The 72,089-nt window shown below is 38.5% G+C and overlaps 1 protein-coding gene across 2 annotated transcripts; it reads left to right on the forward strand.

Moving 5' to 3' along the window:
- The first annotated feature begins 10,032 nt into the window (after nt 1-10,032).
- On the forward strand, nt 10,033-51,320 carry RAB11FIP2 (RAB11 family interacting protein 2). Of its 2 annotated transcripts, none has more exons than XM_067709271.1 (5): nt 10,033-10,935; nt 16,353-16,795; nt 17,501-17,969; nt 41,171-41,216; nt 46,986-51,320. In XM_067709271.1, the coding sequence occupies exons 1-5, from the start codon at nt 10,583-10,585 to the stop codon at nt 47,214-47,216; spliced, it is 1,542 nt and encodes a 513-aa protein (XP_067565372.1). In that variant the 5' UTR covers nt 10,033-10,582; the 3' UTR covers nt 47,217-51,320. The 2 variants fall into 2 exon arrangements, with proteins under 2 accessions (XP_067565372.1, XP_067565373.1); XM_067709272.1 differs by lacking the exon at nt 46,986-51,320 and adding an exon at nt 43,063-46,975.
- Nucleotides 51,321-72,089: the final 20,769 nt, after the last annotated feature.

Raw genomic sequence — 72,089 nt, forward strand, 5'->3', positions numbered from 1 at the left:
TGCAAGAAGCCACACCATGATATCAATTTCAACTGCCTTTGGAATCAACCAAGGCTCTACATCTTTTCCCTGTTTGCTGTTGAGAGGTCAGGTGTCCAATCCACCTCAGGTGATTTTTAGGACCAAGTTCACTAGAGACATCACTTCAGGTTAATACATTTGTAGTGTTTGTTATATATGCTAATACATTTTAACATTTAGTCCTAATGTACCACCATAAGCTGATAGAAAAGGGGATCCAACACCATCTTATAACATCATGGAGGGACCCCTCAAATCCATGGGCTCTGGCAATCACTTCGCTTTGCTTATAATGTATTACCCCTTGTAGTGAGTATAGTATTTTAGGCCACAGCCTGGGGTGATATGTAAGAAATGTAACTATTTTCCCTATTATTCAACTTAATCTCTGTTTTGATTCTTCCATTTCTATCCCTGTCAAAATTCATCCAGAAAACATAACTGGATAAATTTAATAATTTCAGGTTTTAAACTCGGGTAATAATTTCTGCCTCCCTACCCTTCTCCCTGGGACAGAACTGAAGTTCTAAGGGCTGAACTGAATTTGAGGCCCAGGGGACCAGCCAGGGTGTGTCCATGGCTGTTGGAATCTGTTCCCAATAGCATCTCCTTATGTATAGCAATACGTGTGTGTGCCATCGTGGTCGGTTCCTGGTCTTGGATCCGTGTACTCCAATCCTTTCCAGTCCTGATTTGGATGATCATTTAAGTCTACCAGTGGTTTCTTAGTCATTTTCACACTTCTCTGGGGAAGATGAAATTCTCAGAAGTTTTCTGGTGCCTCTCTGATGACAGGAGGCTCAGGGGGTTACCTTGGATCTTCTCTACCTAGGGTTCCCCTGCCCTGATGTTCTACTGCTACAGTAGCTGCTCCAAGGCAGCGTGGTGCAAAGGAGTGGGGAGCTCTAGTACCTTGCACACCTTCAAGGACCCTCCCAGGAGACAAGATACAAGCGATAACCGCTTTTGGTCCGGAGGCTCTATCAACAATATGCCCAATTCTTATGCTCAACAAAAGCAGGAAGAGAAATGTCATGCACACGTTAAAAAACATCAAACAAGCTCGACCTTCTGTGCCAGTATCCTTATTTTTTCCCTTCTCCCTGACCGGTAAAATCTTTGTCCAGTGTAATTCTTCCATCAATTGCATTCTTCCAAAATTCTTTGTTTACTGCATAAACTTTGGCTTTTGTTATCTCTACCCTTACTGGTTACTTTGACATGGCAAAGCTGATACTGGACCCTGGTGCAGTAAGTCTGGTTTTCCTAGCTGCTGCCTGAAACTAGGAGGAAGGTCACAAGGAGACCAGGTATAACTAAGAATGAGAAGCACGTAAGGTGTTATCAACGTATTATCAACCTTAACAACCACATGAGCTTGCTAAGGTGTGTTTTTCCAAGAGGGTACTGGGATTCTCATTCCATAATAAATTTAAATTTAGTCTAAGTACAGTGTATTTGACCCATCACATATATTTATCTATGTAGCTTTCAAGTTATTATTTATTCATTACCCTATAAATTTGATTGAGTTGAACTTAGCTTGAATGATGGTAAACTAGAATTTTCTTTCTTTTAAATCTGTCCAACACTTATCATTCTAAGCAACTATTGATGCTAGAAGAAAAAGTGTGAATGCTAGTAGGTATGCATGTGAGAGATACAGGACTAAAACCTATGATAAAATTTCATATTTGAAATTATAAAATTTATAAATTATAAAAATTATAAAATTATAAAATTATAAAATTCTTTACAGTTTACAGCATGTTTTTCCATACATTATTGTGTTTTACTCTCCAGCAAATGTCTAATAAATATAATGAGTAGGCTGAGGTGCTATGTGAGCCTTGGTCTCCTGAATGAAAACCCAACAATTTCCCAACATTGAGCTATGAAAGCAGAAGAATGAAGTGATATCAAAAGTGACTTGTTTTTCAATGGATAGGGTTCACTAATACATTACAATCCCTCTCTAGTTTGTGGATGCCAAACACCACAGAACAGGCTGCTGCTCCAGGGAGTATGCCATGAGCTGCAAAATAGATCAATTGTCTTTTGTTTGTCTCTACGCTTTCACTAAAGCAGTGTTAGGCTCTGGGATTGTGTCAAGGATGCTACGATAATGCTTAAAGCCAATTGAGGTACAAGAGTTGTTCAAAGGATATGAAGGATTTGGTTTCCAAGTTTCCTGCCTCATCCTGGTGTGAGCAATGCCTAAGAGGACAGTCTACTGTACAACCTTCCTCCTTCTTTGTGATGTGATAGGAAAAGGCAATGGTGATGTTTGTGTTGGCTATAGCTTTATCTCTTTCAAATTAAATGAGAATGCAATGTTAAAGAATTTAGCGTAAGGTGAGCAATCAGCAAATATTAGCTATTATTATTAGTACAGAGATAACATGCTTAAAATTAGAGTGGTACACGGGAGTTTGAAAACACTGATTAGTCGCTGAATGTTTATATTACTAGGTGTACCAAAGGATGTCATACTTTTGTTTTTAAATTCGTCACAATTCTAAGTAGAAATCTAGTATATTAAAATATTATCTGGTATATGATCTATTACTTAAGTTTCTAATTCAGCTACTTGTAGAGATAGAAGGTACATAATTTAGGGAGTCTTCGTTATTTTTCTGCAACTCAAAATCTGTCTAATAAAGTTGTTAAAATGATACTTTAAAAAGTCAGTATTAAATATTAAGTGAAGGTCTGAAATATTAAGGAGTTATTTTATTTTTATTTGGAAAAAAGTGTCTAACAACATTGGGTTTGGCTTGAAACTAAAGTAACTCAGGGTCTCCACTGGCTGGCTCTCACCTGCTGAGCTAGAGAAGCACCTGCTGCAGCTCCAGACCCGTAACCCCTTGGTGAAGAATAGCCCAGAACAACCGTGCTGCTAGCCATTGCCTTCAGATATGAGGAAAGCCGTTGCAAAGAGAATTGGAATTGTACCACCAACCCAATAGCAATGAACATCTTTTGAGAACTTCCTATGTGCCAGGCCCTCTCTGAACTTTACATGACCCCTCAATTCATCCTCCCAACAACCCATTTGGCAGATGAGCAAACCTAAATTTAGAGAGTTTACATCATTTTCCAGAGGTCACACTGGTAGTTAGTGCCCCAGGGACAAAACCTTTCCTGGGATGGACACTCAATGAAAGTTGAGTGAATGTTTCTATCTGAGTGCGTGCCTGTATCCCAGGAGCTTTGGAGAAAGTCTTGTTTTAGAAAATGTTGCAAGCCCTTGATTCCTGAGGTGCCTAATGCACCGGACTTCATTTTTACAAAGCTAGTTTGCTCCATTCCTTTCCAATGTCCAAGTGTATGTAGAAAAGGCAAACAAAACCCCTTGAAATTACAAAGATGATTTAGTCAAAACTTGAGCTTAGAAATTCATACAATGCACTTTGTAGTTTGGACAGGAGTTTTTTTTTTAAAAAACTTCCTTAATTTTTCTTAAGACCTCAGGTTACAAGAGCACAGTTACAGGCACAAATTACACAATCTAAATACCTTATCCTCCTGGGTAAGCCTGATAAACAACCACGGTAAAACACAGCTGCTTGTTGATGTGAGTCCATTGGGAAGTAGTTCTGGATAACCTGAGACCCAAGTTTGGAAGTAGAAGAAATGTACAAGTTGCTATTTTACTAAAGAAGAATTTAAGTTGCTCAAGGTCATACATACTGTTGGTTGGTTGACCCAGATGGCCTCTCTCAGTCCAATGTTCCTTCCATTATTCCTTCACTTTTTGGAAGCAAGTATTGCTTTTAGGTCTACTTTGCCAAACTAAGTCCGATGCTTAATTCTGGCTATGTAGATCATCAACGATCATTTCAATAACTAGAAAATGATTATAATATGGTTTCGAAATCATCGTTCCCTATATCATAAGCTGTAAGTGCTCGGAAGGTGACCTAATCCAGACCATGTAAAAGATAAGCACCCGGTTCTAAGCCAAAACTATTTTTATTATCAGACATTCAGATGGACTAAAACATTGTTCAGGCTGATTGAAAACCGCTTAGCAGAAATCTGACCTTGGAGCAAGAAGAGTTGGGTCTAGCCCTCAAAATGAAATGCTTTTCCCCAGGCTTTATATCAAACACACAAAATATAACAAATACTTTTAAAGTCCTCTACTTTGTTTTGGATAGATTAAATAAGTAGAAAGGGAGAGAGAGCAGTAGATCTTATGTAGGGGGAGAAAAACATCCCATCAAATGGTTTTGCAAGCTGCTCACCAGTTTAATGCTCTCCCAAAGAACATATATATTAGTTCCAGAAGTATTGTAATTCTAATCCCTTATTATTTGTTTCTAAAAATCCTCCATCTTGGATTTTAACTGGTCATGAAAAACTATTAACAGATGTTTACAGAGTACAAGGATGATAAGTTTATGTAACTCTGATAAACATTTCTTTCAATAATAAAGTTATCCCGTCCTTGTTAACTTCCACATAAATCCATACAAGTAGCAATGTTCTGGAAGATTTCAGTAAGACTCATGATGGTGAGACAATCACAACTTGAAGACAGATACCTGTGTATTTGCAAAATCTTTTTCCAATAGCAATAATCTCTGCTTTTCAGTAATTGCATACATATATAAACTTAGTTTACTTTACCAATATATACAATATATGTATACATAGAAACAAATCATATATATTAACATATAACATTATTATACATTATAATTTATCTATTTATTAAATTATATTATAAATTATACATATTATATATGCATATATGATATGTTATTAGATATTATATACTATATACAACATGTAAAATTTATAATATATTATGTTGTATGTAATATATAATATATTATGTACAGTATTTTATCTATTTATTTTTATATATAACTTTGAGAATTCTGGAGGTGGAAGGGGCCTCAGAGGCACAGAAAGATTATGACTTGTCACGTCTACAACTCCTTAGTTGCAGAGCCAGAATTAGAACTCATGTCTTCTGATGCTCAGGCCCATGGGTTTCTCACACTATCATTCACAAACTCCTAATAATTTCATTGTCAGTTGTCAAAAAGAGGCACGATTACCAAAAAAAAAAAATTCCCTGCACATGTGCATAGGAGACATATATGGATATCTCTGCAGCATTGTCTATGATACTGAAAAATTAGAATCAATTTAAATATCCTTTGGAAGGAGAAAAGATCAAATTGGGCTTATTCATTTGACCCAATACTATAAAGTATTAAAGTAAATCAGTTCGTGTTCTGTGCGTTAACATGTATTGACTTTGTTGAGGAAACAAAAATTGCACAACATAATAGTAAGATACCATGAAGAGGAAATTAAAAAGCATACATACTAAACATTTTAATGTACAAATATGAATTCTGGTCCACAAATTCTTACCCTTCTCAGCATGTCTTCACAGATTGAAAAATCTACAAGTAGTATGAATAGAAGTTAGGTTTATTACTACTAATGAAAAGTTTAATACTTTTCAAAACCCCTTTATGTAATTTCTTCCAAATCTTGAGTTGTTCGAGTCAATTTCCTCATGCAGGGTCTATAAATAAAAGTTATATTTACTTCCTTTCTGTGATGGTCATTTTCATCTGGGAGAGAGAGCTCTCATTTTGAAGATCTTTTTCTCCTGAATTAGAAAATCCTTCATTAATAAATTACATAAAAAGGGATCTGCTTTAGTATATTGACCAAATTCAATTAGATAATGATAATGCGATTTGCTTCTTTGTGTTATGGACGTACTACTTCAAATTATTAAATGATAGAAAATGCTTTAAGTGGTTCCTATTATAGACTCTTACTTTACAAATGAATAAACAGAGGTCCAAAGAAGGAAAATTACTTCCCTAAAGATATGTACCTAGGAATCTGTAGCCCTGGGATTAAGATACAGGCTGTTGACTAGAGCACTTTAAACTACACACCACACTGCTTCTCCTGCATCACAAACTGTGTCCATACACTGCCCAATCCCAGAGACAAATTAATCAATGATAGAAACAAAACAATCACCAAAAACCCCAATACTAGTTAATAGCTATTATAATTTCTAATTGGCTTGCCAAGTTTACTTTTTTACTGATTATGTGGAGTTTATCTATGTATGTATCTCCAACATAACCCTGAGTTTTGCCATATTGTATATGTATATATATTTTATATACATTGAGTTGTATGTATATTTGCAGCATGTGTGTGTGTGTGTGTGTGTGTGTATCTGAAGTCTGAAGATTGTAATGGTACATTGGGAAAGCTTCTTGTTGCCCTATGTTTCTGAACCTTCATCTGGAAAACAATATCTGGTACATAATGTATATGTGGGCTATTTAAAAACTAAGAGCACTATAATTGTCCTACAATAGATTTGCAAGTCTTAATTTTGAAGATGCTGATGCCCAAAGGGGGAAAAAAATGGAAAGATTCATGATGATGCTTAGAATAAGTCTCCTTATGGGATTTTATTAAAGGTACAGCATTTAGTAAATATTTTCGTCTGTGGAATCCTCCACTATTGAAGAATAAATATGGATTAGTTTTACTTTCTGGCCAAATCATTTTTATTCATTGCAGCAGTATTGTTAGCAGTTAGAAATTTCAGCATTTTCCTCCTTTAAGATATGTTATTTTTCCAAGCCCTTGATTTTTGGAATTACACCAAACATTTCTGGACATATCATTAGTCATAGGGTAATTTTTAAAAAGTGACTCCTTTAATTCTGGTATGTTGTCCTTATGAATGCAATCCTTTTTCCCTGTTTAAATTATGGTCCTTGTATATTTTTAAATTAGTAAAAAGAATCTTTAGACTGTAAGACAATAAACATTTTTGTAGAACCACTTTGATCTCAGATCTTACATAATTACCATTATATTTCACAGTGAGCCAACCATATATTTGACTCGACTGACATGTTTTTACTCTTCATACAAATAATCAAAAAAGAAAAAAAACACTTTCTTATAGAAAAACACTTTTATAATGCAATTCAAGTTCTATTTAGTTCATTTTGATTTGTTTGTTTATTTGCTTTCTCCGGGGCAAAAATATACTATTTTTTTATTTTGGCTTAGAACATTAAGTCATGACTTCTGATCTTGCCAGATAGTAAAACTAAACAATTTTGGCTCTAGCCAAGTTTTGGGAAAACTCAAAAGAAATTTAGGTGCAACAGGGAGAGATGTTAGTAATTCCATTTGTTCAGCTCTTGCTTTTAGAGTATTCCCTGAATTTTGTTGAAGTCTGTTACTGCATTGCTGTGAATCATTGCTGCCAACTTCCACCCTAGAGATGGCTATATTTCAGATGGGTGAAATGATACTTGTAAACAAGTTTATAATCATTAATAAAGCTTATCAAACAATTTTAAGCTCTTTAGAAACACACATTCACTATTATAGTTGCCTATTTCTTATTTAATTACAACTTTTAATAGAGACATGACGACTTTTAAAATGCAATTTATAACAATTCTACACTTAAGTTTTTTTCATGATGTTTATCTTGTTTTTGTAAGTTTCAGGTGTCAATTTATTTCTCCCTGGACATACTGGTTGAAATTTCACTGTTGACTATTCCAATGCACCCTTTAAAAATCCCTGAGAATATTTTTCTTTCAGGTTGACAACAGCCCACTCTGGGATCCAGGTGCAATATTAACAGTATGATGATTTTGTTCTGTTTTCTACACATGGCTTTTTCATTCACTGTCTCTCAGAGATGGAAAATTCTGCCTCTTTTTTACATTTTATAGTAAACTTTCATCAGAATGACCTAAAACCAGGTCTTTTCATTCTAGATGGCTCAAGATTATTCAAGATTCATCTGTAGTTTGGTTCCCTGAATATCTTGGTGATAAATTAATCTAATGTCTCTTTTTAGAGTGCCTACTTCATGCAGAACATACACCAGCCACTGTGTGTAAGCAGCACTAAAAAACTGTGGTTTCCAATAAATGAAATCTATAGATGCGAGCAAGTGTCAGTGGGTCCCTGAAAGAATGTGCTAGAATTTGAGTAGTCTTGAGGTTTGTGGTGCTGTCCTTTAGAGTCAGGAGAGTATCTTCTTTCCATAAGATTAAAATAATATATAACGTTATCCCCTCTCCCCCTAAGGTTTTCCAACTGTATGGTTGCTCTTCTGACACAAATGCATTGGGCCCTCCCATACCTCCATTCAAAAAGTAATGAAAAGACCCTTGTTTCTTAAGAGTTTTAAGTGCTGCAGCTAGTATCCATGAGGATAGCGAGAAAACATGGAGAACACAATGTTCTCCCCAAACTGAAAAGTTTTAAACATTGCCTGAAAATAATAAACACAATACCTTACACTTTTATAGTCATTTTAAGTTGGAAAAGTGTATACACATCTATCATATTGTTTTATTCTCAAAATTAGTCTTGTAAAGGGAGAAGGGCATTCAATAATTGAGTGTCTACTGCCTGCTAAACACTGTGAAGTGATGATCCATGATACACAAGGCAATCCAAAGAGGTTAGACTTTCCTTGGGAAGATAAGACATGAACAGAAATAAATACAATAAAGATAGAATGTATCTTGTAATAAATAGAGGGAGGAAGGGAGACTTAGAATTATGTTCCATACTATGCCAGGAAATGAATATGTATAATCTCTTAATACCCCTCCCAACTCTATAGTAGCAATTTTATCAACAATTTATGGACTAGGAAATCCAGGCTCCCAGAATCTAACTTCCTTGTCTCAGGAAGCTAAGTGCCCATCACAAGCTTTGTACTGAATTTCTGGCAGTCAGGACATCAAGCAAGGCTCCTGACTCATCAGCCATTACCCAAACTTTTCCCATTAGATCAGGCTGATTTCAGAAAAAATGCAGTATTAACACATCCACATTTTCTTCTCTTAACACCGTCCCTTCCATTCCAACAGCGCTGGTGTCCCTCAGGACTTGCCCTCAGGGCAGGTAAGGAACTTGTCGGTTGCCCTTGGTGAGGGAGGCTGTTTGCTTTTCTTAGTTGACTTAGCCGAATACAACCAGAATCACCTCTGCGTTTGGCGTCTGACGTTAGATAGACTAACAGACTGTGAGTGCCCAAGGGGGTCCTTTGGACGCGTAAGCCCACAGAGTGGCGATGGCGTCTCAGACTTTACGGAGACCTGTTTTACCTGTGAAGAAAACGAGGCTCAGGGAGGGGAAATGACTTGACCAAGGTCATACATTCGACGGTGGCAGATGTGGGATCAGAACCAGGTCTTCTGACTCCAGCCCAGTGCCTCCCAGGATCTAATTTATTAACCCCTGTGTTAGCTTTGGAATCTTTTATCCGCTTCCCTTTTTCCTGTCGTCTGAGTGGGGGATGTCATTCCAGTCAATTAGCAGCCTTCTCTCCTTTCAAAAAGGGAAGAGTGGATAAGGGGTTGGGGAAAAGTATGTTTTCGGCCAGTTAAAGGGACTGATTTATTTCACCACCACTCATCCAACGCCCGCTCGGTGCCAGGCACTGGGCATCCACGGTACAGCAAAGACAGCTTCCAAAGATTGAAACTGGGTCTCTCCCAAGACCGGGCGTGCCCTGGGCCTTGACTGCCTCCTCTCGGAGCAGTCTCCCGCTGTCCCCAGAGCCCCCCTGCTCGAGGAACCTCCAGCACTGGGCGCCTAGCTCACGGCCTCAGCGCCCGCGCGACACGCCCCCGGTCACCACGGCAACCGGGGAGGTGCTGACCCTTGACCCCGGGCCCCGCCCGGCCCTGCCCCGCCCCGTCGCATTCCCGAGATCAAGATGGAGAAGGACAACCCGGAAGTGCCGCCGCCCGCCTGGTGCTAGGAGCCGCCGGCTCGGCTAGGCCGAGACCCGCGCCCGCCGTCCTTCCGCCAGCGGCCCACCCCGCGGTCCTTCCGCGCCGGAGCTGCAGCGTCCCCCGCCCCCGGTCCCACTCCACCCCACAGCGACCCGCCCCCGCCCCCAGGCCCGCCCGAGAGGAGGAGCCGAGGCGAGGGGGAGGAGGCGGGAGAGGTTTGCGAGAGGGAGCGAGGCCGCACGAGCCGCCGGCGGTTCGTATTACCGGGGTCGGGAGGAGGAGCCCAGCCGGGCCCGCGGACCAGCGCCGGGCGGGCGGGAGGCGCGGAGGAGGCGGGCGGAAAGCCCGGGGCTGCGAATTGGGGCGGGGGCGCCCTCCCACCTCTGCCGCCCTCCGTTCGGGCCTTGGCGGCCTGGCCTCACCTGCCCGGAGGCCTGGGAGCCACCAGTCGCCGCCGAGGGCCAGTCCCCGGGGCCGGCGGAGCGTGGAGGTGCGGACGCGAGGCGCGGGCGTCCGCGCGGAGGCCTGGACTGCGCGGCCAGGTGATGGTGGGCCCCTGTGCTTCTCCAGAGGAAAGGGGACCCCCAGAGCAGCTGTGCCCCCAGGCTGCCCCAGCAAGCCGTTTGGACGTCAGCCGTAGGGAAGTCGGGCAGCTGTGAGTTTGCCTGTCTCCGTTAAGTGTCCTTAAGATGCAGTGATTTAAGGAATCAGGCTCTCCCTGCGGGAGGGGCCCTGCCTGCGCTGGTGAACTCGGTGCAGAGAAAAAGGACAGAATGATGCTTTCCGAGCAAGCCCAAAAGTGGTTTCCGACCCACGTGCAGGTCACAGTGCTCCAAGCCAAAGATCTTAAGCCAAAAGGCAAAAGTGGCACCAATGACACATACACTATAATTCAGCTGGGCAAGGAAAAGTACTCCACGTCTGTAGCTGAGAAAACCCTTGAGCCAGTCTGGAAGGAAGAGGCCTCTTTTGAGCTGCCTGGTTTGCTAATGCAGGGGAATCCAGAGAAATACATCCTTTTCCTCATAGTTATGCACAGGTCCCTGGTGGGTCTGGATAAGTTTTTAGGGCAGGTGGCCATCAATCTCAATGACATCTTTGAGGACAAACAAAGAAGGAAAACAGAGTAAGTTATGTAATTTATTTTGAATTGGGGGGAGTTTAACTATTATCTCATTTATGGATTTCCTGTTCTTGGAAATTATTTGTCTATCTAGGGCATTGGTTTTTGGACTGAAATATGACCCAGTTTTAAACACCATATTTGCATGAATCTGAAGTAAAAATAGCCCTTGTGAAGAAACATTTTTTAAGTGGAGTCTTTAATGATCCATTACTCTCTCATTTGTTTGAGGTAAACATCTTCAATAGTTGAATATTTTGCGCAGGATTTTAAGTAAACATTGTTTCACTGCTTAATAAGAGGACTGGACCATAGTGTTGACCAATTAAAACAACATATATGTAAATTGTTACAATCTTTAAACATGAACAGTTTTTCAGAAAATGGAACATCAGAAAATTAAGTCTGCCAATATGACGTCTTATATATATATATATATATATATATATATATTTTAATTGAACTCTGAAGCTGTTAAGTGGTAAATTACCAAATTTAGAACTCAGTATTTTATTTCATCATTATAAACACAGTTGACTTTTATTTTAGCTCAGATTTAAGGGTCAGTACATCTTCATGGAGTCTAAAGCTATTAAAAGAAAAGTTTTAAAAGTATGTACAGATATCCTCAACCTTGAATGCAATTACTTCAAAGTTAGTTCTGTAAAGCCAGTGTGTTTAGACCATATTAAATGCTAGTCAGATTGGAGACAGTGATTAAATTCTTGTGATGAAATGATTTAATGACATCTTCAATAAAAACATGGGCTTTTTAATATGACTTACAAACTTAGGTTAGATGTATTCTAATTTAAAAAACCATAATATAAGTTAAAACTAGGATATATGTCTTAAATTGAAAATAGTATGTTTTCTGAGATAGAGATACTCACCCCTTGCTTAAACTTATAATTTCTCTAGTCTGAGAAAACATTAAAGTTGATGTAATTAGTGAGAGAAAAATATAGGTTGAATTTATGAGGACTTCAGATTTCAAAAATAGCTTTGCTGTTTCAGTTATAACTGAAATTTATTTATGCTTTTAAGAAGAACTTTTATAATAACTTTCTTGAAGTTCATGTTATTTTCTTATATTTTAAAACAGCCATCTCATGTTCTTTCTGTACATATCTTCCTGCAAGATTCTCTTGATTGGAGTTTTTATTGAAAAAAAATTTTTTAATCAGGTCTTTGGTTTAATATATGTGGGATAAAAGGGTAGAGAGATAAGTAATACTAGGAATGCTGGAGGAAAATGGTAAATATTTAACTGAAGAGATGAAAATATTTTAAAAGGAGAGAAAAGGGTTTAAAGAAAAGTGTAAAGTTGAATATATATCAATGATTTTAATAACACTGTTTGATACCTACAAAGTAGCATTCAGTTACTTCTGAGGAGTTCTTCATCAAATTTAAACTGAAAAATGGATAATCACCAAATAATTTATTTCAAATTGCCAATTTTAGATGACCTTACTAAATAATATTTAGAAGTGTTTTGAATGTAAACTTTTAAGTATATTGCATCTGCAAATTTCATACTGCATTTTCCGTACTTTTAGTGTTAATGGATGATATACTACAGGCCTTCTCTGAAATATAAGTTTTCCGAGTGAAAGTAGGCCCAACTGTGTGAACCCAGAGATTCTGAGGATGAAATAAGCTTTTAAAGTTTCTTCTTGTTTTACTCCTTATCTTTGGCAGCATCACAATTACAATAAAGTTGGCTGTAAGCGATACTCCAATATTGTAGTCTCCTTACAGAAATTCTCTATTGGCTACTATATGAAATGGATTAGAACTTTTGGGAAGGAAAATGCTTTTAAATGTTATCAAGAGCGCTTGTGATGTTATTGCATTCAAAGTGATTTTCATATGTTATTAAATCCCTAACATTTTCTTTCTTTGTGGGTAAATGGGGACCACGTATTTGATGAGATCTCTTTATTGGTAATATTTCTAGTTTTTTAATATAGTTAATAGCTTCCTTTTCCAGCACAGCTGTACATATGGCCCAGTAAGAGACAGACTTGAGTCACCGGTGTGTTGCAAGAAAGATATTTAATATTCTGCACATTGTTGAGCCTTGTCAGCATATTCCCAAGTGCTTTTTAGAAAACCGGTATGAGTGATGAAGGCTACCAGCTGATTTAGAAGTCCCATGGAACTGCTGGGTGTGACAGTTTCTACTCTTGACACTGAAGACAAGTATTTACAGCTTGTCTTCCAGTTGTGTTATGACAAGCCAAGAAGTGTGGTGGCTAAAACTATCATTTTACTTATTTTTATACCTTGAAATTAAAAGCCTTTTTTTTTCTTTCAAGGAGAGGGGAAGAGGGGCCTGAGCCAGAACACTTTGAGTGGGGCATGGAAAGAGAACTTCTGTATCTCCCACTTTAATGGGTGTCTGGGTCGGTTCTGGCACGAGATTTAAGGAAACAATACAGTATTTAATAATAGAATGGTAAAATAGTTCATGCTGTTATGTAATACCGATTGATTTTTTTTTTTTAACAGCAGAAGTGGGTGATGTTGATTTTTTTTTTTTTAAATGCTCATGAAAAGTAGTAACTATCAGAGTCCCCAGAGTTAGGTATGACTCAAGCACATGCAGATTTTAGGACTTTTAGCTCTGCAGTGCACCTGCGTCCTGGCCTCTGGCACCCTTACTGCCAATCTTGTCCCATTTCTGACCACACAGTACCAATTGCTTGGGAATAGTTCCCACATGTGTGGTGGTTTTTGAACATGGACTTGTGCCCACTAAAAATTGAACAGAGGCCATATACAGTTTAAATCCAGCACTCCAGAGGTGAAAAAAAAATCAGCATTAATCCACTAAGCCTCAAATGCTATGTCTTCATTTTATCTTTTTGAAGCCTGGGAAAACAAGTGCTATCTCTGGAATGATTCTTGAAGGTCTCATTAAGACTTCCCTATTATATCACTTTCAAAACAAAGCAGCTAGAGTTATTTGTCATGCCTGTATTTTCAGTTGGTATATTAAAGTTCTTCGCAGTTGGGTTTTTGGAGGGTTTTTTTTGACGAGGAGGAAGGAAAATACTGTTTTTACAGTTTATATTCAAACACTGACTTGCTTTATCCATTAAAGCTTACCTAAGTCTTTATCTTTCCTTACCAAAGAACAAAACAGTGCAACACATACACACATACACACACACACACACACACACACACACAGGGTTGTAGCATGGCTGTTTTAAGAATATAGTTCTAGAAATGAAAATTCAGTAAACATTTATTTAGTGCGAGGCACACTGCCTTCAAGGAGCTTACAGTCTCGCAGGACAAAACCTACATTGCCTTCTTTGTTGGCTCTCATGTCTCCTGATTAAATACAGTGTCCTGTAAGGTACAACCTGGTATGCGTTTAACCTTATTGACATATGTGATTCATTAGATACAAAACAACTACTATTTTCATGCAGCTGTTATTCATCAATTTTGGCTATTTTCCTTGTTGACTCCGATCTGACATTGAGAAGTTACTTATTCTCTGTGCCTCAGTTTCCTCATATGTGAAATAAGGATGTTAGACTAGATGATTTATTTGGTCTCATTTCTAAAATTTATGAATTTCGATTACCCTTACTCCCTTACATTTATTGGGTTATTGCTTCATTTTTTCCTCAGATTTGCTTTGATTTGTTATACACATGCAAACCCTGTATGCTTGGAGTTTTTGTTTGGTTCATTTTGTTTGGGGATTTGTGGGGTTGGGGGGTGCATTTCTTGCAAAGTGGATTCACCTATTTTCTATATAACCTGAGTTGTTAATAGAGCATTTCTCATGGGCCATCCATCGGAAGGATTTCTCCCCCATGGAAAATGCTCTGTTTCCCCAAACTGTGAGTTAATAATTGGATATATAACCTTGCTTCATTTCCAGGCTTTTCGAGTGCTCAACTTTGTTTTGTTGAAGGTTCTCTATTCCACAGAATTTATTGCTGTAATTTTTTATTTCTAGTCTCTGAGTTTTCAGATTTCACCATTTGCCTCAGATAAGGGATTTTCTCTATTTAGGGTCTCATGTTAATGCTTTCTATTATAAGATATTCTCTTTAAAAAGTTGCTTGTTTTGATGCAACTAGATCTTAATTGATTGAATTGCTTCAAATTAAATAGAAAATATTTCTCTTGCATGTTACTTGCTAAGATGTAGCTGGTATATGTATTATGTGCCAGTTTTCTTTTGCCTGGAAAGGCCTTTGAACCAGTCTTCCAATTGATAGTAAATGTAGCTTCTTCTGGTATATCCTGTAAAATTAGATCAGAGTTCCTTTTGTAGCTAAGAAAATTTAACACTTGCAGAGCTGTATTTAAATGATGACCTGTCTCCGATAATATACGGATATATACGGGATATATCAGATATATACAGGACGGATAATATACTTCATTGTTAAGTAATGTGAAAACATTGTGGAAACTCTCTTCTAGGCTGGCGTTTGTAGTTTTTTTGGCTGTTTGCCCTGTAGACTGACCATTTGTGACACCAACAGCTGGAGAGGTTCTCATGGATAAAAATACTGTAAACAAAACCAAAATAAACTTTGCTTCTTACACATCATTTAAAAATGGGCAGTGTAATTCACTGAAGTGACTAAAAGCATAGGATATGGCTCCAGTTAAAATAAGTTTTATTTGGTATTGTCACAGTACCAATAGTTAATGAAACAAATAGATTCTAAGAGGAAGCACGTAAGCTTTCTTTTTTCATCAAAAACGCTTTACAAGATTTATGACTATTTGTCACTTCTTGCATTTTATTAATTTGCATATTTTATTCAGGAAGAGGCTTTGACCCATTTTATATGAATGCAAATTATATCATATGCGATTTTCATGATTAGCAAACTATATGGAGTAGTCTCCCATATTAACAAAATTCTTTTAATAGCTTTTGCAGAGGAACTATTTTGAGATAGAGGCTAAATATTTATTATTTTATTAAAAAATTAGTCATTATCATTTTATGGTGCTCAAAAATAGTTTGTATTGATGAATTATTTCAGGGTCTCTATCTTAGTGTCTTTTAATGCTAAAAAATGTTCTTCAGCCATTAGCAACACTTACCCCAGATGGAAACATAATAGGCTATGTATGGTTGGTAAGAATTTTTGATGATGAGTGATTTTCAAATCATGAAAGAAAAAGTTGTCTAAATAGCTTTTCAAAAAAGACTGATTCCTTCTGTATATGCCACATGACAGAGACTTATCTGTTTTTTAAATGAAGCATTGAATAAAACCAGAAGCACTCTGGCTGACAGTTTCTCGTTTAGTGCTTAGATTGCCTTGATGTAGAGTAACTTTACCTAAAAAGCTGTTTGTATACAACAGAGCTCAATAATCCTCTCTTCATTACATGTTACAACCCAGTTTTTCCTTCTCTTTAAGGTGGTTTAGTTTAGAATCCAAACAAGGAAAAAGAGCCAAAAACAGGGGTGAGATAAAGGTCAATATTCAATTTATGAGGAACAATATGACAGCAAGTATGTTTGACTTATCAATGAAGGACAAAACAAGATCTCCTTTTGCAAAATTAAAAGATAAGATGAAAGGTAGAAAAAATGATGGGACATTTTCTGATACATCTTCTGCAATCATTCCAAGTTCTCACATGCCTGATGCCAATACTGAATTTTCAAGTAGTGAAATACAGATGAAATCTAAACCAAAAAAGCCTTTCCTTTTGGGTCCTCAGCGACTCTCTTCAGCGCATTCAATGTCTGATTTAACTGGGGCCCACGTATCCTCGGAGAAGCTGAAGGCTGGCACTGTTGCTCAAACGCATCTTCTCGGACACCAGATAGGTTCCTTTGGAGCAGTTCCGGAAAGTGGTAAGTGACTCATGCATTCTTTCTTGTTGATCCTCCGTGGTTTGAACTACCCTCTTAATTTTTAAAGTTTGACTTCAAAGTTAGAGAATAAGAATTGGAGTTTCTTGCTAGTATTTTCTAAATTTAGTCATCAAATATTTATTGAGTACCTACTGTACTCAAAATTGGTAAGTATATTAAAGGCAGAGCTTGTCTGCATTCAGTACTGTATTTATATTATTAGAGAATAAAAATGATTCTTGGTTTCTTTTCATGGCCTGGCTTCTTAACTGCCATTTCTCCTGTCTCAAAAGCCTGAAGCATAAATGAATATTCCGTTTCATCGGAAAGTTCCTAGAAAAGAAACCTTTAATGTTCAGAAGTAAGAAAGTAAATTTAATGCTAATGATGAAAAAAAGTCTGAGAATTTATAGCACTATGATGCCAAGCAGAACCTTTAGTTTTGACATTATAATTTGTTTATGTGATTGTTTCTTTCTGAGCTGAGTAAATTACTAATTGTCTAGCAAGATACTAATTGTTATTAGCCTACGTACCGCTGTACCTTAGCATTTTAAGGTTGTTTTCCTTGATTATTTTAAAAGGTTAATATCTTTAAATAGCTAATTGCTCTCATTCTAAAAACAGCAGTATGCACACAGAACATGTCAAATAGTGTGATGTAATGTGTCACTGATTATGTACTAACTACAAAATTGTTTGCAGGAAGTCTCAGATCTCCACACAGAAGAACATTAAGCTTTGATACTTCTAAAATGAACCAACCTGACAGCAGTGTGGGTGAAGGTGAATCGTCTTTCGGAAGACAAAATGACCCATTTACAAATGTGACTGCTTCATTACCCCAAAAATTTGCAACACTGCCAAGGAAGAAAAATCCATTTGAAGAAAGCAACGAATCGTGGGACAGCAGCATGAATTTATTTTCAAAATCAACTGAAGTAAGAAAAGAAAATAAAAGAGAAAAAAGGGAGAAAGTTAGCCTGTTTGAAAGAGTGACTGGAAAAAAAGACAGCAGAAGATCTGATAGACTTAACAATGGGGGATCTGATAGCCCTTGTGACTTGAAATCACCTAATGCATTTAGTGAAAATCGTCAGGACTATTTTGATTATGAGTCAACTAATCCGTTTACAACAAAATTCAGGGCTTCAAATATAATGCCATCTTCAAGGTAAGCTTAAACGGGGGGAAATTGTGCTATTTTGGAAAATATTGTACTTGAAAGTATCAAATATCCTTTTTAAATTCCTTTTATTTTACTTGAAAAATAATTCTTATCTTATTTTTATAATTAATTTTGGAGCCGGGCAGTGTTGCATACATCTTTGGAATTGAACTTTTTATCTTAGAAGGATAAAAGATTCTTAATCCCCACTGTAGTTTATTTCTACTTATGTTAGCCAGAAGCTCACCGAAACTTACAGAGAAAACAGCATAGCTTTTGATGAGACCTAGTGGGAGTGAATCACCAGTGGGAGTTAATTCAAGCCAGAAATTTAGGTGATAAGTTGTGTTTCTAGATGTTATTTTCCAGAGATTAGTTATGGACCAATAGCAGCCTATGGACTATTCTTTAAGAAATGCTGGCTTCAGTATTAATGGTTTTCATAATAGGTGTTAACTATCCTTATTAAATGGCTATTTAGAGTAGTTTTTATTTGTGAATGTTTATTGGAATTCAGTGAACCTTGTGGGTACTATAAATACATCAAAGAGTATCTGTAATGATGACTTATAGTTATAGAAATAATCTATCATGATAGGGTTTAGATTTTCAAAATCTGTTCTCAGTTATGTAATAGTACTTTTCTAATTCCTTAGTACAGGTTGGAACTGTATGGTTTAAATAAAATGATAGATTTTGCAGAAGTGAATGGTGGAATAGCTGATTAAGGAAACCTCAAGCAAAGAGTAAGATGAATTTATTGGAACCTTAAGCAGTCATCATGGAAGAGCATGGTAGACTGTTTGCCATGTAACATAGACGTTCTTTCCCAAGGCAAGGACGTATGGTGTTCAGACCCCAGTGGGAAACCTGGCTCAGTAGCTCTGTGACCTCTCTCAACCTCAGCATCTCCATCTTTGAAATAAGGAAAATGATATCTACTTGATAGGATTGGGAGACGATAAATGATAAAGTACATGGTACAAAGCCAGGCCCCAAATAGGGAACCCATAAACGGTGGTTGCTGTTTACATTGCCATGTCATACTTTGTTCAAGAACAGTGCTTTGTGTTGTCCTATAAACAGAAAATAGTACTAACAATTGCCCTTTTAGGCTTGTGATCTCCTGCCTGTCTTCTGATCTTCTAAAACATGCATTTAGAGTTTTCCAGGGAAAGTTTGTGTTTCTTTTATCAATAAATGGGTATTTGCTGTGGCTTTAGAAAGTATTGTTCAGTTTTCTTTATAGACTGTACTCCAAAGAAATACGTTTTTATCATATGGTATTAATATTTTATTGAAGAGTCCATGGTTTTTTCATGCTATTCTCAAGCATTTCATTTTGGTATTTTACATAGTGTACTTCACATATTGCGGTTAAGTCTTAAACTACAGAGGTAAATAGAAATGTATTTGCTTTTTTCCCCTCTTTAACTGAACTTTTTTTGAAGAGGATTACTGTAAAGAACTGAGATAACTTAGAGATTGGATAATTTACATAATGTTAGAGTCAAAGAAAAGCAAGAAAAATGGGAAACAATAGGAAAATAATTTTTAAATTATGCCAGCATATGGAAAAACAGGTATCCTCAAATTTTTAATTGCCTTATACTTGGGCTTATTTACGTGGACTTAAAAATTAATGTTTTAAAAGTGAGTGTGGCATTTTGTGAAATTCAGGCTTTGTTTTGGGTTACTTCGATATTAATACTGTATCAAAATTAGAGCTGTTTCGTGATATTTATATAAAATGATTGCAAATGTGTGAAAAACAATAGGTTTTTTAACTTTAAGAATTTCTCTTCTTCATATTCATGAGATGCCAGCTATAAGAACAGAAACATTTGTAGATTCCTGAGAAGTTACTCTTCCTTTTTGTGTCACAAACCATCTTTGTGATAAATGTGAAACATTTGCAATAAAGGGGTAGGTCTAATTAATAGTATAAAAAAAGAAGGATTGAATATAAATAGATCTAGGAAGAGAGTACAGTTCAAATTCTTGGAAAGCAACTTTGTCTCGAGTGGAATTAGGAAGGATATAGTCTGAGGTAGTTTGGTCTATTCATATTTATCCTCCCAGTATCATTCCTCAGTTATATGGGACATTTTAGATTTCTCACCTTAACATCTAAACCAAATGCACTTTGAAGCTATAGACTCACATCACTAGGACACATGCTGTGAATTATTTTTTTCTGTAGTGCTAAATAGATCCATTTACAGAGTCTCCTGGACTCTTTTTTTTAAAAATTTATTTTCATTAATTTATTTTTTTGGCTGTGTTGGGTCTTCGTTGCTGCACATGGGCTTTCTCTAGTTGCGGCGAGGGGGGCTATTCTTTGTTGTGGTGCGCGGGCTTCTCATTGCAGTAGCTTCTCTTGTCGTGGAGGCACGTGGGCTTCAGTAGTTGTGGCACGTGGGCTTAGTAGTTGTGGCTCACGGGCTCTAGAGTGCAGGCTCCGTAGTTGTGGTGCACGGGCTTAGTTGCTCCACAGAATGTGGGATCTTCCCAGACCAGGGCTTGAACTCGTGTCCCCTGCATTGGCAGGCGGATTCTTAACCACTTGCGCCACCAGGGAAGTCCTCTCTTGGACACTTGTGACTGATGTTTTCTTTTTTTTTCTTTTTCTTTTTTTTTTTTTTTGCGGTACGCGGGCCTCTCACTGATGTGTCCTCTCCCGTTGCGGAGCACAAGCTCCGGATGCACAGGCTCAGCACCATAGGCTCCATGGCATGTGGGATCTGCCTGGACCGGGGCACGAACCCATGTCTCCTGCATCGGCAGGTGGACTCTCAACCACTGTGCCACCAGGGAAGCCCGACTGATATATTTGAGAATGCTGAACAAAGTGAAGGGTAAAATATGTAGCTGTGGAACTGGATTTTGTTCTTTAGTGAGCTGTCTCCGCTATGATTGCAGGTACACAGGAACCATATTATTACCCTCTGGGTGAATAATGTGTATGATTACAACCGTAGAATTTTCTTTATGCCAAAAAAATTTTAAATACTAAGGAACGCTTTCTTGAAAGTTAGTTTTCATTTCTTTGTAAGTAAAGTCCACCTGAAGAAATCACCTCGTAATCACAAAAATTACTGCATTTTGGTTCTGTTCTTGGAATAGATCCCATAGTCTTACATAAAACTGAGAGAGGAAATGAGTTAGGCTTTTTGTTGGGTTACTTCTACAAAGAGCAGGGCTCTTTGAAACACCTTTCCCTGCAGTTACTAATTCTCAGTCTCTTTCCTCTTACCCACCCCCACTTCTTTGAAGCCTCTCTTACTCTTGTAGGAAGAGGTATCTGTTCCTTGTGCTGCAGCATGTTCTTACCTAATCTTCCTTTCTGTGGGCATCTCATTGTTCACTAATGTGACCAGCCACTTTTTTTCCCTCTCACCCCCATGAACAACATGAGGGCAGGGCCTGCATTTCATTCATCTTTCAACCCTTCATCTCCAGCATGATGGGAAGTAGCTGGTATTGGAAAGCATTTTTTGATTAAATGAACACGGTGTAGCAGATGGATTTCCTAAAATGCTACTTTCATTCTCTCATTCCCTTAGTCTCCTGCTTCCAGCTCAGTGTGGGCTAATAACACTGAGACACCTGCTAACACCAACAACAGATCCATAAAGGCAGGTGTGTGCATTTTTATATACAACTAAACATGATTAGAAATCTAAGTGAGTTTTAAGGCACTACCAAAATTTAATATTCATATCCTAATTAACATATTTCTGGAGTTTGTTAAGAACTCTGTATTAATTAGGTTAGGTTATCAGCTGCAATAAACAACCTCAGATCTCATTGGTTTGCTCCAGTAAAAGTTTATTTTTCCTTGTTGTCACAATTGAATTCTCTGAGGCGGGGCTGGAAGAAGTGGCTGCTTTGTTCCATGCTATTGCTCAGCTCAACACAGTTGCTCAGGAACCAGACTCCTTCCTTCTTGTGATGCCACCCTTTAACACCCATCCTCCAAGGCCGTGCAGCAGGGAGAGAGAGTGGAGGATCACATGTGGGACGTCTTTATATGCCAGGCCTGGCAGTGGTACCCATTACTTCCACGTGTGTCCCATTGGGCAGCGCTCAGTCATGTCCCAACCTGAGTGCAGCCAGTTAAGAAACATGGTTTAGCTGTGGACCCAGAGAACACTGAATTGGGTGTGGTGAGTGTACCGTATTGTGTGTGTCCTGGATGCCAATTCTAAGAAGTGTGGACACTGTCTAACACTTGGCATGCTGTAAAAGTCCAACTACACGTGTATGTGAAAGGGTAGCTGGGATTATAATTTTCAGGAAAATGTTTTCTTAATTTACTATTGGTATTGAGTTGTTTGTATTTTAAAATTGCTCTTGCTCTTGCTTTTTAATTACAAATCACAGGTAGTTTAGCAGAATCAGTATCAACTAATTTGTTATGTGGTTAACCCTACAATTTGTAAAATAATGATTTTTTGCATCAGCAGTAATTAACTTTCCAAAAACAAATATTCCTGAATGTTTGTTATACCATTTTCAATAATTTGTTCACAACCAGTTCTTCTTTAATACTGGGTTATTTTCCCTCTGGAAAGTGGAAATAGGTGGGTATGTTCACCAAACCAGATTTCCCTTTTTTTTACAGAGATGGAGCTAGACCGTTCACTTAGGTGGGGACATGTGACCAAGTTCTGGCTTATTGAAGACTTAGTGGAAGAGATGTACGGTGGGCCCTCCATATCCCCAGGTTCTACATTCGTGGAATCAATCTCGGGTTGAAAATATTTGGGGGAAAAAATTCTAGAAAGTTCCAAAAAGTAAAACTTGAATTTGCTGCATGCTGGCAGCTACTTACATAGCATTTACATTGTATTTACAGTATTCACATAGCACTTACATTGTATTGGGTGTTGTTAGTAATCTAGAGGTGACTTAAAGTATATGGGAAGGATGTGTGTAGGTTACATGCAAATACTATGGCATTTTCTATAAGAGACTTGAGCGTCCAGAGAGTTGAGTAATCTCCTGGGATCCTAGAACCAATACCCCACAGATACCAAGGGATGACTGTATACCAGTTTCAGGTCTAGTCCCATGAAAACCTCCTATACAGTCCCCCATATTGCCTGTCTTCCTCCATACCCTAGGCTGAAGGTTGCCAAATCTGGCTTGCTGCTTGTTTTCGCAAGTAAGGTTTTCTTGGAGTGCAGTTCGCCCATTTGTTTATGACTGCTTTTGTGCTATAATGGTAGAGTTGAGTAGTTATGACAGAGACTGTATGACCTACAAAGCCAAAAATATTTATTATTTGACCTTTTACAGAGATAGTTTGCTGAACCCTGTACTAGCTGGATGGGGGTCTTTAAGAAGGGCAGAGCCATAAGATAGGGACAACCTGGGTCCCTGAATGCATTTGGAAGGCCACCTGATAAACAAGAATAACTGTTGAACCTTGTCTTGAATGATAAATTTTCAGAATATTGTTACTGTGATTTTTGCATTTATTTATTATAGCACGTAGCATCATTATTATTTATCATTTACGGCACAGGGGCCATAGTGCCTCTTGTTCTTTTTAAGAAAGCCTAATTCAAAAACCTTTCAGAACCACTGGTGTGCGACACCAAATCCAAACTCTTGTTCCTAATTTTCAAGGATTATTGTATTTTAGGCTTTTCTTAACTACCCAACTTTTCTTTTACAATTCCTCACCTTTCTGTGCCAGGTGAGTTCATTTCCTTACTGCACCTCTCTACCCTGTGGTCCCTATAAGCCTGGCCAACTCTATTCCTTGGCTCAGCTGTGGAATGCACTCTTCACTCATCTCTGAGTGTCCTAAGCCTAGCTATCCTTGATGTTGAAAACTCTTTAATCCTATTTTGATTGATAACATAGTGTTCCCTTCTGTGGAATTCTGCTGATATAGAACATAATTGCTGTACGATGTTCATTGTGTCTCAGTTTTAGTTGTCCCCACTAACCTGTATCAACTGCTGAACAGTTGTGCTGAATCTTCTTTTGTGGGTGCCTGCAGCACCTAGATCACTGCATGTCATCAGTGCTAGAATCTTGAGTGAGTGGGCCCTGAAATAAAAGTCAGCATTTAAAGAAAAAAAACTTCCTGCTGATTCTCAGGCTTAAAAATTGTTGATCTAAATTATATCATCTATTTCATAAAAGTTCAGTAAGTACTTATTTATGAATAGGAATCAGGAGTCGTGCTGGTAAAGTCATAGTTGAATGGACAGTTTAGTCATATTAGCTTTGTCTACAGGGCCCTAACTAAGTAAAGGGATCAGTGAGGAGATCGGCTTGACTAAAACGGGGGTGTGGAGAAGAGTATGAATTTGGTTGAATGGCTAAGAAACATCTAAATTTACTTAGGCGTTGAAGACCAGGCAGAAATGTCTGACTGTTAAATATTTATGGCATCTGTGGATGGGTTGTTTTTCAGGATTCAGGTAACACCAAGGCATCAGTAGTGATGAACAACATTTAAAAAATATGCTTGTGTTTGTATGCTACCTATAATAAATTGAAGAGACTACATTTGTGAGGTATATTCTTCTGAGGTTCCAGTTTAGGACTGAAGATACCTCCTGGTTAATTAAGAGAGTTCATTAATATAAGGAGAAAATTTGTGGTGTATGTCTTATTCTGAAATTTAAAAAAATATAGTCAGTAATATAAGCATACTCTGTAGGATGAGCTAATGTTGTTTGATGTTAGAGGTAGCTCATCAGAGAGCAAGACCTTACGGGAGATATTTTTACCAGAGAATTTTGTTTTGGGAACATCCTTCTATTTATGACCTGCACAAAGAACACACTTTCCCTTCATTATTTTCTGCCTTGTTGTAGTTGTGAATATACCATGTAGCAAACTCTTAGTTGCGCTACAGAACTTAATGGTATGTTGTATAATAACATGCCTAGTATCATTGATTTTATTAGAGCATGTATGCATATATTTCCTTTTGCAGTATTTGCTGTGGAAGAACCTGTCTACTTCTTTGCTCTGAACTTAGGCCAAAGAGGTATTTTTTAGGGCAGTACATAAATAGTGTCTGAGATGGCGATCTCATATTTATCACTAATATTTTATAATTTTGCATGATAGTATGCCTTTTCCTTTCCGGATCAGGTTAACCTACTTCTCTTTTCCCTTCCTCCGTCCCTGCTTTCTTTAATCAATTCCGGTGATGATTGTACCATACCTTTCTTAAAAGCTGCAAAAACTTTAGTTATCTAGAATGTATATTTAAATGTGTCTCTAATTTTCTCAAATCAAAAATCACCATAGGCTTTTAAGCATGTAATCATTATTATGAAGTTGTATAATATGTCCATAAAAAAGACTTCACTGTAGACTTACATTTTTATTTTAAAAAGTTATAGTAAACAGATGATCCTAAAGAAAAGACCTATATTCATAGTTTTAAAACCTTCGTTTTTATAATGCTCCTTATGGACATTTTTTTTTTCCCTGTATAAGTTTAAAGCTCAGTCTTTGGCTTAGTAAACCTTATCCTGCATAAGGTTTACTTTAATAGCAATATTTATTTTTTATCCTTATTTGTCTAATATTAAAGATAATCTCCCTGTTATTCGTAGCAGCCTATAAATCTTTTACACTGCTGAAAATTTGTAGCTTCATTTATGAGACAGAAAATAAAAACTTGACATGAATTTTGGAGCCATTAATCCATTAGTGCCCAGGGATTTACAAAATGTGTCTAATGAAACAATGACTAGGAGCATGAAATATGCGATGTGATTAGTTCCCTTAACACTAACTAGAACTTTTATGCTTAACTCCCCAGGTACTACTTGAAACTTTTTTACCCTTTGTCATCCTAATACTCATTATAATAGCTTTCATTAATTGGTACATCTCCCCATGGGTTAATTTGCAGGCACCAACCATGCCATCCTTTTGCTAACTTGCTAATGCAAATTGATATTTATAGACTTCAAAATTGAAAACAATAAAAGCTCTAACAAAAAGACTTTGCTAAGTTATTATCATTATTATTATTTTGAGCTGAGAGATTGAGATACACAGAGAATCTGTGAGAGAAGAAAACAAGCCAAAAAAATCCACAAAAACTACTGTAGGCTAATAAACTGATGTGAAAATTTCTCAATTTACAGCACTTGACAGGTGCTAAAAGAAAAGCATCTTTAATTTTAATGTGTTGTTAGGACCTCTTTAGAGAGACTGTACAAGTTATTAACAAGGTCCTCTGAGACAGGAGACGGGTAATTAACAAGACCTATGGAGGTATAGTTTAGGTAATTAACGAGCTCTTAGGCACTGGACACAGGATAACACTTAGCGAGTCCAATAGTTAAAGAGAACAGGTTGTTATGATATGATCAAATACAAGATGTAGTATGTAAGTCTTCTTGAAGTTTCTGATAGGAGAGTATTAAGATTATATTCCAATGACCTTAGTGTACTAATTTTTGTAAATCATATATAAATATTTTGCTTTAAGATAGAATTTGAGAGGATTATTTGCAAAATCAACAAGCAGAGAAGCTTGTTACATGTAGATTAATAATCTTCGTTAATTGCCATTAATGAACATGTATATTTTAAGAGCAATACATTGGAGAGACATAAATTACGTGATTCTAAGTTTAGACTTTTATTCCGTTTACTTTTTACCTGTGGCCTCTTGGCTAAAATTGTCTATTCCAAATTGGCAGTCTACTTTCCTTGTCCAGTTTAAGACTGTCAGAATCTAGGGCAGAGAGAAGACTGTCCTTCCTCAGTTTGTTTTTTACATAATATGCAAAGGTCCCTCAAGTCATGATCTTATGGTACCTTTAAGTCTGAGACTCGAGAGTCCCAATTTCAGATACTTGGTCTAATCATTTCCAGTGTAAATTTGAAATTGTTGGAGTATGAATCGAGTTCTGGTTCAGAAAACTCCCAGTCAGCAAACCTTTATTATAAACATGTTATACTCTGAAGATTAAGAATATGAAGAAAGCAAGCCCTGCAGGTCTGATTCATTCCATTGCTTCCGACGTGTGGCTGCTCCAGGCCATCAGTATGACTTTTTCCGAATTTCAGATCTGATAATCAAATGATATTTTCATTTTTATTATTTTTGGATGAACAGCAGTACTTTAATAAGATAGAGCAATACTTGCTATAGACAAGGACAGCAGAGGTTATTAAGATATAAATCCTGCTCTTAGAGCTCATAAAAGCAGTCATGTAAATATTAGGTCTGAATTCCATGCTCAGGACTGGACATTGTATAGGCGTTGGGGTACTTTGAAAGACTTTTCAGTTGGGTTGTGATATGATCAGAGTAATATCTTAGATAACTCTGTAGCATGGTGGGGGGGTCTGCTGGGGCCAGGAGTGGGAACAGGGAGGAGGCTTTGGGGCAAGAGAACAAGTTGGGAAGTTACCGTGATTGTTGAGGTGAGAGTTGATGGAGGTCACTTGACAGTAAGGATGGAGAAGAAGGGAACCTCTCTGAGATACATTTCTGGGCTAATATAGATGGGATTTAACCATTCTGCTTGTGTGTGTGTGTGTGTGGAGGGGAGGGATGGTGGGGGACTAGTAAAGGAGAAAAAACAAGGAGGATTATTCCAATGATGTGTCTTCAATCGGTGTCTTCAATTTGATGAATCACAGTACTGTAAAAACTGTATTACAGCAATGTCAGGTCTGTAGTCTTGAATCAAACTTGGCATTTCAGTCTTGATGGAGAGGGCTACGGTTTTTTGTGTTTTTAATGAGGTGCTGTCTTGTTTATTTTAGAATTTTGTTTTTAGAGAATAGGAATTATGTGTTTTGAGTTATTCGAGACAAGCAAGTTAGTATCAACATAATAACAGTTCTTGAGAATTTGTTTTTGAAAGCTGGAAAATATTTTGGCTTCTTTGAACACAAGAATGTGTTCTGTAACTGCTTGTGGACTTAATGCATTTAAAATGTGTTCACCTTAACACTGTAATTACTCCATGTATTTCTCTCCAGTGGCTTTTGGTTTTACCAAACCTTGCCCCCTTTTGTTAGCTTCTCACTAAGAGAATAACTTCTTTCTTTTATACTTTTCCCTTACTTCTGTATACCACTTTTCCAGGCCTCCTGCTTCTATATTTAGAACATTTCCTTTTGGACTACTGTGACCATATCACCTGTGGTTACCTTTTTTCATAGCAGTAAAGCTTTAATTTTTAAAATACGGGTGCTGTTTCTATATATTTAATATATGGTGGTAGTGTTACCTGATTATTTGATGTGTTAAATATAATTCAGTATTATTATATGACAGATAATTATAATGTAAATGTGTAAGAATTAATATAAATATTAAACTACAGTATTATGTAACTATTTTGAATATATTATACATCAAGTAAAAATGTTTTATGTATTTTATATATTTATTTTAAGCTTACATATCTTTTTGACAAAAGTGCTAATACCACTTAAATAGCAATTACATGGATCACCTTGTCCAGGATAAAACTTAATTCAAATTGCCAATTTTTAAAATTATTTTCACAAACATGTCTGTAAAAGTCTACTAGGGCTAGGGGTTGGATGGGTTGAAGATAAGATTCATAGGTTACAAGTAGCCTCATAAACTAGGGAGAGGGATGTGTAAGCAGTGACCTGTAATCCAGGCAGAGTGAACTGTGTTGAACACAGCATTTGCTGTGGGAAGGGAGAGGAACAGCTTGCTAGAAATTAGGAAATGCTTCTTCAAGGAAGAGGCCTTTGAACTTTTGTTCCTGACCGTTGAACATGATTTTTTACGTTGGGGAATGAGTAGATAGACAATTGTTTTAGTAAATAGCAAGAAAGCTTATTTTAAAAATTATGAGATGTGTTTGGAAGGAATGTTTTATAAATTGTGACTGTGTACTATTATATCATTAGTTGTCTGCTAACTACTTAGTAATTTTACCATTGCTTTTCTAGTTGGAACTATAGTCTTTGTCTGTTGTTCCCTGCCTGGTAGGTTCCTGAGGAAGTATGTTTGTTACTTTAGGCTACCAGGAGCCAATTAGTGAGTGCCCTGCAGCAGCTCTGCATTAAGTATAACAACCTCTTTGTTATGGAGCCTGGTGTGGGAATGGGGGTATTCAGGTTAATCACATATTTTGTTTACTTGAGGTGTACAATATTGTTTCATGTAGATTTTTTCACTTTAAAAGAAATTAAATGCCCCAAATAAATTTAAAATGGAAATCATACCAAACATAATTTAATATTTGATTCAGAAGGTATATTTAACTACTTCTACCTGAGGATTTTTCAGTGTTACATGAAAGTATAAATATAGTAATAGAATATCTAAATACAGTACTAGTAGAATATCCTAAAGCGAGTATAGGATAGGTTTAAGAATTCAGGTTTAGGACTCAGGTCTGGATTTGAGTCTTTGGAATAGCTATATGACCTTATTTAGCCTTTCTAAGCCTAATTGTAAAATGGAATAACAACCTTGGTGTGTTGTGGAAGAGATTAAATGATGTAAGGCACATAAAGTGCTGAAGGTAGGTTTGCCACATGGTAAACCTGGAAATGGTAGCTCTTGCTATGATCTTATTACAAAGCATCTACAGAATCTGTAACAATTGGTTTAAATAAGTTAAATGAAATTATTTACAAGTAACAATAGATTCTCAACTTTAAAAACCGTAAATAAAAGAAGTTAGGAGCTCATGTTTTTCACTGACTGATAAAGGACATACATTTGGTAGAAAACAATAAACTGGATAAAAGTTTTTTTCAAGATGTATGTTCAGTAATAATCTTTGATGAAATAAACTAAACCACATTGAAATTAAGTAAAAGTATTCCCTGTATTTAGTAGAAAATTTATTTTATGACTTTCAAGGCAAAGGTATTCTAATCAGTATTGCTATAAAATCCTGTGTCCAGAAATTATCGCATAGCACTAATAAGGACAGTGCAGGGTAAATATCTAAGCTGTGGCTTTACCTTAAAGGATGATGAGGTTTTCATAAACTCACATGACTGAGTTCAAATTAAATTGTTCAAAACTATCATAGTAAGAAAGATAAATGCCGCTTACCAAAAACTCCTCAGAGACCCCTTTGGGAAGAGGGTCCCTGCCTTAGGAAATTCACACAGGTAGTAGTATATCCCTTCCAACCAAGGTTTAGAAGTTGGCTTTTTCATTTCTTTGTCAGTGAAAGTACACTCTTTTGTCTTTGTTTTTTTTTGTTTTTGTTTTTGTTTTTGCGGTATGCGGGCCTGTCACTGCTGTGGCCTCTCCCGTTGCGGAGCACAGGCTCCAGACGCGCAGGCTCAGCGGCCATGGCTCACGGGCCCGGCCATGGCTCACGGGCCCAGCCGCTCCGCGGCATGTGGGATCTTCCCGGACCGGGGCATGAACCCGTGTCCCCTGCATCGGCAGGCGGACTCTCAACCACTGCGCCACCAGGGAAGCCCGTCTTTGTTTTTTAAGCAAAAGTATAAGATTCTACTCGAGTAGTCTCCGAGCTCAGCGTTCTGAGAGATAGTATAATGTATAATTTCCAGTAAAATCATTATACTTATCTTTTTTGGGGAGGGGGCTGGAGAGTGTATCTTAACACAAAACAGTAAATTCTTTTCTAGCAAAATTTTATTAATTTCGTAGCACTGTGAAACCAGCTCTTACTTGCCAAGAATGTTTTAAGGCTGGGCTTTTCAGCCTAGGGTGTAGCATGGCCAGAAATCCCCCAGTCACCCCAGCAGCTCTGCTTCCAAGGAGGATACACAGGAGTTTGGGGTTTGTGTCACCAAATGGAGGGTCCCCAGGAAGTCTGGCTGCCTTGAGTGCCTCTCCTTGAAGGGTCTGCAGAGATGACAGGTTAAGGAAGCAGTTGCTTTCTGGCCAGGGGCCTCATTGCAGGGTGTTCTTGAACATTGGAGGCCTTCCTGGTGACCAGAGGGCACCAAGGCTTCTTTTCCAGAACTTGGCTTCGTCCTGGGTACAGAGCCAGCTTGTGGTACTTTTGGCCAAGGGTGTTGTGAGCCAACTTGCTTCGCTCTCCACCTTCCTGGAAGAGTTACCTCTGCCCAGGTTGTCCTCAACCTCTCCTCATAGGAAAAGGCTGATCAGGGATGCTGGGTTGGCCTTGATCGCAGACAGAACCTGTGCTCTGTCAGGCCCTGTCAAGGGCCCTCGTGCCTTGTTCTCATCGCTTCTGTCCAGTTTCACTGTTTGGCTTCCAAAGTAAACAGAACTTGCTTTCCACTCCCCTGTACCCTCAGGTAGACTCTAGTGGATATATGGCAGACAGTGGACCAGGATCTACTCAGAGCAACAGGATAATCACAACACAATTTCCCAGAGTGACAAGGTTCCTAAAGATTTAAGGAGAAAAGATTCTTTTTCTATTAAGAGAAGCACAATTATGATAGGGAGTAAAACTTAAAAATCTACCTGAATTTTTAAGTTAAATTTGAGATGTCGAGGCAATTTTATGCTTGTTGTCAGATTTATTCTCATGGATCAGGGGTACTAAAGAGAACAAAGTTTGAGAAGCTTAGTTGTAAAGAAATGGAGAATTTTTGGAATTCATACAGATTATGTTTGGAAATTTGTGAATTGTTTGATTGACTGTATTTTAAATAATCATTTCTTTTCTTCACCAGGAGAAAATAGTAAGTTAAACTTGATTGAACGTGATATTCTTGATGAAACATGCCTTAATTTCATGGGTATCTTTCAGCCTTCAAGTTTTAGGACTTCTTCAACAGTATCGTCATTACCATTTCATGATGGAAAACCAGTTAGGTCTGAATTTGCTGTCCATGATCTTTGGTATCACTGACCACAATTTCCTAATTGTCTTGCCTACGAGATCTCATAAAAGATATCCTGTGAGAATAATAATAAGTAAATTACTGTTAATCCCCATAGACGTTTATAAATTAGGTTCTGTTTTGCCATCGCGGTATTAGTGTGCATGCCCAGTCCCAAGAGAGATAATGGAGTATTTTAATCTCTAATAGCATTAATTTGATTTGGTACTCACTCCCCACCCCCCCCCACAAAAAAAAAACAGGAAAAAAGCAGTATTGAGTTGCACTGTGGCTCTTAAGCCCTATTTGCATGTGTAATAGACATAATTGAAATGTGCTAAAGGTTGAGTTTACTAGTGGAAAGTCTCTTTGGACACTTCATTTTTTAGGGCTTTTATAAAAGGAATCATTAAGAGCATTTCTTTAAACTCCTTTAACATTGAACCTCTATGGAATAAATGTTTTCAGGATTTACCAGAAAATTGTCAGTTGAATCTGTATTGTGGTCAAATACCTAAACTGGTAGACTTGGTTGGTAAACTGGATAAACTGGCTAGTTGAATGGATTATATTAGAAGTCACCAATTTGAAACTTATTTCAATTCATATTGGCAGTTTTAAGTATCAGAGTAATTCTTTCTGTCTTAAAAAGAATGGAAAACTATTCCATTCATATGCTGTCAGGTCTAGATAAAAGTGATCTTTGTTATTCAGAAAAACGATATCCTCTGCTCTTTGGGGACTTGATACCTTGTTGTCGAAACCTGTATTGACCTACTATTGATTTACTCAGTCAGCTATTAGCCCAATTTTTATTAAGCACTGGCTGTTAATTTATTCAGCATACATTTGTTAAGCATCTGCCATACCCTAGGTACTATGTCAGATGCTAGAGCTGAAAAGATTGAGATATCATTCCTTCCTGTAAGCAGTTTGTAGTAGAAAGAGGTGGGGAGGCCAGGGATTAGGATAGATACCCAAAATGCAAACTTAAAAAAAATTCATTTTTAGAGCAGTTTGAAATCACAGCAGAATTGAGCGGAAGGTATGAGATTTCCCATATACATCTTACCTGCACACACATAGCCTCTCCCATTAGCAACCTTCCCCACGAGAGTGGTACATTTGCTAAAATTGATGGACCTACGTTGACACGTCATAATTATACGTAGTCCATAGTTTACATTAGGGTTCACTCTTGGTGTGGTATATTCTGAGGCTTTTGACAAATGTATTAATATAATGGCGTGCGTTCATCTTTATAGTATCATACAGAGTATTTCTCCTGCCCTAAAAATCTTTTGTGCTCTGCCTATTGACTGGTCCCTCCCCCCAAACCCTTGGAAACTGCTGATGTTTTTACTGTCTCCATAGTTTTTGCCTTTTCCAGAATGTCATATAGTTGGAATCATACAGTCTGTAGCCTTTTCAGATTGGCTTCTTTCACTAAGTAATATGCATTTAAGGTTCCTCCATGTCTTTTCATGGTTTGAGAGTTCATTCTTTTTTTAAGCACTGGATGTACTAGTTTATCCATTTACCTGCTGAAGGACATCTTGGGTGCTTGCAAGTTTGGGCAGTTATGAATAAAGCTTCTATAAACATTTGTGTGTAGGTTTTTGTGTGGACATACATTTCAACTCCTTTGGGTAAATACCATGGAGTGCAATGGCTGGATCTTATGGTACAAGTTCCTGTTGCTCCATATCTTTGTCAGCATTAGGTGGTGTTAGTGTTGCGCATTTTGGCCATGGCAGTAGGTGTGTGGTGGTATCTCGTTTTAATTTGCTTTTCCTGGATATCATATGATGTGGAACACCTTTTTATGCCTATTGCCATCTGTATATCTTTGTATCTGTTGGGATCTTCGGCCCATTTTTAATTGGATTTTTTTTCCTTATTGTTTACTTTTAAGAGTTCTTTGTATATTTTGGGTACCAGTCCTTTATCAGATATGTCTTTTTCATATATCTTCTCCCAGTCTTTTCATTCTATTTAACAGTGTTTTTCGCACAGCAGAAATTTTTAATTTTAATGAAGTCCAGCTTATAAATTCTTTGTTTCATGGATCCTGCCTTTGGTGTTGTATCTAAAAAATTATTACCATACCCAAGATCATCTGCATTTTCTCTGTGTTATCTTCTAGGAGTTTTATAGTTTTGTGCTTTACATTTGGGTCTGTGATCAATTTTGAGTTGATTTTTATGTAAGGTCTGTATTTAGGTTCATATATCTGAAATTGGAATAGCACTTCGTCATGCAAAACATTCCATTTTAACTCTCTTTTAATCCTAATTCTTTGAAATAGGTGGTAAAATGTCTATTTCTTGATTAAAAATAAAATATGAAATTTAGAGCAATTTAATAGGTTGTACCTGGGTACTGGGTGGTGGGCAGTAGGTTTGGAAAGATAAGTATAGTCAAGCCCAATAGGCTTTGAAAGCCAGGCCAAGAAATTTTGTTATTGTTCCAGAGGAAGGTGGAGGCCAGAAGTTTTTTTTTTTTTTGCAGTACGCGGGCCTCTCACTGTTATGGCCTCTCCTGTTGCGGAGCACAGGCTCCGGACGCACAGGTTCAGCGGCCACGGCTCACGGGCCCAGCCACTCCGCGGCATGTGGGATCTTCCCGGACCGGGGCACGAACCCGTGTCCCCTGCATCGGCAGGCGGACTCTCAACCACTGCGCCACCAGGGAAGCTCCAGAAGTTTTTTGACAGAAGAATAATGAGGTTAGACTTTAGCTTTAGAATGTCCTACCCAGCCATGTTGCATAGGCTGGATGGGACAAAGGAGTAGTGACAGAGACTGAGAGGAGGCTATTACAGCAGTCCGGGCTGTTATAGTCTAGGTGGTCATGTGGTCTTGTGAGCGGAAAGGTAGCTGTGAAAGTGAGTAGTGAGGAAACAATGAGAGATCCATGTCCAGAAGCTGAATGGGGAGAACTTGGCAGCTTATTGATGAGGCACAAGCTGGAGGCTGGAGTCAGGGGTGCCTCTGAGGCTTCACCTTTGGTGATCAGGAGACTGGCTGTACCAGAAGGAAGAAACAGACAGAACTGATAGAAAAGTCAAGATGATGATTGGTTTGGGAGAACTTTGAGACAAGTTAAGTGCAGGTAAGATATCCAGTGTGAGACTTTAAACAGACATTTGTAAAGGCGGTATTGCAAAGGACAAAGTGATTGTGGTTGAAGATCAAAGATTTAGCAGTCATCTGTCCATTTAATGGTGGCAGTTGAAGTAGTGATTTCCAAGGTAGAGTGGAAAAAGAGGTTTGAAAACAGAACGTTAAGAAATAGCTAGTGTTGGGGCTTCCCTGGTGGAGCAGTGGTTGAGAGTCCGCCTGCCGATGCAGGGGACACGGGTTCGTGCCCCGGTCCGGGAAGATCCCACATGCCGCGGAGCGGCTGGGCCCCTGAGCCATGGCCGCTGAGCCTGCGCGTCCGGAGCCTGTGCTCCGCAACGGGAGAGGCCACAACAGTGAGAGGCCTGCGTACCGCAAAAAAAAAAAAAAAAAAAGATAAAAAAAAAAAGAAATAGCTAGTGTTTCCCACCTAGGGTGAAACGGGGAAGAAGATAGGTAATCAGAAACATAGGAGAAAATTTAGGCCACCACTTATCACAGAGGGGGAGAGTCTCAGAAAGAACAGTCATCAAAGGGAGCTGAGAGGTTAAAGAGAATGAGGCTGTTACCTTAAGTAAAAATCGCTTGTTGGCCGTGAGTATCGGTGGCGGGGGGATGTGTTTCAGGTTATAAAAGGTGAGGCAGTGAAGTAACGAAGACAGCAGGAGTTACTTGTGAGGGACCTGGGAGGGATTAGAGATTGGCAAAATAAAAGTGGTGGAACATCTGAGGGGTAATGGACTATAAGTATGCTCTGGTGAGACGGGTGAGGAAATACAAACAGGTTAGGAAACAATTGGGATGACAGTGGGGGTCCACAGAGCAGGTCTGATGGGGTGACGGAGTGGGAGAATCGGAAGGTGAGATGGATCAGTTGGAATTTCAGTTGGATGAGATCCTTCTGTGAGTGATCGCATCCCACCTTATTGATTACTGTTCCTCAGTTGAGAGGAACTCCGTTTGTGGAAATGTGTTATAAATTGTAAGGCAGTGTATAACTGTGCAGTGGTACTATTCAAATCCCAGTCACTTCAGTTATACCATTTCAAAAGTGCAGTTTTTCTTTGGCTTCCTTTCTTTCTCTCCTATTTTAAATTATTAAGTGAACAGTTTTTGGCATTTATTATATATTCTTGTATCAGTTAAAGTCCTAGCAGGAAACAAATGACACACTCAAAACGAGTAATTGAAGTAAGTTTAGTGAAGATATCATTTATAGAGGGGTGGCTAGGGTTAGGACACCAAGGAAGGGATAGTAGAGCACTAGGGACCAGCAGTATCTGGAAGGGACTGCCATGCTTAGGTGTGAAGGAACAGCTGTGGCTGTCTGTACAGAAGCTACTGGTAAAGCTGCAGTGCAGCAGGGCGACTGAAGAGGTTGGTAGGATGGGGCTGGAATAAATACCCTGTCTCCCCTTATTTCTGTCCTCCAGTCTCTTGCAGGTGCCTCCCAGTGGCAGAGCACAACTGGAAGCCAATGGGCAGGGGGACCCAGGCGATGCCCTTTCCAGAGATCAGCCTTCTGGGGTGCAGGGAGGGGCAGAATGGAGCAGGAGAGGCAAACAGGAAAAAATTCAATACCTGTTGCTTTTCAGCCTTCGTTCTGTCTCTTTAAGATTGTCTAAGTCTTGCACTTTTCTTAGTCATTCTGACTGGAAGAATCCTCAGGAAATTGTGTTGGCCTGCTTGAAACCAGCTGTCTCTGAGCTCATGGTTAAAGTCCAGTAATACCAGTCGTTGCTAGGCTGGTGTCATTACTCTCTGCCCTTGCTTCGCTGTAAATGGTGTATTTTTCTTTTCTTCTTTTCAGACTCATTAAAGGTTTTGTATTATGTTATAGTTCTCAGTTTACGCCCCTCCCCCTCAACTACATTTGTCACCAAAGTGAAGCTCCAGGTCTCCAGAGCCCACTCTGCTAGCTAAACAAGAAGATCAGTAGGATACTCTCCTTTGAAAAGAATTCATGTCCGAAGTTCTTCTGTGATAAAGTTATACTTATTTCCTATACACCATAAGAAATTGAATGGTGTTTAAGAAAGTTACTCCTCCACTCTGCTTTCCTCTCTTTGCCCCACCTCCCAGACAAGCAGGACGAGGTCCTGAGTTTTGCAAATAACTTGAATTGACTTATTAAATACAAAATGAGTCAAGTTGTAGGCCAAAGTGGACTTAGCTTTATAATTCCAGCAGTAACAGGGCTTGGAAAGAGGTACATGGAAGATGTAATAATAGTTGTTTTTAAAATGCCTTGGAAAGAACTTCAGGTGTTGTTACGTGACTTCTCCTTGAAAGATTTAAAACCCTAGAGCCAGGAATTTACACAGTTTGCCTTGTCTTATACTGACAAGGCAGCTAGTTAATCAGTTTTAATAGATCTTTGTTCTTCTGTGGGCTTTTTTTTTTGTCATGACAGACTTTTTCACTGTTAATAGTCTCTTCCCTTTCTTAGGTATTCTTGCTCCAAAAGAGAGCAAAAAGTTTTAAAAAGAGAAAAGGAAGGACATAGAAGAAAACTCTGATCACTGACAAATGCTTTAGTGATTTCTGTAGTGGTCAGTTTTATCACTTTATAAATGTTGCTTTGCTTTTCTGGCTTATCTGTGGAAGACTAGTCCATAGCAGAAATTGAAGGACAGTTTCAAGTTTCACCAATTTACTTACTCAGTATTTATCCTAACTTCAAAGTAAATTAATGTGATGTTATTGAAGAGATACTAATGATGCCTTGAAATACATTTGAGTACTGTTAATTTTAAAATTTCGAGTTTACCAGGAAAAATTGTTTAAAAATTGGAAATATCACAAGGTAAAAAATAAGCTTTTATTAAACCTAAAGACTTCAGAATATTAAGGTAAAGCATTTTATTAGTTTAAATTATTTTTTAAAATATGAATTTAAAAATATTTTTATCAGTCTCAAAGTTACTTCAAAATCCTCTGCTGCCACCAAACTCTTTCAGTTCCGATTTCAAAAATTAATTGTTTTGAATTCTGAAGTTTAAATTTGTGTAGACTTTTTCAGTGTGAGCATGTCTAAGTTTATTTTTATACATGATTAAAAACACCATTTTCCTTAACCTGTCAACAACTCAGTTGAGCAGACTACATTATTCAGTATCTTGTCTGGCATGAGGAAGCAGTCCAAGAAGGGTAGCACAAATTGGTGCCGCACTTGGATAGAGACATTTCCCCCCAAGCTAATTCATCCAGTTCAGTTAACTTTTTTTTTCCCACTTAAGGACAGATCAAAAAAAGCAGCTGTGAATGACTGAGTTGGTCACGTATTTGATGCGTCAGTTTGTGAATATAAAGCCGAACACAGGAGCGGGGTCCTGCCTTTAGATTCCAGACAATGGCCAGTACCAGAGCCCTGGCCTCAGATCGCTGCACTGGGCTGCTGGAGAGTGTGGGCGAGCTTAGGTTACACTCAGGTACAATGGCAAAGAGCTGGGGCTCGCTGTGCTCCATACCTCTTTCCCTTACAGTTGTGACCATTCTTGAGAATTCTCAGACACTTTTCAGGTTGTCACTGAGTTTCACTTCCCCATAGGCTGAAGACGTTGGATAGTACATATGGTTAGGTTCGTGATTTTGATAAAATTTTTGTCCTAAATGTCTGTTCCTTCAAAACTCTTATTACAATTAATATAATACCAGCATTTCTATTTCTCAGTTCAATAATTTCTTCCTGAGACATATAATGAAATTTATACAGTCATAATACTGTTTATTCTTCAAGGATGTGATAGGATAGATATGAAACATCTAAATAACATTTATGAAAGATTAAATTTGTCAAAAATGGCCTGTTGCTCTATGGATCAGCTCTAAGAGCTCATCTTCTGCATGACAACCCTTCAGGGGCTCCTTCCCATCCCGCTTCCTGTGTACCAGTCTGCTCCGTGTCCTGCAGTGGCACCGCTGTCCGGCATCCCCAGACAGCATGTGTCTTCAGAGTTCTCTTTCTCTGGCCTGCCGAACCTAACCGTCATGTAATTTTAAGTTCTACTTTTTCCTTGACTTAGTAGACCTTCCTTGACTAATGCTGCGATGGAACGTTTCCTTCCTCTGGGTGGTCTAAGAATTTAACTCTCAGGGGTGCTCTCCCCCTACAAGGGCATCTCTCCTGTGTGCTTACTCAAAACATCTGATTGATCCACGCGTCCTGTGTGTTCAGGGCTTCAGCCGTGCGGCCTGTGCTCACTAGGTAGATCTATGAGCAGAAAACAGGGCTAGGACTGTGTCACCTCCAACACTCATCCACTGGACAACCTCACACAAGCTACCTAACCTCTCTGTGATTCATTTCCTTCTTTTGAAAATGAAGAGCATACCTACCTTAAGGGTTATGAAGATTAAATGAGTTAATTTTGATAAAGTGCTTAGCACAGTATCTGGCACTTTCTAAGGGCTATGCAAATGTTTATTAAAATAATTTACTGAACATGTTGTCTGTTAACCACTGTGCTAAGTGTTTTACATGTGGTCAACTCATTTAATCTTCCCAGTAGTCTTACATGGTAGATCCTGTTACCATCCCCATTTTACAGAGGAAGGAACCCAGACACACTCAAAGGCAAGTAAGTAGAGGGCAGAACCAGGATTTGAGTTCACACCATGTGGTTCCAGGGCCCTCAAGCACTTCTCTGCCTGTAACCAGTACGGTGTGCCGTTACACTGAATGTAAATCAGTTTGTCTTCGAGAATGTCACAGTCGGATGGAGAGAGATGCAGCAGAATGCGTTTCTTGACCTATTAGAGAGCAACATGCTGTGAGATCACGGGACAAGGAGAGATTAGTCCCACTGGTCCCTGGTGTTGACCTCCTTGGACTGAAAATCAGGGAGGCTGAGAACTGTGCATGTTATCAGCTGCTCCCTCGGCACTCTAGGCCTAGGGGTACGACGTGATAATGTATTTTGGGTTTGTATTTGTTTTCTTTTAAGCCACTTTTCTGTCAGGCTTTTGAGACTTTGCCGGTACAGTGACTCTAGTCTGGGACCATACAGAACACAATAAAGACGGTGAGGTACAGGGAATGAGAAAATGTGTCAGCCGAGTCGGCCTGTAAATGGTGCATCGTAGGTATTTAAAACATGTTTCAATCTTCCCTACCATGTCACCCAGCTCTACTGAAATACCAGGTTTATCCACAGGAGTTCTAGGTAGAAAAGGTCAGCAACCGGTTCTGGAAGCTAGTACTACAAATCTTAGTCATAACAAATGAAACGTTGGATATGTGAGAAATTCTCTTGAGGTGGTTGTACATGCCTGCATGCCCTGTAGATTTACAGCTGGGGATATGTACTTGTAATAATAGATACTTTTCAGTGTCCAGACTTTTTGTGCATACAGTCAAAAGTTTTAAAAGTGAATTTCTTCAAAGGATTCCAGTTATTTGGCTGATAAAGCACAGATAATGAAAAAATATATTTTACAGTTAAGTCTTTTTTTTTTTTTTTTGGAATAAAAAGGTTCCTAGGACAGTAATGCTTTGTAGAGGTTCTAATGGCTAATACTCTTAAGTGCCGGGTAAAAATTAAACTTGAATAGCAACGATGAAATATTTACTCACCAGATGGCTTTGAAGTTTAGCTTCTTTTTGGTTCCAGTCCCCTTCCTAATGGACATGTTTCAAAGAAGAAAACGATTATAGCATTCAGCTGTGATGTTTTCGTCCTCTGTGCATGCAAGAAATCCATTTTGTTTTGGTCCATTTGGGTATTTAAATTTTGAAGACCAGCTACTTAGAAATTCATTAATGACAGAAATGGTTCACACAGCTCCGAATTCATTCTCCTTGATAGGATAACATTTAAAGGTTAATTTTTCTAATACCTATAGAAATAATTGTTTTAAAAGATTGCTTCAACTCTTTTAGTCTACAGTCTTCCCAACCTAAATTTATTTAAGTCTCTACAGTTTTATATTAGAAGGCCTAAGGTAAGTGAGTGTGTGTATATAAAATGAATAATAACAGTATAGAATTTAATTTTATAAAACATCTCACTAGGTAAAATCGCTTATATTTAAAGATGTTTAGAAAGTACACGTTAGAGGTACAGTTCTTCAGTTCTAATAATACTGAAGGGTTTTCCTTCAAAGTTTAAAATTGTAGCTGCTTTAGAATGTTTAGTAAATATTGTTTTTCTGTTACATCCTGGATTAAATTTCACTCACTCAGGTAATATAGGAGTTTAGAAATTGTTATTGCAATGTTGGTTAAAATGTCCTGTTTTTATGTTTCCTCCCACGTGTACTATGATATGCTTTTAACATTTATGTTTGTCTTTTATTGCTCAGTTTTCATATGAATCCGACAAGTAATGAAGACCTCAGGAAAATCCCGGTAAGTTGCAGAGGGGGTTAGAGAATTACCAAAAACCAAGCCACAAGCTGTCTTTCTGTCTGGGGCACATTTCTAAAAAGGCCTCCGTCTCCTTGAATCCCTCAGTTATCCACAGATTATAGCTTAGTATGATGATTTAGGGAGAAAGAAAAACAGCAAAATTCAAACTTTAGCTTTAATATACCATAGGGTGTGACTTCTGTATGATCTATGGAAGTGTACGCAAACATAGTTATAATTGAAGCCAATTTAGAATATACAGGTTTTGTTTGCAGACTGTTTAAAAATCGATATGAAAGCTGTATGTCAGCATTATAGTTGTGAAATAAGAGCATGTGGAGAAAGCTGCCATTTTGTTACTGTTGTTGTAAATCAGGTTGAGGGGAGAATAAACCTGCTTGTGAACATTTAACAGTAGGAAGAGCTTCCTGGCCAGAGACCCATTTAACCAGGAGTGTGTGTGAAAGATCCTTTACGACACTTACCTTCCAAGTCAGAACAAAACCAAATATATTAACAGGCTTTGTAGCGACCAGCCAGATTAGCTCACATATTTTGCAAGGATTATTCAGATATCTTAACTTCATTTCATTGTTACTTGAAGTCCAGTTTTCGACCTCTGTTCCGAGGTCCAGTACATCTTCGGTCTATTCTAAATACTATACTAAGCCTAGAGAGAATAAGTTGCTTTACAAAAATATGGGCACATGTCTTGGTAGGAAACTAAATTCTCACTGAATAACAGAAATAAAGCCTTTATTCCAAGAGGCTGGTGGTTGCTCTTTGAACCATCTGTCCTTAATGTGTGTGATCCAGATGTGTAATAAGCATTTTTCGAAGCAATAGCATATCACAGTCTTCTGTGGTGTGATAGGCTGAGAAGAAACCATGGTGTTGTGTAAACCATTCTAAATGCAGTCATTTGTCTTTAAAATGGTAGAAAACACTATAGAGGCAGAGGACTTTGTACTGTGTTTTTGCTGTTTTAATGTACATGATGTGTACGTTTTGATGTTTCATAAATACTCAAGTCTTTATATTATGGCAGACTGGCGAGAAACGTCAGAATATATGAAGTCAGCCTTTGATCAGATAGTAAAATGAATTCTATCAGGCGGTTACTTAATCTCAAACAAAATGCGACATCAAAAAATCGATTTAATGTGCAGCTATTGTTTATTAAGTAACCTTAATTACAATTTCTATGTGCTTGTAAATGTACTTTTCCAAATCTTGTAATTTATTGCTGTAAAAGCATCCTTAGAATTCTTTAAAGAAATAAAATGTGAAAATTGTTTTAGTTCAGGGATTTAAAGGTGATAAAAGAATCCTTGATGTGTGATTATTTTTCTCTGGAATACTAACTATTCTAAATGACAGTTAAAGGATTACTAGGTGTTGTTAATTTACTGCAAGATACAATTAAGAGGAGAAAGCTCATCCTCATACTGATCGTTATTGAAAAAAGTATTTGAACAAGTTTTACGTTGAAGATTATAAGATGTTTGAAGTAATTTACCTTAAGTTCTTTAATAATAGCTGTCCACCAAGTTATATTTTTTTCCCCTTCTGGACATAGTATTTTGTAATTAAGTTTGTATGTCTTATATGCTAGTGCCAACACCTGTCTGTGAAAGCAGTGTTTAAACAGGAGCAGTAGCCAGTTGAAAGGGCAGTGTGAGCTCTTTAAGGCCTAATTAAGAACTGAAAGGGAGATGAAGGGAGTAGCACAAAAGATGTGAAAGTAGCTGAGATGATATTCCCAGAGCAAAGTTCCTCATTAGAACAATAATGAGATGATCAGAGAATGCCAAGCCTTCATCTTATCTCTCTCTCTCTCCTCTAGTTGCCTTGGATGTCAGTTAGTACCCCACCAATATTTGGTTACCAGGACAACCTTTCTTTAAATCTTCAGTTATTTTGAGTCTTGATAATTTGCTTTTGTTGAAATTTAAATATTGTAAAAAATATACATTTCCTAGTTTAAAAGGCTAGACTGTGAGTAAAGTAAAAATAGATCACTAGTAATTCTCGAAGTATTTTGCACAACTGTTATTTAAAATTCCAGTTAGACAACTTAATGTAATAATTCTGTTCACTCACCCAACTCTTATTTTCTTATATCTGCATATGGAAATTTTTAACAGAGTTTGGGTAGGAATGAAAAAGGATTCGTTATGAAACGGGAAGAGAGAAGAAAAATTTACATTAAATTTCAATATAAGAAGACATCTTAGAAACATATGTGCCATCTCTATGGAGTGCTAGAGGAGAAACTGTTGAGTATGTAGGAGTCCCATGTTAGGTTATCTGAGTCTTTACCAGTTTGGAGATTTCTCAATTTTAGTTTTTCTAAGAATAGTATTAAAAGTATCTTTTGAAAAAATAATTCATTTTTACATTTGCCTGAGAGTTTTCCTCTTTAAGCAAAATAATTTTTGTAACCAGAAAATATTTTAATTTCCTACTGTATTTAGTTAATATTAATCTTTATTTTATTTGGAATTATATCAACAAATAGAAGGATAGATGTATTTATTGAGTATATTAGTCAATTTAAGAATCTTATGCCTAAAATTAGAAGGTTTACATGATTTTCAAATATGGGATAAAATGTGGAACTAAGCATAAAACTGTTTTTAATTATTTTATATTCTTTTCCAGAATATAGTTTATAGTACATGTGTTTCTAAGATGTTTTTTTGCATAAAAACTTGATGCAGAAATTTGGGGTAAATTTTTCACATAAAAGGACAAATGGAAAATTTATTGAAAAGGTCAGAACTGTATTTCCAAGAAATCTGTTTATCCATAAGTATTAGATGGTTGTGAGGGGGAAAAATAAGCCAAATGATGGATTTGTATATTCTAGATTATGGCTTATATCTTAAGTGCTGAACAGTATTGTGGGATAATAATTGATTATTTTGAGAGATTAAATTTTAGATTGATTTGTATCATGGCATTAGTTTAAACTCCTTATGTCAAAATAATATAATTTTTTGACATGTCTTTCATCCTCATTGTCTGTAGAGAAATGTTAAAAAATTATTTTAACTACATTCTCTGGTAGCACTGGTATAGTGTTAAATGTAACAATATAAATGATTTTCTAACTGCATATTATCACTTAATTAGTTTGGAGAAATCAGTTCATATATGTATAATTTGATTAAGAGAGGCCCAGTCTGATGCTATTATTATGTTAAATTAAGAAAAAAGGTAAAACAATCAATTGGTAATGAATCCCATTTAGTTTAATTTCATTAATCCCTGCAGTTCTCACAAGAACTGCTATTTTTCAGTAAATATTGTTTTAGAAAAATTAAATCACACTAGTTGGACATAATCACTTTTTTAGAATGCAGTTCTGAAAAACCTCTTTGCAGACCAGGAAATGTTAGAGTTGAAAGGGACCTTAGAGAACATCTCATTTATCAGAGAAGGAAAGTGAGACTTAGGTGGGTTTCAGTCTCAAATTTGTGCAGAATTACTTAGGTTAAAGTAAGAAACTTTAGCTTATTTTTAATTAATGTTTAAAATATATTTAGCTCTATGGTATGTCTTATGTTTTCTACAGAAACCTGCTGCGTATAATAAATGTGAATAGGAATGTGTTTAGGAAAATCTAAGTTTTGTATCTCTAGACGACTTATGACCAATTAAACTAGTAAATATGTGTGTATACTTATTCTAACAAAAAGTTAATTGATCTGAAAGAGAAGAGAATAAAAAGTAAACCAACACGTATCTCCAGAATTGTCCTTTAGTTGTCGTAAAACAATATTCTGAAATGTTTTGGGGGACAAAGGTAATCTAATTCATAAAGTTGTATCTATACCCAGTTTCTAATGGTAAAATGAGTCATTTTTAAACTTCCTCTTAGCATCCTCTCTATTCTGTTAATCTAGTAGAGGCTCCTCCTAACTTTTGTCTTTACTATTTAAATAGCTTTGTAACTAATCGCGGTCCCTCTAAATGATTTTACCCACTGCTGCCACTTTCCTAAAACTTAGCTTTAATCATCTTTCCTCTGTTTAGAAACCTTCAATGGGCTTTCTATTTCCCATAACACTAAGTGTGATAGCATCAGACATCCTTGATGTTCTGTTTGGAACCCACTGTTTCAGCCTCTCTCTCTGTGCCCTGTCCTGAACCTTATTTCCCAGCCGTGCTCCACTGATCACCTTTATTAGCCACTGTGCCTTGAACCTTGCTTCCTCCTTTGAACAAGCAGAGCCACTGCTTGAGATGCCCATTACGCATTTCTGCCTGGCAAAATCTTTGAAGGCCTAATGCAAGCTATATCTTCTCTGCAAAACCTGAGAGATTCTATGGATTGGAGAAGTTTTCAGCCAGGAATATTGTTTTGCCTTTATCCTAGAGAAGGGAGTGTGCTTGGGTAACACAAGCATCAAATTGGTATCTGTGCTCTAGCTTGTTTCTCTGGTGCAGCAAAGTCATGGGGCCTGGTGAGGAGGGGATAAAAAGTTACACTTTGGTTTTACTGATGAAAACTCCTGGATGCATAGCAAATTAAAATAGATCCTGAAATTGAATACAGACAAATTTAATTCTTATGACAAAAAAGGAAAAAAAAAGACCTTTCTACGTTCACCAGTCCTCGTTCTCCATCCTCCACTGAATAGATACTATCAGTCCTTAAGAGCAAGGCCAATTTCCTCAGTCTTTTAGTTTATTTTCTTTAAAGCCAAATGGAAATGTTTGGAAAGAAAGTGATGAAAACCATTTTAAGTTGTTGAATGTGGTGATAGAACTATGTATAAGAAGGCATAGAGATTGCTACTTTATATTTTGGCATTATATTTTACATAATGAAACATCTAGATATTATGCACTTTAAATAGATGATGTTACAGTGCCTTTTTGATTAAATTTCTGAGAAATATTTTTCTTTTAATATTAGGATGCTTTGTAATAAAAATGAATTGAATCAATGCCTTTTTTTTGGTTTATGTTTGTACCTTTGTGTTAAGAGAATTTTCACCAATAGAATGAGGTTAAACAAAATAAAGTAAGTGAAATGGGAGAGAATGCAGATATACTAATCTTAAGTGTTAGCATGACTGTAGTTGAACTCTTGAGTTTCCTGACAACCAAGGCAAAAAGGGAAATAAAATAAATTGTATAGGTGTTAGTACTAGGAGGAGAAAATAGACTACTCAGAGGAGAAAAGGTTCTATTTGCCTATAAGTTAAAACAGTAGTTACTCCCATGGAGCTTCTTATAAAGGATGCTCATGGATTTAGTTCTGAATGCCATCAACATCTCATAGCAAACTGGAGAAGCAGAGTTGATATTCCTGTTTCTTGTAACCATCTTCAATAAAAAGGCAAAGGCATAACATTAAACTACAGTTTAGCGGAAGCGATTCCACGAGGACTAAAGTGATATCCAAATGTATAGTTTTCAATAGCTTCTTATATTTCCTAAAGTTAATTCTTACAGATGTTTCGATTTTGTCTATTTTAATTATGTTTATTATTGAGCATTTTATCTCTTAACTTAATCTTAAATTACGTGGTCAGTTTCTTATATTTAAGAATTTAGAGTTGTAATCAAGGCTTTGGTGTATCTGCTTTAGTCCTTTCCTCAGAACTGGCTAGCCGTTCTGTGAACTGTCACACTAGTTCTAGCCAAGGATAGAGAAGAGTTTGACAAGGGTTTGAAACAGTAGAACTTCAGAATAACTCATAATTTGCCCCTGATGTGCTGTCTGTTAAAGTGACCGTCTTTATCCTACTCTAGGACAGCAACCCTTTTGATGCCACTGCAGGCTACCGTAGTCTCACCTACGAGGAGGTACTGCAGGAGCTGGTAAAACACAAAGAGCTCCTTAGGAGGAAAGACTCCCACATCCGGGAGCTGGAGGACTACATCGACAACCTCCTTGTAAGGGTGATGGAGGAGACGCCCAGTATTCTCAGAGTGCCGTACGAACCATCCAGGAAAGCTGGCAAGTTCTCCACTAGTTCATAAGCCAATGGTACTGCATTTATAATTGGGGAAAAAAGAAAGGAAGAAAGAGAGAGAAAAAATAGAAGAAAAGCTCGTTACTGAGAGAGACCACACTATCAGGTTTCATTCCATACTCTCCTTCATTGTGAAGAACTGTTTCACCTGTAAATATTAGCAGGGACTATCAAGAGTGACCTTTGAAGTGAGCTAAATAATTTAAACCTTTAAAGTGAAGATGGGCCAGATTCTCGTGAACAAGCAGTTCCTTAGGATTCACTTAGGTGCTGGTGCCGGCCCGCTAATCTGCCATAGCCTAGGAGTATCTTCAGAAGGACATGACTTATTCCTCAGGAACAGGTTTCTCATCAAGCAGAACTGATACTGTGGTTGGTTTCTCAGAAGTCAATTTGTACAGATTTAGCTGCAGGAATACTGCTCATTATAAACACTACTAAAAAAAAGTTCATATTTTATATACATATATGTACATGAATAATCTGTTCATGTATCTTTGTATATAAAATACATGCATATACCTCATATATACATGTGTTTTTAGAACATTTAAAGACAACTGGTTGCCTCTAAAATTAGGATACCAATTAGGATTTCTTAATTTGAAAATATGTGTGCTCTGTCAATGCAAAACAAATCGTCATTGCTACTATAATGGTTTGTTACACAGAAGCTGCTTCAAATCACTCTTGACTACGTGAACCTTGGTTTCAAAATAAGCTGCTACTATATATTATTCCAGCATCAAATCTTTTCTCTTTTTCCAAAAGTAATGATCTAAAGCCCCTTTTTAAAGAACGATGTATTTTAGGAAACTTCATTAACCTTGCAACAGCATGAATTTCTTGAATTAATTTTTTATCTTAATATTTGAGTTTTGTTTGAGCTATAAGCAGAAGATAAGCAAGTGTGATTTGTTGAGATTCTGAATGTCTTTAAAATATTCAGTACTAGCAAAGAAAATATTTGGAATTTATATCTGAAGATAATTTGGAGCGGGTGGGGGGAAGTAGGTGATCATTCTGATGCCTGATAACCCAAAGCAATGAACAAATTCTAGGAATGAAAAATTAGGCTCGGTTTCAAGTTACAAAAATAATGGAACAGATGGTTGCATTTGGTTTCTGAACCAAAATAAGAGTTACTAAAGGAGGGGTGAGTTTTTAGAATAGATCTTCACTAGCACGACATTTTACACTATTCTACAGCCACCCTGTAAGAATAAATCAGTATTACAAAATTGTGTCAGCTTTGTTTTTAAGTCTGCTCCCCAAAAATGTTGACTACTATCATGAATTTTCTTTATATATTTGTACAGAATTAGTCTTTAAAGTGAAAATGATATAAAAATATTACTAATCATCTGCTGATTTTTTAACTTTAAAAGTCTGAAATACATACTATGAAATACTGAATCTGTGTTTTCTAAAGGAAATTTAAGATGAAAAATTCACCTGTATATGGAGACATATATTCCCCAATCTTTTACCAAATGCATTTCTGTCTAATATTTATCTCTACTAAGACTTCACTGAGAGTTAAATACAAAGGCATATAATAGTTTTGCTCAGTTTAATATTTTGAATCAGATAATACTTGGCCAAGCTTATATTCACAAGCTAAAATCCCTTATTTGTAGTTTTCTGAGTTTCTTCAGTTTTTCTATGAGAGCATAAATTTTGAAATTCTGAAAATTTTTCTGAAATACAAATAATTTTTAATAGGAGACAAGGAGAAATAGCTTTCACTGACTTCTTCCTCCACTTCTAAATTTCTGTAATAAACCTCACAATGTGGTATAGAATTTTATTTTGAGGTCTTGGTAGTTCTTTTTAACATGGTGCCATTTTTAGTTAACATTTATTAAATGTTGCACAATTCTTAGTATTTGTTTTTTCTGTTGTTGGTATAACTGAGGCTCTTCTTACACTTTTAAAAGTACTAAAATCCATGTGTTTGCAGTATCATGACATTATCTGCAGATATTTTAATATGCTTTGGCCAAATTTACTCTTTATAGAATGAACCACGATGCCAGTGTTGTACTGGGGATATGTTTTATGTAAATAGAGCTCATGAAAAAGTATGGTTAAGGGACTGCCATTCTTTTTATGAGGAAATTCATTTTTAAGGAGGATTCTTTGCCTGTATAAAAACTGTTAAGGATTAGACTTGTCCATACGTTAATGATTTGGTTATAACTGCATCAATATTTTTATCTTTAATTCTGAGACAAGAATTGTATTGAAAACTGAATCTGCATTTATCACTGCCCGAAATGTTCTGTTCCGACGTTTATGAACTTTCTTTCACCGTGACCTGGAATCAAACTGACTATATATATATATATATTCATAATCAATCAGTCAATATAAGGAACTAAAAACAAAAAGTAAAAATGAGTTCCTATGTGAACATAACAGTGTTTCCTGTGTTTGTGGGCAGAAGTGCAAATAGAGTAGTTTTAATTTTTAGCGTTGTAGAAAAAAAGGCCAAAAGATCACATTAGTTTATTTTTGCAAACTATAACTTTTAAGTATTCTAATGGTATATTTTGTTAGTAACTTAGACAAGGAAATAAAACATATGTACTCATTAAATAACGCGCAGCACAGTAGACTTATAGACAGAGTTTACTTTTGCTTTTATGCTTAAAAAAGGCATGTTCAAAAATATTTCCACCAATAAGAGGATTTTTTTAAATTGCAGAGTTTATAATAGTCTCAAACCTGTCTTAAGCTTAACATACTTCTGTTACATAATTAAAAATATTTCTGCTAATATTTTTTAAACAGTATAGTTTTACAACCAGCTCCCCTCCCAGTTCTAAAATTCAGCTTCAAAGTATTGAACATAACTGTCCTACCACTTAGGCTTCAAGTTCATTTATTAAATACCAGGGAATAAATCTTAGAATTGTATATAAAATGTGTCACCCATTCATGAAAAATATTTAAGTATTGCTTTTTGCTGCTGTATTCTGCATTGAGCCTAGTTTTGCCATCCTCCCATGAATGTAGTAGTATCCATAGATTATACATAACTACATCTATTGCTTTTAGCAGTAAGTGAAGATTTTGTTGTAATTTTCCAGCTGTGAAAATGTTGCCTGTATTTAAAAGGGTTTCATGAATGGAAACCTAAGTAAAACTCAGCTCGCTAGTGGCAGACTTGCTTTCCTCACATCCTTCACTGACTCCTCCGCCCTCACACCCCACTGCCTACCACCCCCATAAGGGTGCTTATTCTTTAGCAAGGAGAATCTCAAAAAAAAAAAAAAAAAAGAATTGCTGTCTTTAATATATCTAGAAATTGTTACGCTAGAACTTCTTTTCCTCTTAGGTTTTTAGAAAAAGCAGCCTACCTTGGATTTGTAAAACAAGGTGAAACTTTCTGATGTCTGTGTGCTCATATGTCTTATAGATATGGTTGGTGTCACGTGTGTGTGTAAATGAAATATGAAGCATGCTCATTCCCTCGATCTCTTTGAAGTAAAAGGGAAAGGATCGCAGTGCTGCTGGTTCATGATTATACATGGAAGGGTCTGTCAGCACACACTGAAAGCCCCCGTTTTCACAGATTTATAAGTTTAATAATCCAGATGCAATCATTGGAGGTATTTAATATGTAATAGGTAGCATCTTAACTAATTAATCCGCATAAGAAGGGTTTTCTGGTGTACTTAATAAGAAGTGTAGAAGCTCTTCAAGCATTAAACTGGAGTTGACATTTTATTTCATTTATTTTCCATGTCAAAAAATACACTCTTACAGTGGAATTGAAGTCTGTAACAAATGGTACATTTGGACCTGTCAATCTTCGATCTTAGGGGTGGTTTGATTTTGAGGTACAAAAAAAAAAATGCTGCAGATCTAGAAATGTATATATTTAGCAGGTATTTGAAAGATACAAGCATTATTTATAACTGAAGAGTATTACACTTAGTAAAATGCTCTAGTAACTTGTATACATTTTTGCAGGTACAAACTCCAACGTATGTAAGCATTATGTAACATGACAGTTGTATAATTTATGTAATCTGATGCATGAATCAGAATTTTTATATATGATTATTGGTTTATTATAGTTGATTAAAATGTTTAATCTTAATTTGGTTGTCATAATTTCTTATCGCAGATAAAACAGCATGAGTATTCATTTGTACGTGAGCCCTCCTTGTCTTTTAAAAGTACAGTAGGATGCCTCTTATTATTTGATGTATGGCAGCAGGTATTCTGTAAGACCTACAGACTCACTTCACTATGAAAATAGTTTTGAAGAGTAAGGTTTAGCGTGGACACTGTTTAGCAGCCCTTTGTGTATAAGATATCCCCTCACAGGGACAGAACTTACTGTTTGGTAGCAAATTACATCTGCATATTTATACAGAGGCTAAGACCTATGCTGAGTGCTTTCTCTTTATGCGTTATTTCATTTATTCTTTACAACAGCCCTCTACGGTAAGGACTGTACAAGCTTTCAGAGGAAATTGAAGACAGCTAACAAAACAGCTATTTGTGGAACTCAAGAGTAGAGTAGAGTTGGCAAAGCCACGGCATTTCTCACTAGTTTTTAGTGTCCAGCTCATGGCAGAGACCTCTAATTCATGCCCACTCCCAGCCCTCTCAGCCTGCAGTCCAGGTGTATGTCTGTCCATCCCAGATGCTGTCTGAGGGAAGCAGGAACCTAAGGGCCTGGGATGATGGTGTGGGTGTGGCAGAGTGTTAAGCAGTTGTATTATTCTATAGATTATGAGACATGATCCACACGTAGTGGTCCTGAAGGTAAGTAATCCACTCTTGGAACAAGGGAGTTCTCTGCAGGCCAGAACACCTTCCTGGTCCTTAATTGCCCTCAATTTTAGAGGCCCATTTATTGTATCTTTTTACTTCCCCTGGTATTTCTCTGAATTGTTCCCCTTTCTGTCTATCTGCAGCACACACGTTTATTTTTTCTTAGTCTACTGAGACAAAGATATTTGAGGTAATCTGAGGGTAGGGAGTTATTATTCTGTTAAAGTGGCTGTTTTCCACATAGGTTTGTTCTAATGCTGTGCCTCTCTCAGAAAGGCCAGATGGAAATGAAAGCGAGGCCAGGGTTGCTAAACCTGATCATCTCAGAGACTGAAAATATAGATTTTATGTGAAATATGATTTCCACGTGTTAGCAACTGATTCTTTAAAAAAACAAACAAACAAAAAACCCACAAAACCGCAGGCCATTAGTGCACAGTCTTTTCCTTAGTCATTGTTTCTGATGTACCGTCATTGTCGTCGTCATCATCATCAGAACAGTGCAGAGTGTAGTTGTTTACTTCCCCCACAGGTGATCTTGTGTTTAATCAAAACCTGACTTGGCCAAGGGGCATGCAGGGCATGTGTGATGTGTAAGACGGAATTACAGCTCAGGACTCCTGGGAGGGAGTGGGGAGAGGATAGGGAGTAACTCTTCAGTGACTCTAGAGTTTCAATTTGTAAGATGAATAAGTTCTGGAGGTCTGCTGTGCAACATGGTGCCTACAGTTAATGACACTGTATTGTGCATGTAAAAATCTGTTACGGGGGTAGAGCTCATTTGAAATGTTCTTACAGCAGTAAAAAAGAAGCCTTTCTCAGGTATGCCTGCCCCTGAGCCTGGCAGTGCAGATGCTTTTCAGAGAGAGAACAGCACGGTGAACCTGAGTTACAGTACAAGGGCCACCGCTCTGGTGTTTAGAGCCTTTTAGAATGTTATCTAGTATCTGATACATACCTTTTTATGGTAATTATGATTTTTCAGTATCTTATTTATGACGGTCTTGCCTTTTGGTAAAAAAACTGTATGAAAACTATTAGTGTCCCAAAGATCAGTTTAGCACTTAATTAGTGTCCCAAAGATCAGTTTAGCACTGTCCTGTGTTAAGGTCACATCACGTATGGTATGTGACAACTTCCAGTCATCTAAAGTCAATGTGTTGTTGTGTGTGTGTGTTTTTTTTTAGGGTATAAAATACATATTTCAATTGAAATATAATGGTCATTGATTCCGTAGTTTCTTTGATTTTGTACATCCACTATTTAAAATTCCACTGTACTTTTGGACGCCAGCCAGATCAGGAAAGCTGGATGGTTAGATCACTGGTTGTCAAAGTGTTGTCCCCAGAGCAGCATTGGCAGTATCACCTGGGAACTTGGGAGAATGAATGCAAACTCTCAGGCCCGACTCCAGACCTACTGCATTAGAAACTCTGGGGGTTGGACCCAGAAAGCTCTATTAACCAGCCCTGCAGGTGTTTCAAATGCACATTCAAATCTGACTACCATTGAGATAGAGACCCACCCCCACCCCCCTTTTTTCTTAGTTTAATGTACTTCAGAGAATTTTTTTTAACTTAATGTAATTTTCCTTGCCAGTCCTGAATTTATTTATGAACCTGTTTTTTTAGTTTTTTGATAAAATGGATATTTTGTGTTTTAAAGAAACTTAAGTCTGATGAAACTTAATATAGATAGAATGCTTGTAAGATAATGCATAACGTGTTATGCAGAGTAGATACATAGTTAATACCGTTGATTCTTTGATATCTTGTTTTGTTTGTGCAGTAAGATTTGCTATTGTGATGGGGAAGGCAAAAATGCACATGGGCCTTAATGCGGAAACTGCCATAATGTCTTCCTTTGTTCTGACGTGGCGGCCAAGCTTGATTAAGGAGGGCATCTTTCTCAGCCTCACAGAGGCCTTGAAAACTGAGGTAAAAGATAGTAGTGTAGAAAGGAAACAGAAAATGGAGCCATGTATGGAATGCGGTAGAATAAAAGTTTTGAATGTATGTGTGAAATTGGGCAGTGAACCTTAATATAACAAGTGAAGCCAACTTGTGACTTGAAGTGAGAGGTTCTGTTTAACAGGCACTTTGTAAGTTTGCTAGTTACAATCATTTTGTCAAATAGTTCATAAAAAGCTTACATTATTTTCACAATCAAAACTGAGTCGAGTTCTCGTGTCTAGGGAAATCTAGAATGAAACGTAAGAGTCTTGTTAGATCTTGCATCAGATACTGGAAACACTGGATGATTAGGAAAAGACCATTATGCATTAGGTTAAAAATAACATAATTTAAAATAAGGGTGGTATGAGAGAGGAACATCCAATAGCAGAGTATTTTATTGGTTTTTATTCCTCGGTGGAAAAATGGCTAGAACATTAACAGTGTAACATGGATTCAGAGACGTCTGGACACTGGCAAAAGTTGTTGGGTTTTTTTTTCTTGTTTGTTTCAATCATCACTCTCAAACCCTCAGTGGAAACTTCAGTGCCAAACATTAGATTAGCCTCTGGCAGAAAGGGATCTAGAGAGCACGGGTCATTAAAATCACGGCTGATTCTGAATCCTCAACTTGAACTTGTGCTTTCAGCCTCTTTCAGCAAAATTTTGCTAAAGTTAGACAAAGAGTAAGAACATTGGCTTATGAATTTCATTTCCTTTCCTAGTTATGAAGGAGGCATGAATGAGGGGGAAATGGCAGGAAAAGCCTGGGGAATTGGGTAGGGAAGGCGGCAGTGGGCCAGGCTCACAGGAAAACTAGTTGCCAACCTCAGATTAATTTAGGTTATAATCTGAAACCATATAGGACAAGCACTTTTAAGAAATAAGTCATTTGTCATAAACAGTTGACTGATCCAATAGCAGTATTTAGTGTTTTTATGTTTACATTTAAAGATATTTTATTAATATACTGTTACTGAACATCTTTCTTGATTTATAAGCTATAAAATACTTTAATCCTTGACTTATTTTTTTACCAAGCTATTCACTTAATGCTATATGATATGTAGCACTTGAGACCATCTGTTAGGAATACTTGAATAATATGCACACTGTGAAGATATGTACAGCAAATAAAGCAGAAAACACATGAAATAATAATAGGAAGAGTTTGTGAAGACAATCCTTGCATTTTAACTAAAAAAAAAAAATGTCTGAAATCTAGCAGGAAGTCTTTCCAAAACTGAAGCTCTTTTCTTATTCTGGGCAAATTGCTCTGCTGAGTGGCCTTAAGATGTCACTTTGCCTTTAAGTGAATAGATCTTAAATAAAAATATTGGCATCAGTACTACTTAGAATTGTCCTCTGAGCATCCCTCATTAAGTGTGAGAAGTTACTGCAGAGTAATGGCGGCAGCTGCATGGGAACCAGGATAAGCAGGCTGTTTTGTGAAGCGGGCCCAAGAGGGAGGCTGGGATTAGGACAACCTGGGCGTCTTGGGGTCACCCCTGGAGGACGGATTTGGGGGGAGCATCAGGTTGAATTTGGTAGTCTTGGAAACACTGAGCTGGGTGCAGCGAAATCCTAGGCCTTGGATGGTACTTTAATGCTGTTGGAGGTTGAAGCTATTTCTTTCTTTCCTTTGAACTGGTGGAGGATGGGAGCAGGTTGGCGCCCTGGGTGGGTCTCCCCAGAGCAAGGGACCTTGTGAAAGATGGAAAGGTTTCCTAAGTCACTCAGCTGCAGGTAGACTTCTGGATTCTTAGTCCACCCTTCTGCTAGTTGGGAGTGATTCCAAGGAGCCTCGCTCACTCCAGGAGGCTTGTTGTCACTTAAGGGTCACACCACCCGATGAGCTTGTAGCCTAGACACCTGTCATGATGCCGCCTGCCTCTAAGAATGGGCCGGAATGGTATATATGTGGGACAAAATTTAGTTCCTGCCAGGCCACGGGAATGTCTGGCCAACGGTCAGTCTTAAGCCTGGTACTCACCCTTTAGCAGTGCCTTCTGTAACTGCTTTCAACTCTTGTGTTCTGATGCCTAAACCAGATGTCCTCAGAATCAAACCTTCTCTTTGTTTAGTGATTGTTACCTTTGGATCTCACAGTAGCAGGAGTAACCTCACTCATTGGGTGGACCTCAAACCCCAAAGACACATCTGTCAAAAGCCTTAAGACCACAGCTATGTACCACGTCTTAATTTCTGATTGACTATTGTATAGAACTCACTATTTGGGGATATTAGCATATTATTTCGACCTTTTGTCTGATCCTTACTCTTTTTATCACTGACACCCTAGGTACTTACTATTATCCACCTAAACTAATTTGGGACTGTTCCTTCTGTTGATTTCCGCAGACTGGCCAATCATTTTACAAATGCCTTTCAGTTGTCTTTGTGCTGAGTTCTTCCTGTTTGTGGAGGGAATCAACCAGTTGAACAAGCTTCATCTAAGTTTCTCTTCCATTTGGCAATCAGTAGTATTCGGCACTCTCTAGTAGCTGAATGAATTTCAGTATGCATGGTAAACTTACCCATATTTCTCTTTGTCCTGACTCATTTATTTCATCGTTTTGAATTGTATGTATGTTTGTAAATCACCTCAGCTCTTCTGTGGGACGGGGCATCATATGAATAAATTTTTTATTTGGCATTTCTTCCAATCCTGCTCATTCCAGTGCATGCAAAGCGCCCCATCTGATCTTTGCTGACCTCCAGCAAACCACCGTCTTGTACATTTATTTGTCCTCGTTTTTGAGTCTACTAGTTATTTAAAAACTATACACAAAGAATTCCTGGCAAAGACTTTGAGCCTCTGGTCCTTGTATCCCCAACATGGATGCGTGGCGCAGCGCCTGGTGTTTAGTTGGTACTCAATAACATTTGTTGGATGAGTGATCAGATTATTTTTTATTAAAATCCATATTATTGTTGTGAACATCTGTTACCAACAGTGATGTTATCTTTTAAGGGAGCCAGCCCCTTTGAAATGAATAAAAATAAAGGTTTTTAACAGGCAGTGGAAGTTGTATCTAGAGGAGACATGATTGCTACCAAAACCTTGCCAGTATGAACTGGGAACAGGCAGAAATAAATGTTCGTCTTAAATTATAGGCCGTCTACCAGAGTTCAAGAGGCATGCTTAGTCAACTTCACTCTTTCCTTTACTTTAGTGGGGGCTGGTCACCTGCAACTCTTCATGTTTGTTCACTTGTCTACACGCCCTGCTCATTTGTATGCAAGCCCAACAGAACCAGATAGCTGGTCACCTTTGCTGCCCTCCCATTTAGAGTTCACGTGTCACATTCCAGGTCCTCAGTAAATGCCCGTTAGAGGAGGGAGGGGAAGGAGGACTTCAGTGGCTAGTGCTTTGAAATATGGTGTAAGAAGTTTGTACTTTTTCATTGTATGTGATTCGGTTGGCAGCATGCTGAGATTTTAATTATCTGTACTTTAAAATATTGCAACCATGGCTATTATAAAAACACTTTCCATTGTCCTTGATGAAGGGAGGAGTTCTCATTCTAATTTGGCTTATATTTGTTATTAATGAGAAAGAAACCTTGAGTGGTCCCTAATTGAAAACAGGGAGTACATTGATCCACTTTTGTTTAGGAGTCTTATGGAAACTTTAGATATAAAAACAGTTTTCTTAATTATATCATGATACAAAAATAAATAAATCATTTCAATAAGAACACCAGGCAAGATAGGCTTTTCTAACTGAAGTGCTTCCTTTAATATACATGTCTTTCGTTGAACAGTTAGGAAAAATGAGTCCAGAATAAAACCTCGGTGCAGTGCGGTAAATAGATTTCATCTTGGGTGTTTAATTGCTCAATCAACAGCTGCTGTGTCAAGGAAGTTGGTGAAGCCTCATCTGGGCTCTCCCAGCCACCCATTGATCCAGACTTCATTCCATCCTTCAACTCAACAAACTGAATACCTGCTATGTGCAAAGCACTGTTCTAAATGCTAATGATAGAGTTGAGCAAGATGGACAAACGGAAATAGGGCCCAGATCCATCAGTGATGTCTACCAAGGGCTCATGACGTCCATGCCCCGCCCCCATTTTTTAAGGAGCATTTTTGAATTTTTTAAGGCCTATTCAAGTTGAAGTAACCAGTTAAGTACTCTCAAGTTAATCATAGCAGCACCAACTGACTGCACTTGAGTGTTACTTTCTTGTGAGGATAGAACTTCATGTCATCTGACAAATACTGATCCTAGACAATGAGGTAATGGTAGATGTATCTGGTAGTATGAAGAACTAATGATGAGCTCATATGCAATTTTTCCATGACTCTCTTTGTTAACCCCTGAGTTTAATTTTTTTAAAATGTAGTTGAAACCTGAGAGGTGTTCCAAGCAAGATTGGAACAAATAAAAAAACCACAGAATTATCTCCAGTATAGGGACACTTCTTGGATAATTAAAGGTAATGATGCAGATGGTCTATGTTATCCTTTTCTGAATTGCAGAGAACTCATTTTCATTCACCACTTGGGTTGCAGCCGTATCATTGAGAAATGAAAGATGAATGAAAGTAAATTGTATTTAAGAAACCTTCATCAGCATTTATGACACGGGAGTTTTTGGTTTGGAGAAAAATAAGTACCAACTGCTGAATGGATTTAGAATTGTATTTAAAAGGATGTTTTTTGCCAGTAGCTTCTAAATCAAATAAACTAACTGAAAAATTTTCATACCCAGGATCTAATGAGTCTGATTTAGCTTTTTAATTGAGAGTAATTACCTTCAAAAGACGAAAAACAAACATCAAAGCAATGGGAAAGAGGTGGGTCAGTCAATAAATAGACTTAAGGCAACTGAATTCCATTTGGAAAAATATACAAGTTCAAATCCACACCTCACTCTTTATACCGAAATTAATTCTATATGGATTAAAATTTTAAACGTAAAATATGAGATGTATCAAAACAATGTGGGAGTTTTGTTCTGTTTGGTTTACAGCAGAGAAGACCTCTCTATTCAAGTCACAAAACCTAAAGCTATAAAGGAAAAGATATATTTGACCACAGACAACTTTTAAAACATTTGAACACCACCAAAAAATCCAGTAAACAAAATCAAAAGGCAAATGGCAAAAAGGGGAATAGATAGCAGCACAAATGACAGACAAAGTCTGATTTCTCTATAATATAAAAAGCCCTCATATACCCGTAAGAAAAAGACCACGAGGAAAATACTCAGAAGGCAGACAGAAGAAAAATCCAAATAGCCTTGTGAACATCTGCAAATTAGAATAGACGAAGAAGGTGCCATGTTTTACGTATCAGGTTGCTCAGCTGTGTTAAAGCACAGGCTTGCTAGGAAAAGGGGACACGGATACTAGATCATTTGGGGTGTAACTTGAAGCAAGCTCTTTGGAGGGCAATTTTATAATCTCTATGAATATCTTAAATGTGCATCCCTTTTGATCCAGCAATTTTATTCCAGGAATCTATCTTACAAATATTCTGGAAAATGTATACAAACATGTATTTGTCAGGATGTTGACTGCAACACTGTTGTTAGTAACAAAATACTAGAAATTGGCCGCTAATCAAACCCTTTATGTTGTCTAATGGAATAGTATGCAGCAAGTAAAAATCACAAGATCCATGCATAAGCTGGTATGCCAAAATACCCAATTACTTTGTTAAGGGGGTAGAAAAAGGCAACAGAAAAATACAGATAGAGTGCTCTAGTAATTTGCATTTTAAAATACGTATGGGTATGTATGCATTTGTAGGAACATTGCTGGAAGAATATTGAGATGGTGGTTATTTCTGAAGAATACACTGGGTTTGCACAGGAGACAAATTAGTTTCTCATAAATCCCTTTTGGTTTGTTTTAATCTTTCATCATATTCTTGTGCCATTTTCAGAATTACATCTTTTGATTAATTTAGGAATATTTGACTTTTAGCCTGATTTTAGACTTCAGCCACCCTTATATGATTTGGGGGTCTGTATCAGAGCCTCAAGTAAACCACTGCCCTGCTGAGGTGAGTGGTTCACCATCTGGTCAAGCAGACGAGCCAGGCTCCTCCATTTGCAAAACCGCCAGCTTTCCCACTCGCACATCTGGCATCCAGAACACGTGGGGCCCTTCCCGTTAGAGAACAGAATCCCCCTGACCCAGGCTCTCCATGAAGATTGATGCTGCTTCTGCTGGAGAACCACAGTGGAAGGTGCTGCCCATCATGTTTCTTATGATACATTTCTGGTAGAATTCAGCCCAGGAATTTCATTTTTAATTTTCTATAGGAGTTGGACAGTGAAGTTCTAGAATTGACTTTCTTTACCACATTGCTTTCTTTGCCTAGAATCTTAGCATCAAAATCAGTGTTCAGGGGGCTTCCCTGGTGGCACAGTGGTTGAGAGTCCGCCTGCTGATGCGGGGGACGCAGGTTCGTGCCCCGGTCTGGGAAGATCCCACATGCTGCGGAGCGGCTGGGCCCGTGAGCCATGGCTGCTGAGCCTGCGCGTCCGGAGCCTGTGCTCCGCAACGGGAGAGGCCACAACAGTGAGGCCCGCGTACCACAAAAAAAAAAAAAAAAAAAAAAAAAAAAATCAGTGTTCAATTCATAACTGGCTTTTTGATGACTGTTTTAATGATCTGCTTATGACCAAGGTATTTATTGAAAATCTTTTTTTGGAGAAACCATGACATCAGTGTAAATTGTAAAGAAAAGAACAGGTTTAATGCTACTCTGACTAGAACCTCTTCTGTCCTGTAGGTGAGATGAAACCTTTAAGGTATGTTTTCCTTCTAGGAAAGACAGTATCTCCTGCATAGTATTCTTGCCAAAGATAAATTAGTTTGAATCTAATCATGAGAAAGCAATCAGACAAATCCAGAACCTAGTTTATTCTAGTCAGTTATCTTATAAAACCTCAATGTCATGAAAAACAATAGACAACAAAAAAGAAAGGTTGCTACAAATTAAAATAGTCTCCTGAGATATAACCGAATGTGTTGGACAATATTATTGCCCGAATATTAGATTCTGGATTAGGAACAAGAGGCCAAAAAAAGATATTTGGGGGACAATTGAGAAAAATATGAACTATATATTATTAAATAAAATTAATATTAATTTTCCCAGGTATGTGATGGTTATGGCCTTATTATTAGGAAATGCATGTTAAAATATTTAGAAATGAAGCATTTTGGAGTTTGCAACTTATTTTCAAATGGCTCAGGGGAAAGGTTACAGCTAGAAAGCTAAAGCAAATGTTAACAAAATGTTGACAATTTGTAAATCTAGATGAAGGATATATGGGTGTAAACTGTATTTTTCTTTCAACTCTGCTAAGAAAGTTTGAAATTTTTAAATGAAAAAAATGGAGAGAAAAGATCTAATTTGACTCATAAAATCATACTGTTGGAGAAACAGACTCACAGAGAACAGACCAGTGGTTGCCACGGGGGAGGACAGGTAGGGGAGGGGTGGAGTGGGAGGTTGGGGTCGGCAGATGCAAACTAGTATATATATATAGAGAGAGAGAGAATGGGTAAACAGCAAGTCCTGCTGTAGAGCACAGGGAACTGTAGTCAGTATACCCTGTGATAAACCAGAATGGAAAAAAGTATAAAAAAGAACGTGTATATATATACATATATAAAACTAAGTCATTTTGCTGTACAGTAGAAATTAACACAACACTGTATATCAACTATACTTCAATTTTTAAAAAATCATACTGTTTGTAAACAGTTACAGCAAAAAAAAAAGAAGAAAAATGACTTTTTAGGTTAGGCTTCTTTGTGCCATCCTCCTGATTTGACATTTATCCCTTATTATTACCAGGTGAGGACATTCTCTTGGTAATGTCCCTGCCACTCCTAATTCCTTTGGCCTGTTCTGCCTAATGGGCAGCCCCCGCCTCTCTGCGGCCTCCATTTCTGCACTCTGGTTTCTGCCAGGCTCCTTGACCTGCCTCCTTTACACCTCATCCCAGTGGAGAGTGTTTCTATCAGGGTCCCAGGTGGCTTGTTTTTCTCAACCTTTGCCCCCGACCCCCTTGGCTCCCCAGGTGTCTCGTCTTTCAGGCCTCTCCCCCTCCTCCTGCCTTTGTCTCATTAAACTGAAGCAGTGCCGCCTGGCCAAGTTCTTCCTTCCTGGGCCTCTTTGGGTGGGTTTTCCCTTTTTCCCCCTCTGGGGCTGTCATGAATTTCTTGTCAGCATCTCTGGCCTTTCCTGCCCTCCTTTCTCCCCAGGCTGGCCCTGTGGCTGCCCCAGGTGCCCGGTTCTTAGCTGTGATGGAAATTGCTGATGGCCTTTTCAGAAACCAGGAAGACCCGATTGGGATAGCCTGCACACCTTTGCAGACACAGATTCCAAACATGGGTGCCCGTTAGGTTGACTGCTCGAGCTGGGGCACGTGTGTGTGTGTGTGTGTGCGCGCGCGCGTGCGTGTCTGTGTGTGTGGCTGTGTGTGTGTGTGGCGTGTGTGGCTGTGTGGTGTGTGTGGGGGGGGCTGTGTGTGTGTGGTGTGTGTGCGTGTGTGTGCGTGTCTGTGTGTGTCTGTGTGTGTGTGTGCGTGTGTGTGTGTGTGTGTGTGTGTGTCAGCCTATGTGGCTGGAAGGGGTGCATTTGCCTCTTCCTCCCTGGGGGCCCTCCTGCCCCTTCTCACCCTGGTGTTGACCTTTTCACTTTCACACTTTGAAATTTAATGCCAAAAGCTTTCCTGTCATTCCACTGGGATCCCCAGGACCCCCAAAACAACACCCAAAACAAATAACTCTTAAACAGTCAAGGCTAATTTAATGATTTACGTCCTGGGTCCATTCAAGCGAGGAAGCCAACTCATGGATCAGGTCTTACCTGGATTTCCCAGATTTGAGCTGTGATCTGGCCGGTGGGGTTGGACCCTTAGTATGGTTACTATAGTATAAAGTGTATTGTGAAGAGAAATGAAGGCTGGAAAATTATGGGGACCAAGAGACAGTCATGCTTTGGGCCAGAACGTGCAATCTACAACTTATTGCTGACCTTGGTGAAATACTTCAGCAAATGAGCAGTAAACACAGCTACAGGTAAGGGGGGAGCAGTCACACTGCCTTCTTCTTGGATATTCTTCCTTAAAGTTTCCAACAGTTGAGAAGCAGAGATGAATAAAGATGGATGGAGGATCCGAAGAACTGAGTTCTAGCCCTGACCTGGCCACTGATGAGCTCTAAGTTCCTAACCTTCTGTTTCCCCATTTCATAAAAAGAGGAAGTGGGTTGGAGGGCTGGTAGATTTGATGATCTCCAAAGTCTCCCCCAGCCTTAAAAGTCCACGTCTGGGGCTTCCCTGGTGGCGCAGTGGTTGAGAGTCCGCCTGCCGATGCAGGGGACACGGGTTCGTGCCCTGGTCCGGGAAGATCCCACATGCCGCGGAGCGGCTGGGCCTGTGAGCCATGGCCGCTGAGCCTGCGCGTCCGGAGCCTGTGCTCCGCAGCGGAAGAGGCCACAACAGTGAGAGGCCCGCGTACCGCAAAAAAAAAAAAAAAAAAAAAAAAGTCCACGTCTGGAGTTTTACATTCTTCCCCTCTATTTTTTACAAAGTGCCTTTTAAACATCGAGAGGAGGTCTTACTGTTTTTTGTAATTTGAGAAGCTCAATTTTGAGCAGTCAACCCTGATCTGAACCCAGGGCTAAGACGATACAAAAGGAGCCCTGTGAAAATCAAAGACCGCAGTGTGTGGGAGACACCTGCAGAGCATCGACACCCAGGTGTCTTCCTTATTGATGGGAAGCTCAGGGGAGCGACTCTGCAAACACCCTTGGACGCCCATGCCTGCGTGTCTGCATTCTACACCAGAGCCCTGCCTGGTTTCATCACCTCTCCCTAAGTGTTTGACGATGGTGACTTTGATCTGAGCCCGAAATCCCAAATCAGAGTGATTGTTTGTTTAAAATTGTCACACATCCGGAAATTCTAAAACCCAAAACAGAAAGCACTATAACAAGGATTTTTCTTTCTAGTCTGTTAAGGTCATTAAGGAGCCCTGTCCTGATTCAGATAGCTGCCTATGCTTAGAATTACTGAGTTTCCCCAGCAACAGGTTACAGAAAGAGTATACTAAGTCATGAAACAGAGCAGAAGTAAAATGAAAAGGTAGAAAGAAAAGTATGACCAAGTAATTTCCTTTGACAATTACATAATTTAATCTAAATAGAAGGCAGATTTAAAATATGGATCTAAAGAATGAGGTGAATTTTAAATTTGGAGGGGTATTTGCTAACACATATTCTGGTTACCACAATAAGAATAGAGCTGAGAATTCTAGCCCTAGTGAAGCCGGTATCATTTTAACACCACATTCCCTCTATTTTACTAAGCATTCACCTCCACGGGTGTATGTCTCTATAGAAAGGCAACAATTCCCACTCTGCTTCCAGAAGGAAAAAGCCTTTGGAAGCTTCCAGCTTCTCTCGACCCCGTCCCCCGCCAAGAGGGGGCGCGGCTTACCTGATTGACAGGTTTGGGAAGGGAGGTGCGCGTCCTTGGCTCCGAGGCAGCTTGGCCACAGGCTGCCTGCCTTCTGGGGTGTTCGGTCACGCAGTGAGCTCACAGATTCACATCTGTAGGGGGACTTCCAGCTGGCCAGAGCTGCCTATGACTGGGGGCCAACTCCATCTAATTCAGGGTGAAGGATTCAGAAGCCCAATCTGTATTCACAATGCCGCCATGCCCTCTAATTTCGCTTTATCTTGAATAAAGCTGATTTTTTTGTCTCCAGTTGTCTGACTCCTCTGTGTATCTCAGGCATGGAAGAAGGGGGTGTTCTTTATTGTGGTCGCTGCAATTTCAATAGGTACCTACGGGGAGCCAGGTTCATTTCCAGGAAATGTCTATAAAGAAGGGTAACACTTGGTCTTTGTCCTGAGAAATCTGCAGTCTAGGATTATGAAATTCAATTTCATTAGGTATATTGTGGATGGGGTTCTTCCTCACTCTTTTTTGTTTTTTAATCTCTTTGGGTGTTATCACTGTGTCCTATAAATAAGTAAACGGCGTTGCGTTTCTAATGTGAATTACGGCAGAGCTATTTTGGTCCTCTTTGTATTACACTTGGGTTTTAACAGCTCACAGAGAACAAATTTGATTGTGTTTATATTTAAATGTTCTTAATAAGGGAAACAGAAGGATTAGATTCAGTAGAAACAGGAGCAGCATTCTGAATGTGTTTAAACAAGTCTTCCCCACTGATAAATAGAAGTATTGAGCATCATTTTCAACTAGACTGACAAGAAAAAAGTCGTCAGTTCCCCTAAAGAATTTGTACAATGCTCCAGGCGAGTTACAGCTGGATCCTCTTAAAGAAATCAATCTTTCCTAGTAAATGACTCATAAGACCATTTAAATCTATGAAGCTTTTCAGTAAATTTATTCAATTAAAAGGATTTTCAATATTTTAGAAAATATTAAATTACCCATAATATTCTTGCAATGGCAGAATGGAAAACAAAACGCAGCACACACCCAAGCAGCCCTGCGCCAGAGCTGACAGCCTGTGTGTCAGCAAAGCCCTTCCAGCCTTCTGACAAGTCTCGTGTAGATTGATGCAAGTTACTTTGGTGTGTTAATGCTGACAAATTTACTGATCATTCGTGATAATCACACCTGCTGCTTTAGGGAAAACATTTTTTAAGTTCTAAGTATTGGAGGATTATATTATGCCGTACTGAAAAGGAAAAAAACAACTTCTGTAATGACAAGGCAACATCAGTAAAGACTCTGGACCAGATAATCATAATATGCTCTTATTAGAGTAACCTCTCTGTGCCCAGGGTGTATTTCACCTCAAATTGGGACTGTGACTTTCTTTTTTAGTCACTTGAAAAAGTTCACTTTACAGACTATGCTTTGGATTTCTATTGGGTTGGCCAAAAGGTTTGTTGGGTTTTTTCCATAAGATGGCTCTAGTAGCACTTAGTTGTCTTTAACTTCATTCGAAACAATTTTGTTAGATTGTATGTGACAGCTGTCATATCAGCGTGCATTTAAAAAAAGACATCAAAATTGGTGAGGTTTTGTGTAGCCATTTTTTAAAATTGAAGATGGAAGAAAAAAATCAACATTTTTGGCATATTATGCTTTATTATTTCCAGAAAGGTAAAAACGGAACTGAAAAAGTTGCAACTGCGTTTTGCAACTGAAACGCAAAAAAAGATTTGTGCAGTGTGTGGAGAAGGTGCTGTGACTGATGAAACGTGTTAAAAGTGGTTTGCGAAGTTTCGTGCTGGAGATTTCTCGCTGGACGATGCTCCACGGTCGGGTAGAGCAGTTGAAGTCGATAGCCATCAAATCGAAACAATAATTGAGAACAATCAACGTTATACCACGTGGGAGATAGCCAACATACTTAAAATATCCAAATCAACTGCTGAAAATCATTTGCACCAGCTTGGTTATGTGAATCGCTTTGGTGTTTGGGTTCCACAGAAGTTAATTGAAAAAAACCGTCTTGACCATATTTCCGCGTGTGATTCTCTACTGAAACGTAATGAAAACATTCCGTTTTTAAAACAAATTGTGACAGGCAATGAAAAGTGGATACTGTACAATAATGTGGAATGGGAGAGATCGTGGGACAAGCGAAATGAACCATCACCAACTACACCAGAGGCCGATCTTCAGTGAAAGAAGGTGATGTTGTGTATATGGTGGGATTGGAACGGAGTCCTCTATTATGAGCTCCTTCCGGAAAACCAAACGATTAATTCCAGCAAGTACTGCTCCCAATTAGACCAACTGAAGGCAGCACTCGACAAAAAGCATCCAGAATTAGTCAACAGAAAACGCATAATCTTCCATCAGGATAACACAAGATCGCATGTTTCTTTGATGACCAGGCAAAAACTGTTACAGCTCGGCTGGGGAGTTCTGATTCATCTGCCGTATTCACCAGACATTGCACCTTCAGATTTCCATTTATTTCGGTCTTTACAAGATTTTCTTAATGGAAAAAAATTCAATTCCCTGGAAGACTGTAAAAGGCACCTGGAACAGTTCTTTGCTCAAAAAGATAAAAATTTTGGGAAGATGGAATTATGAAGTTGCCTGAAAATGGCAGAAGGTAGTGGAACGAAAGTGTGAATACGTTGTTAAATAAAATTCTTGGTGAAAATGAAAAATGTCTCTTTTTATTTTTACTTAAAAACCGGAGGCACTTTTTGGCCAACTCAATACTTATGTAACTCATTTTTCTTTGAATTTGACAAAATATCATAGTAGAAAGTACATTCTAGTGATTGGAATACTGAGCTGAATAGATGGAGGAATACAATGGCTAGAAAGGCAGTTCTCACCCATCCCACCTTGCCAGTAGGTGGAATTCACAATTTAAGAGGTATAATAAGATTTTGGCTTTGCCTTGTGGTGTGTAGTGAGTCAACTATCAAATGGGGAGAATCATCTACCTTTCAGGTCTGAGGATGAACACAAAGAGATTTTAAAGTCTGTTGAGGTCCCCAAGAAAAATGATTGTGTTAATTCTGGAAGTACTCATTGGACTCAGAGCAATGAAGTATCACTTTCCATGAGGCTGGGAAGAAGAAAGTTGGACGATGCCAAGTGTTGGTGAGGATGTAGGAATCTCTGCATCTTCCTACCCCACCTGTGAGAACAGAAGGCAGTGCTGTGCACAGTAAGCATGAGTGCCTTATGACTCAGCAATTCTGCCTTTCAAGGTATGTCCCAAGCAGATGCTCATACAGGTTTCTACAGGACTGGTACGAGGACGTCCATTGCAGCATTGTTTCTCATAGTGGGACTTGGAAGCAGCTGGGAAGAGTGGGCATGGTGGGAGGTGGGGGGTGGAGAGGAGGAGAGGCATACCACAGATGCCATGCAGCAATTGGAAGTAACAGAATAGATATCTGCAATGCAACATGGGTCAACTTGGAAACATAGTCCTGACAAAATCAAGAAACAGAGTAAGATCTATATAACAGCACTGCTTAAGTAAATTAAAAATACATGCAAAACAGTATTCATTTTACAAGAAAACATACAAACAAAAGTTTCGAGTCAATTGGAGTGATTCCATATGGTAGGGATGGGCAGTAGGAGTAGGGAATAAAGAATAAATAAACTGTAATTAAAAAATGTGCAAAAGGGGGTCACGCATGGAACAATAACTAGCGTATGGTGTAGTGGTGTACTATGAGCTGAGGAGATGGGCTCACACCTGTGCATTTCAAGGACCGCCCCTCCGCCAACTCTCTCTCCTCTCTCTCTCTCTCTCTCTCTCTCTCTCTCTCACACACACACACACACACACACGATTGCCCGGTGGTGACGTACGGGCCCAATTAGGGCCTATGCAATACATAAAAATGGTTTGAATTAGTTACTAAGACTTAAAATCCAGCTTTTCAACTACTCTTAAAAGATCCAGCCAGCTTGGGCTGAGGGTCTCAATCCCCAGCTGTGCCCGGCAACTGCACCATGTAAAATAAGCTTGTAGTCTCCCGGCCATCGAAGCCCTCACCCCACCCCACCCCTGACAGAGGATGAGGGTCAGCTCCCAATCACCTTTGCATTATGTGCTAAACCAGACGCTTCTCCCGTTCTGTTTCCTACCTGGGCCTTGAGCCGGTGCTGCCTGACATAGATGTCAGATGCCTTCCACGTCCTTTTTCCTGCCAAATCCTCTCAGAGGTTTGGTTCAACCAGACCAAGTGAAGGAAAGGGAGGAACAGGGATAACTCCTAAAACTGGTTAAAGCATGTTGGGCGGGTGTGGGCCTTTCCCTGAAATGAAGGAGACACAGGTAGGATCAGGCTTGAGGGGAAATTCAAGAGTACCCCCCCTTTTCATCAGGAGATGTTTCAGATGCCCTTAGGAAATCCAGATGGCGCAGTTAAATAAACAGTGGCTGTGTGAATGGGGAGTTCTAGGGAGAGGTGAGAGGTCAAAGTTGGAGGATAACCAATGGACACCAGCAACAGAAATGTGGTATTTAAAGTTCTGGGACTGGATGAGATGACCCAAGGAAAGTGCAGAAATAGAGAAGGGGAGGGAGATTTAAAAAAAAAAAAAAAGAAAGAAAAAGGGAGGTATGAAATAATCTCTGTTGAGAGGGGGAATGTGAATGAAATATGAAAATTTAGGAGAATTCCCTGGCAGCATACTTTTATATTTTTCCTAGAGCAATAGTCAATTGGATGGAGCTCAAAAAAAATCACGTGAAGTGCAAAACGCATGCTGCAGACTGGCCTGTGTGGTATGCACTGTTTAGGACGATTGAAAAGGGTATTCATGATTATTGAAAAGAATCTGCAAAACAATGCGACGTATTTTTTCATGAATCCATGAGGCCACAGCCTTTTGAGAGGGACCAGCGAGAGTGGGGCAGGGGAGGGGAGCAACGGAACTGTAACAATCTCTAATGTTCTTTTATTTTTATGATTTTTTAAATGATTTTTAAAAATAAATATGATATTGAGCAGTTTTAGTGAAAGTGCAGATGGAATTGGGAATATTGGGAATCTGCGCAGGAGCTCAGCTACAGCGATCTGTGTATAAAGTAGATGTAAACTCTTAACGGCATGTGTGACGGTTAATTTTATGTGACAGTTTCACTGGGCCATGGGAGACCCAGATACTTGTTCAAACATTATTCTGGGTCTGTTGGTGAGGGCTTTTCTGGATGAGATGAACATTTGAAGGGGTAGACTCAGTAAAGCAGATTTCCCCTTCCCTAATGTGGGTGGACATCAGCCACTTCATTGAAGGCCTGCATAGAGCAAAAGTGCTGAGTAAGAGGGAACTTCACCTGCCTGACTATCTGAGCCGGGGCATTGGTCCTGCCCACAGATTAGAATTTACACCATCAGCTCCCCTTGTTCCCAGGCCTTGGACTTGGACTTGGGCTACACCTCCAGCACTCCTGGGTCTCCAGCTTGCCAATAGCAGACTGGAGGACTTGTCTGCCTCTACAATCTCTTGAGCCAATTCCTTTAAATAACTAGATAAACAAACAAATAAGTAAACAAACAAACACAGCACATAATAACAAAATTATTCTTTGTTTTATTCTCAGCAAACTAAGAACCAGGTCACTCGACATGTCTTTTATTGCTGGTGCAAGTTTTTTTTTTCCTTCCCTCAAATGCATTTTTGTCAAAGTAATAAATGCAAATAATTTTAAAATGTCAAAAATTGCTAAAAGGGAAAAAATTAAAAATAATAGTTCCATGCCCTCCTTGCCCACTGTCGAATCCTACCTTAGCTAGAGGCCCTTCTATTTCTTTCTTCTGACATGTGACTCCATTTCTCTCTATTAAATGTATAGTGCACTCCATCAGATCATGATGTCTAGGCATTTTCGATTACTTTTCTCTTGTGCAAGATGAGGTCAATTTTATCTTATACTTACTTCCATTCTCCTCCCACCCTCCCTCCCATCCTCAAAATACAGGTGTACCACCATTCCAGGTTAAATCCAGATGGAATGTTTTAATTAGGATTACTCTATGAATCTTAGATTAGTGGGTCTTGGAGCCACGCTACTGGGTTCAAAACCAGTTCTGCCCCTCGGTGGCTGTGTGAGCTGGGCATTATCACAAGTACTTTATAAACAAGTACAAAATGGCTGCGTGAGAAGTTGTTATAGATCCTTGATGAATCTGTTCTTTGGAGTGAATGTGTAGTTTTCTATATTTTAACCTTACAATTTTCTTAATTGAAAGCTGCTTTGCTTTGCCTGCTCTGTGAACGCTTCACAGAGCCACGGATACATCTGTGAGTAGCGTCATTTCTAGGACTGTGCAAGCATTTGTGGAGCAAGTGTCTGGAGACCCACTATGTGCGACGGGCCCGCTACACGCTCCAGGCATGCTGCTGGACCCTGAGGATCCTCCAGGGGTAGAGATGAGCGCAAAGTCCTTGTTCTCATGGGGCTTCCAGTCCGGGGGGACGCCGGGGCTGGCACTGAACACACAGTCAGATAACCCAGCTCGTGATTACAAGTAGTAGTACGTCTGGGAAGGAAAGAATGGACCTCTGTGAGTCTGTAAAGTCAGGGAATCTACTTAAGACCAGGAATCTGAAAGGGCTTCCCTGGGGCGGTGACTCTTTGTGGGTCCTAAGACGGAAGACTAAGCCCAGTGATGGGGGAAGGGCAGACGGAACAGCACGTGTGAAGGCTCAGGGCAGAAAAAGAGTTTGAATCTTTTCATTCAGTGCTTTGGCTAGGGTGAAGGCGATTGGTGGAGACTCATAAAGACAGCCAGAGAAGGAGCTCACACCCACACCTTTCTCCTCAGGTTGCCCTTGGTAACTGCATTTGTCACTCAAAGTCATTCTTGGTCTTCTTATGGCCGGATCTTATCAGGGTAATCCCAGTGAGAAGAGGGGAAAGGTGTGGTTTGAGTGGACAGTGGGGTTTGACTTAACCCCACACCTTCCTAGGGAATACCCTCCTTTGAAAAATACCCCTTAAAACGACAGACGCTTTTTTTCAGCTGACGCTACAATACAGTGTTTTTGGTTGTTCATCAATGAAGCAAAGTAACCCCAAAGGCCCATCAAAGGCAGTGAAGACATGAGGTTTGGTTGTGCCAGCCTGCTTGCTGGGGGGCAAGATGGCCCACATCTTGCAGTGAACCCTCCACGTGACCTTGGGCAAATCCCTTCTTAGAGATAAGTTGTTATCAATGCACATTAGCCAGGCCCCTGTGTGGATTTCACGGAAGCCATTTCTGGACCACAGAGACAGCCCTGACAACCCCACATCCATCAGAGAACAGGTAAGAATATTTCAACGGCAAATATCAAAGTGTTTGATGGGACCTTCTAAGCCATCAGTACTCAGTGAGAGCCCATCTTTTGCTCTGTCTTAAAAACCACAGTAAAATAGGCCAGGAATGTAGCGAGTTTTCTTTATTTTTATTTGTGGGTATGCAGACAGGAGCCAGCCACTCCTGGGAAATCGATGTCATTGAACATCTGCGCTCACCTTCCTTTTAAAGATGAGTAAGCAAATCCAATCCTAAAAGCAAAACTCTTCCCCAGGTTATCTCTGCTGTCTCCTTAGCACCCTCCTTTGCTACCTTGCCTTTGTATGTGACAAGTTACATTTATCAGGGCCCCAGTGCAGGTTTCATTCATGCAGGTTTCAT

Source organism: Pseudorca crassidens, chromosome 16, assembly GCF_039906515.1.
Source record: "Pseudorca crassidens isolate mPseCra1 chromosome 16, mPseCra1.hap1, whole genome shotgun sequence".
Taxonomy (NCBI): Eukaryota; Metazoa; Chordata; class Mammalia; order Artiodactyla; family Delphinidae; genus Pseudorca; species Pseudorca crassidens.

Bases quoted from the DNA above. Each gene is read 5' to 3' on its own strand.
- RAB11FIP2 (XM_067709271.1), top strand. From the start codon at position 10,583: ATGATGCTTTCCGAGCAAGCCCAAAAGTGGTTTCCGACCCACGTGCAG. The intron at 17,970-41,170 runs GTAAGCTTAAAC...TTTATTGCTCAG, and splicing joins AATATAATGCCATCTTCAAG to TTTTCATATGAATCCGACAA. The intron at 41,217-46,985 runs GTAAGTTGCAGA...ATCCTACTCTAG, and splicing joins AAGACCTCAGGAAAATCCCG to GACAGCAACCCTTTTGATGC.